Source organism: Lissotriton helveticus, chromosome 9 (genome assembly GCF_964261635.1).
Source record: "Lissotriton helveticus chromosome 9, aLisHel1.1, whole genome shotgun sequence".
Taxonomy (NCBI): domain Eukaryota; kingdom Metazoa; phylum Chordata; class Amphibia; order Caudata; family Salamandridae; genus Lissotriton; species Lissotriton helveticus.
The window spans coordinates 1,106,775,852-1,106,847,940 of NC_136070.1; positions in this window are offsets into that span (position 1 = coordinate 1,106,775,852).

A 72,089-nucleotide genomic window follows, 5' to 3' on the forward strand; every position below is an offset into this window, starting at 1 on the left:
GCAGAGTGCATTGTAATTAAAAGGTTGAGCATGTACTTTTGAGTTTTGCATGTCGTAGTACTGAAAAAAATCTTGAAGTCATTTTTCACTACTGAGAGGCCTACCTGTTCCATAGAATAACATTGGGTTGCCTTATCACATTTATTAAGTGCTAACCTTTGATTGGAAGCTTATAAGAATTTCAGGTTTGGTTTCCAGCGCGCCAAAATGTGTCGAGGTCCCTTGAGTGAGCTGGCCATTATAATGGGGGTGGGCAGGAAGATGTTTCATACCGCTAGTGTGCGGTGGATGGGGCCAAACAGGCGGGGTTTCTATGCGAGTTCACATGCATCTTGTTTATAAAGGGTCAGACACCGAGCAGAGCAGAAGATGAGGAGAAAGCAGCCTCCTGGTCACAGGAGCTACAAGGGGATGGCGCTCGGGAAACTCATGGATGCAAAAATAAGTTTGGCACAGGACCCCAGAATCCTTCAGATGTCCAAGATAGCTCTGCTGCGAGTGTTGGTACAAAGCCATTCTGATCCCGCTCAGTGGGTTCAGGTGCATGCAGCTGCTGCTGCTGGACAATGTCCCATCTTATACTAAACTGCCCCATATAGGCATATGCTGGTGCTGGGCAGTAGGGTGCAGTGGCATGCGGGTGCTCCACGCCTGGTACATGCGCATTCCGGTGCCAGGTGGCACACGTGTTTATTGGTGCTGTGTGGCAAGTTATGACTTTACATTTTGACTGCACCAGACGGTAGTACCACCTACACGGATCAGGAGCATCCAGGCACGAGACTTCTTGGTGCAAGAGCATAATGGTGCTGTGCAGTACGGGTACATATGTACTGGGGGCAGGGGGACACTTAGCACAATGTGTGCTCACACCCAGAGAGTTCTGTTCTTGTACTTGCATTTTCCCTGCCAGCCTCTCTGAGTATCTGTTTCCAGGGTCCCTCTTTCGTTCTTGTAGCACACCCAGAGGGCACCCAAGCAAGTGAGCATGAATGATTTTCCCACTGAGAGGGCTCCAGGGCAGTACAGCAGCACGGGGTCTCAAACCCACTGGGCCCCGGGGCAGTTCAGTAGTGCGTGGGCTCACAACCCCATGGCAGCTCAGCAGCGCAGGGGCTCACACCCACAGGGCTCCCAGGCAGTTTAGCAGCACCACCCTCTGGTTCATCACTGCCTCCCTCTGGTTCATCACTGCCACCCTCTGGTTCACCACTGCCACCCTCTGGTTCATCACTGCCACCCTTTGGTTCACCACTGCCACCCTCTGGTTCACCACTGTCACCCTCTGGTTCATCACTGTCACCCTCCGGTTCATCACTGCCATGCTCTGGTTCATCACAGCACCCTCTCGTTCACCACTGCCACCATCTGGTTCATCACTGTCACCCTCTGGTTCATCACTGCCACCCTCTTGTTTATCACAGCACCCGCTGGTTCACCACTGCCACCCTCTGGTTCATCACTGCCACCCTCGGGTTCATCACTGTCACCCTCTGGTTCATCACTGCCACCCTCTGGTTCACCACTTACACCCTCTGGTTCATCACTGCCACCCTCTGGTTCACCACTGCCACCCTCTGGTTCATCAGTGTCACCCTCTGGTTCATCACTGCCACCCTCTGGTTCATCACCGTCACCCTCTGGTTCATCACTGCCACCCTGTGGTTCATCACAACACCCTCTGGTTCACCACTGCCACCTTCTGGTTCATCACTGCCACCCTCTGGTTCATCACTGCCACCCTCTGGATCAGTACTGCCATCCTCTGGTTCACCACTGCCACCCTCTGGATCCTCACTGCCACCCTCTGGTTCATCACTGCCACCCTCTGCTTTGCCACTGCCACCCTCTGGATCATCACTGTCACCCTGTGGTTCATCATTGCCGCCCTCTGGTTCATCACAGCGCCATCTGGTTCACCAGTGCCTCCCTCTGGTTCATCACTGCCACCCTCTGGTTCATCACTGCCACCCTCTGGTTCACGACTGCCACCCTCTGGTTGAACACTGCCATCCTCTGGTTCATCACAGCACCCTCTGGTTCACCACTGCCACCCTATGGTTCATCACTGCCACCCTCTGGTTCATCACAGCTACCTCTGGTTCACCACTGCCACCCTCTGGTTCATCCCTGCCACCCTCTGGTTCATCACAGCACCCTCTGGTTCACCACAGCCACCCTCTGGTTCATCACTGTCACCCTCAGGATCATCACTGCCACCCTCTGGTTCACCACTGCCACCCTCTGGTTCATGACTGCCACCCTCTGGTTGATCACTGCCATCCTCTGGTTCATGACTGCCACCCTCTAGTTGTTGACTGCCATCCTCTGGTTCATCACAGCGCCCTCTGGTTCATCACTGCCACCCTCTGGTTCATCACAGCTCCCTCTGGTTCACCACTGCCACCCTCTGGTTCATCACTGCCACCGCCTGGTTCATCACAGCACCCTCTGGTTCACCACTGCTGCCCACTGGTTCATCACTGCCACCCTCTAGTTCATCACTGCCACCCTCTGGTTCACCACTGCCACCCTCTGGTTCACCATTGCCACCCTCTGGTTCATCACTGCCACCCTCTGGTTCATCACAACACCCTCTGGTTCACCCCTGCCACCCTCTGGTTCACCACTGCCACCCTCTGGTTCATCACTGCCACCGCCTGGTTCATCACAGCACCCTCTGGTTCACCACTGCCGCCCACTGGTTCATCACTGCCACCCTCTAGTTCATCAATTTCACCCTCTGGTTCACCCCTGCCAACCTCTGGTTCATCACTGCCACCCTCTGGTTCATCACTGCCACACTCTGGTTCACCACTGCCACCCTCCGGTTCACCACTATCACCCTCTGGTTCATCACAGCACACTCTGGTTCACCACTGCCACTCTCTGGTTCACCACTGCCACCCTCTGGTTCACCACTGATACCTGGTTTACCACTGCCACCTTCTGGTTCATCACTGCCACCCTCTGGTTCACCACCGCCACCCTCTGGTTCATCACTGTCACCATCTGGTTCATCACTGCCACCCTCTGGTTCACCACAGCACCCTCTGGTTCACCACTGCCACCCTCTGGTTCACCACTGCCACCCTCTGGTTCACCACTGTAGATTATGGGGGGAACGAACACCTGCCCAGCCTCAACTGGGGGCTGGTTAATGTGTTACTGAATTTGAGCTTCAAGTCCGGCACTTGCTTCCTTATCTGTAAGTGCTTCCTGTTGTGGTTAAATTTTTGTGACAGCCTGGAGCATTGTGCCATACTTGTAACTATTCTCTGACCCTGCTTCGAGGGTCAGAGCAGGGTCAGAGAATAGTTGCAAGTAGGCAACAACTCTGGAGGCCCCGCTCAGGAAGCACTTACAGGGTTACAGCAGGTGCCCAAGTTGAAGTTAATTTCTTTGTAACTATTTTGTAAATGGTTACAAAGAAATTAGCTTCAACTTGGGCACCTGCTGTAACCCTGTAAGTGCTTCATGTACTTCAGTTTTTGAGAATCCATCCAGAACGAGATTTCGCGGATTTTTCTGCAATTTCGCGAGATTTGTGGACCACGAAATTGCAGAAAATCCGCAAATTCCGCGAACGGAACGGATTTTACACCCATGCTTACAAAATGCCACTCATAGGAAGATCAAAAAATACAAAAACTGTCAGTACTTCAGTATTTAATCTACAGTACATTGTCCTGAGGCGTAGGAACTGAATGTTTTATCTACCAGAGGCTTGACCACACCCCCGTATTGGCAATCAGCCTATCAGAACCATGAATATTGAAAAATATTTGTCACCTACAACTCTGTTGCAAGCAAGACAGCTGCATGACATTGTGGTATGGATAAGGAATAATGATTGAGGAGTTAGAGGAGGATTTTACCCTCTTCGCCAAGGCAGACATTCCGCTGCGGTGCTGGAAAAAATGACCCGTGCATGGTTCAGACGGCCCCTGGCTGTCCTCCGCACATACACACTGTGACGTCGGATGGCCGGGGGCTGTCCGACGCACCAAAGAGGTTAAAGTAAGTTATAGATGTTTTCCGACAAATCCCTCTTCAGCAAAAGGTTTATTAAATGCAAGTGCATGCATGCCTCTTCAAACAAACTGGAGGAGGTTATGTTAGATTTATGTTGTAGAGTAGCTACTGTTAGACAACTTGGTATCGAGCACAGCATTGGCTAATTGTAATATCAGGAAGAATGCTTTTGGTTTGGTAAGTGAAACTAACAATTGGTGTTGTTTGGTAGATAAAGGTAAATGCAATGGCAGGAACAACATCTTCTTTTCGGAATCAAGTGATTTACTCCTTGTAATTCTGTGAGTGTATCGGATTTGCTGTTTACAGCTTTGTCAATCGGGTAGTAAAGAACCTGTTTAGATTATTCAGGTACCATTGAATTTAATTTTCTCTCAGTTAAACTTAAGTTTTGGACTTAAGATAAATTTAAGACCAAAACTAAAACTTAAGATCAAAACTTTGTCACAGTTAACCTTAAGTTTCGGTCTTAAGTTAAATATGAAAAAAAGGTTTTCTTGGACACACATAGAAATCCACCTTTAGGTAAATATGTAATGCTATATCACACATGCATGCATACACATCTAAATCAATCAACGCTGGCACCCAAATTTGAACTCAGAAAACCACCATATGTCACAAAAAGATAAGAAACTCCAATCTATTCAGTACATTTGGAATTTATAAAAAATATAATTACATTAAAAATGACAATGATAAAATATATACATTCCAACGTAAAAAACATCATGAGAGAAGGAAAACAGTGTGTGAAAATATTAAATTCATCAAAAAACGGTTATTCTCAACAGGAATCAATTCATAAAACACCATCATCAACTTCATTATCAAATTAGACATGGGGTAGTTTCTGGATATAACCAAATCTGAACAAACAGGCGTCAACGCATTTCGGAGGTAGAGAATTATTGGAGTACCACCTTCATCAGGACAAAACGATAAATTTCTCTCTCCGAGATGGATAAACATTTTCATGAACCTAATTAAAACAAGAACGTTTTTAGGAAACACAATCCAGAATACATCTCACAATATTTACAAATATTCAACCAATTTTGTTCATTGTACCCCAGTGATCAATGAGAAAGCCCTGATTTACCATTTTAAATAAACACTCACATAAATGTACTGGACCACATGCGATCCTCATTTCTATTTTCTCAAAACTTAAAATGTCCAAACAGTTATATAAAGTTCAAGATAAACAAGGGAACCACAAGGCCCTCAATCCCCCTTAACAAGGTTTGTTATCAAGATAACCACACAGCTGTTTAAAGGGTTCAGCCAAGCAACTCATTTGTACATAACCCTCTGTATCCATCATACTATAAACAACACTCAATAAGCCATATTCATACAAAGTGTGCACACTTGAGTGGATATTTCAAGTGTTAAGCAGGGAAGCCATACAACTCCCATTCAACCCCAGCACAATTGCATTGGTGTAAAAAGGAAATATCCCTTGTTCAAATACATACCACTTTATAATGTATGTAGAAAAAAAGGAGATGGAATTATGGCCAATCCTCCCCAAACCTCTAAAATGTCATGCGGTCCGTTAGATCCACTGTTACCACATCTACTTTGTGAATTAAATTCTAGTTGGAGGACAACACAAACAATATAATAACTATAGACCCTATCCAGTATATAATGATTTAGTACAATCTAGACATTAAGGCCCACCACTCACTTATCCCTGAAAGTGGGGCTATCAGAGAAGACTCAGGGAGAAGCCTGATATATGTTATTTGTAATCATAATTCAGGGGTGGCACGTATGATTTTCCGCCTACAATGGTAACACATTGTATTTATTATTATGTGAGTTATCCTCGGTTCAGTGATTAACCTCCTATACATTTGCGTGTAATTAATATTATAAAGGTACTTGAAGTGCTTCCTTATGTCCCACCTGAATGTTTGAAGAAGGTGGATAGTTCTAGCTGAATGTGCCTATATTAACTTTCTGTAATCCTTCCAGGGATGATCTCCCTTCTATTGTAGATATGGATAACTAGTTCTAGCTGAATGTGCCTATATTAACTTTCTGTAATCCTTCCAGGGATGATCTCCCTTCTATTGTAGATATGGATAACATCCTCAAATGTAGCAAGCTACAAGTACAAGCATCACAGTTCTATTAGTCATGGCTGCTACAACATCATTAAACAATCCAAAAAGCAACCATAAAGATTTACTACAATCCAAACGTCAGTAAAATCAATTTGCTGGCTGTAACTAAAAAAGCAGCAATGATGTCTCAAGAGGGAGAATCACTGCTTCTCAATGTAACATCTAACCATTTCTGGGTCAGATCACAAACTTAAGCCCAAATTTGTTTGTCCTTCATGGTTACATGCTTTTTTTGCTATGGTGTCTCGGGGTCTCTGGCTGATATCCTGGCCTGACAGAGCAGAGGCTCGCCTCTGAACTATCTACCAAAGAAATGGGTACACCTTTACTTTACTTCATTGCTGTATACACCATTTACTTCCATTGTGAAACATCTTCCTAACATGTATTCTCATTTTCTCTTTAGTCAATTCATTCCCCAGGTCCTCATGCCTAACGAGGGATACTGGGAAAACAATTTGCATGAAGCACCAAGACAATTTCAACGCAAGTAAGTCCAGTCCTCACTTTGAACTACCATTATTCCTGCTCCCTTTTCACTGTTATTCTCTGTTGAAGTTTTAGTAAATTGAATTGCATTGAGGGTTGTGGGAGGGCAGAGTATTTTAACTGGTCTGCCTTATCAGAACCTAACAAATGTTTGCTCCACGGAAGCTAACTATTTGTAAATCTTTTATAAGTATAGTGACAAATACTATGGCTGAAACCTGTGCTGAGAAGCCAGATTTAAAAGCTGGACCATTGGATGGCAAACATGTGATCAAGGAGACCAAGCTTGAAAACGTGGAATACCATGTGAAACGTAGAATATAGCATAAGAGATGTGGTGGTGGTAGACACATGTATGAAGAAAAGGTTCTGTTAATTTCAGCCTTGCTACCATTTCCTTGAGGATACTCAAAGACAAACAAAAAAGGCTGGAAAACATCCACGTGGCCTTAGGGTTTAACAGCGCTGGGAGAGGTAAGGTATTTTATGGAGGTTTTCAGTCAAATTGCAGTTTATCCAATATTCCAGAGAGTTCAATGATCAATGAAATGCATGATGGATCAGTCTAAGCATAAAGGATGACTATGGAAAAAAGATGTGTAGCAATAAGCAAATGCAAGATTCAAAGTAGAGGAAGAGCTTTGCCAGGGCTATTGTAAAGAACTGCTTGTATGAAGTTCAGAACCTGAACATGGCATGAAAAATCAATGAGTCTATGACAATCAATTTTTCACATGTGGAAGTGGCATGAACATTCTTGGACTGTATTAAATCTTGTGCCAGAGTAGTGTGATTGGTAGCCTGACTGGAATAACCAGAACTCAGCCAATAAATGTAAAAATGAAAGCCCAGATTTGTGAAGCATTCGCATTGTCCTTGCATCATGAAGATGATGCAAACACTAAGCAAACGTTTCAGTAGTATTTACACAGCCAGACTAGAACAATTTGAGCCTCTTTGCGTGGCTTTGCAGAGAAATGTACTGCAACACTGCTACTTGTGCTGTATTATGCTACATTTCTTCTTAGAGGCATTCCAAGGGTGGAGCATGGGAGTTTCCTTGCATTAACCCATGGATTTTAATGCATTCCCAGATTTAATAAAGCTAGTAAACTTCGGAATGCGTCAAGGGTGTAAAAAGGAGGAGTATCTTCATTTCTCCTTGTTATTTCCTATATTCCACATGTGCCGTATTCTGCAGCACACAAAAATGCCTCCAAGAATTGTTTTTGTTCAGGAAGGTTCTCTTCCTGCACAAAAAAAAATCTGCCTGTAATGAAGGCACCCTTGCACATTGCTGCAATTTTACCTATGTCGGCGCTAGGCAGGACACAGTGCACCATAACAAGGAGAGAGCAGAAATGCTCTATATCTTTGTAAATTTGGAGCATTTCTGCTCTCCCTTTCACACCACGCAGCAGGTTGCCTTCCTGCGTAGAATTGCATTTAATTTAGTAAATCTGCTACTACATGGGCGATCAATTTAGATGCAATAAAGGGAGAGAGGACGGGTGGATTGAACATCTATGGCATTGCCTGTTTTAGGTTGGACTATTTCTGAATTTGAATATACTCAACCTTTTTCAATGAGACATCTTTTGTCTCCCCCATCATTCGTAGCTTGTATTTCTTAATTTAGTAGTGTATAGAACTAGTGAATGAAAAGAAAAAATAAGCACAGTTAACAATTTATAAAGTTGCATTAATAGGTTTAAGCAAAGGAGGCTGCTGTAAAAAGTTTAGTTTCTGACTTGCAAAACATTTGAAGATATTTAGGGCCAGATGTAGGAGCCAAAATATCGGTCGGTAACGGCCGATTTCGGCCGTTATCGACCGGTATTTAAGAATTGGCATGTAGGTGCATTTAATTTACAGAATCGGTAAATTTACCTAATCGGTAAATTTACCGATTCTGTAAAATACCGAATCAGTAATTTTACCAATTCGGTAAATCCAAATGTAGGTGGGACTCTTCTGAGTCCCAAAGGCCTTACAAATTCGGTATTTTACCACCCAATTCAATTGGGTGGTAAAATACCGAATCCAGGTGTGTATGCACATGTGTGCATGCACACCTATGCCATGTGACAGACAAACATGCCCTTAGGGCATGTCTGTGTGCCACATGGCACACATGCCTGTATTTGGGGTGCTAGAGGGTGTCAAAGTGACACTCCCTGCACCCTTGCAAAAATCGGTATTTATCGAAACGGTAAATACCGATTCGGTATTGCCCATTGATTCCTATGGGCTTCAAGGCGCATAGGAATCAATGGGCATTACCGAATCGGTGTTTACCGATTCGGTAAATACCAATTTTTACAGATTCAGTAATTCAATTACCGAATTTACCTAAATCTCCTCCCTTCTATTTTACAGATTCATAAATACCGAATCGGTAAAATTCGGTATTTATGAATTGGTAAAATAGAATTCTACATCTGGCCCTTAGTTTCGTCTTTTTCATAAATCTCATAAATTGTTGATTCATTTCTATTTGTGCACATTTCTAGAACACACAGAGTTGAATGGAAATTAAGGCTCAGCCGGCATTAGCTACTTTGGAAGTTCTAGCATAAAAGGAATTAAGTGACTGTACAGCAAAGCATGGCTACTATAGAAATGAAGCAGTGACAAGTACCATAAGACTATAACGACTAGACAATTAAATGAAAGGCAATCTGTAATGAAAGTTCCCTTGAAAGCAAGAGCATCTATTATCGTCCTTCATTAGTTTCTATGACATGGAAAGAAGGAAGGACTGTAATGAAGGGTCCTTTGCCATCCAACCTACTATTTATGTAGAAACTAAATAACCATGAACCATATTAAAAGCAAGAGAGCCTTCAATATCGACTGCTATTTGTTTCTAGGAATCACCAAACAAACATAATCAGTCCTATGGACTATAAAAAGAAGCAGAAGGGAAATGAGAGATGATAGTTACTAGTGGGTAATGAGGAACAAATAGAGGAAAGTGGGATAAGTGGGAGGCAGGAACAATAGGAGGTCCCAGTTGGAGGAAATCAGAAAGACGCAGGGGAAATGGAAAGGAAGGAATGAGAGAATTTGGAGTTGGAATGCATTAGGGAACAAGAAGCACATAAGGAAAGATGGGAAGTAATGAGAGGCCCTGGCTGGTAGGAGAAATGAAGATCAAATCATATGTGAGGGAACCTTCAAGAGCAGATAGAGAGGTCGATAGTGGTAAATTAGCCTCACTTGTCATTGTTAGAAATGAGGGTCTCTAGTTGGCAATGGTTTCCACCTTTGTCCAAGTAGGGACCCTCCTTCCTAGTCAGGTTAATGGGGAAACACTTCTAAAATAACCCCTGCTCACCCCTTTGGTAGCTGGGCAGGAGTGGATAGGCTTATCTCAGAGGCAGTGTGTAATGCATTTGTGCATGCACACAGTAACATAGGGAAAAAACTACAAATGGACACCACACCAGTTTAGAAAAATAAGTAGAACTTTGTCTAATCCAAATAATACCAAAAACTACAAAGAAATATCCACCATATAATATCGTAAAAATAGTTATGTTGGAAGAGAACTAACCCTGAGCACAGCACTATGCTACGCTTGGGTAGTTTGCGAAGTTTGCGCTACTTGGCACTGCGCGAACTGCACGTAGCACAGTGCAAATACGCGTAGTGTAGAGCAGCGGTAATTTTTTGCTTGCTCATGGTCCTTAACGTAAAGTTGGAGACCGCGAGCAAGCAATATGACATTGCGACGAGACTTTTTCCTTGTTCACGATCAGCAACATCAAGTTGCCGATCACTAGCGTGGAAAATAAACCTCCTGGTGAGATTCTCGACGCGGGGAGGCCAGGTTTCTCATTGCGAGTGGTCGCGTATGCTCACGACTGCTCCCGACGAGAAACTACCAGTCCGCGTTGAGAAAGCTGCTGCTCAAGTAAAAATCTACTTGAGTGGCAGAAAACTACAGCTCGCATTGTGCAAGATGCCGTTTTCAATGATTGCACAGTGCCGGATGCTTGTCGGCACTGTGCAATCATTGAAATCGGCATCTTGCACAGTGTGAACAGGGTACTACGCAGTTCGCGTAGTGCTACGCGTAGCTTGCGTAGTGCTAAGTGCACTTCACGTAGCTACACGTAGCGCTACATCGCGAACTACGCCCATCCCTAAAGATAACCTTTACATTGCAAAATAGCTGGAGACCACAGTTCTTCCAAGTCGGTACCTCCATCTGAGGCTACCACAAGGGTGAAAATGACAGACTACCAATTCCAGCTGACTGCGCCAGTGCAGGGTCAGCTAAAGTGAAGACAGACTCGAAAACAGTACCTTTTCTTGCTGCAGCCGACATACTGTTACGAGCCAGTTGGGGCATACATTGTGGTTGCGTTGCAAAAATGGAAGTGATGCAGGGTGCAATGCCCTCATGATGCGGTGCAGGCCGTAGCTTGGTGTCGATTGTCCAGATGGCGTCAGTGAGGTCAAGGCTTACCGTGCAGGGTGGGGCGGTGGTTGATGCAGTGCTGGTAGGTTGTGGTGCAGGCGACGGAACTGGTTGATGTTCCGATCGAACAGCGACTGTGTTGGTGACGTCCAGGCAGGGTGAAGCAAGGCGGTGTGGAATGCAGTGCCCACAACACGCAGTGTGAGCAACGGCTTGGTGACGATTGTCAAGTAGGCAGCTGTGAGACCCAGGACGCGGTGTGAAATGCGTGGCGGTGATTTCTGCTGGGCGACAGAGTCGGCTGAACTTTTCTTCTGCGGTGACTGAAACCAGCGGTTCCAGAGACGGTGCCCAGAAAGATGGCAAGGTCTTTGCTGTTCCTGATACAACGTAAACAGGGAGCAAGCTCCACTTCCAAGACCTTGGATACAATTTCTCAAGCAGGATACACAAACAGTTCCTCTTCTTGGCAAAACATCTACTGCAGGCCAACCCCAGACAGCACACAGCAAAGGAGCAGTACTCCCCCTCCAGTTTCTTCCAGCTCTTCTCCTTGGCAATGTCCGAACATGATCTAAAGTTCAGTGGTCTGGGCCCTACTTTTTATAGCAACAATGTATTTGTTAACTGATGGCAGAGAAGCTCTTTGTCCAGCCAAAACCAGTTATGTCCTCTCTGGTGTAGCTGCCCGCAAGGAGGTGAAGACAGCATTGTACTAGGCCGACCAGGACCATTCAGGTGTGAAAGAAATCTCCTTACCCTACTCTAAATGCAGCCCATGTCAATGCAGTCCAGCCCAGCCTGACTCATCCAGAATAACTGTTGTATTTTGAGATGACTGTGTGGATAAGTCACTCATTTGTAGGGATTACGGTTTGGATGATCGCTGCCTTTGAGGACCCATTTCTAGGATTTCATGGTTCGGATAACAGTTGTGTTTGAGGATCATTTCTAGGGTTTTACGGTTTGGATGTCTTTTGTGTTTGAGGATTCATTTCTAACGTTTTATAGTTTAGATGACCATTGCATTTGAGGATCCATTTCTAAGGATTATGGTTTGGATAACTGTTGCGTTTGATGACTGCTCATGGATAAGTCACTTATTTTGAAGGCACTACAGTTATGAGGACCATCAAGTTTGAGAGGACTGTTTGTGGATAAGTCACTCATTGCAGAGTATTGCAGTTGGGATGACTATTGTGTGTCAGCCGACTGAGAGGTGACTTCCTGTTGCCCAACTTTAGGTGTGTTGTGGGATGACTGTGTGGAGGGGATTGTGGTGATTTTCCCCATTGTGATGTGTTTTTGAGCTTTGTTTTGGCTGCTTCTGCACCTTAGGTGGTTGGTTCTGGAACGATTCACTCCCGGTGCTCTCGTGCTCACCACCTGGGAGATGAATTGTGGGGCTTTCCAGTATTCGAATATGCTTCCAGACACTCCCATGTATTCATATCCTCACTTCCAGGCATTTGGACATCAATTAGGAATGGACATCCATTCCCAATCCATGACGGGTTTTGTGGAAGCCAGTCTGCCCATACTGGAAACTCCATTACCCATATTTCCTCTGCTCACTGCTTTGTCTCCACCCTTGCAGGGCAAGAATGGGTGGAGGAATTCAGCTCACCTGTGGCTGGCTGCTGCTAGCCTGCTTACACCTGATGCATGTGATTACTGTGTGCTCTTTTAAGCCTCAGCTCCCTTCAGCCCAGTGTTGGTCATTGTAGCTGTTTTCCGGTGAGTCCGATCCTTGTTTCCAGTGCCCCAGTGCTACCTTGACTCCTGAGCCTTAGTAATCCTTGTTCATGAGCTGCAGCAGTTTCCCTTGTCCCTGAATTAGCTCTGCCTGCATTGCCACCTTGACTCCTGAGCTTTATCTTAATTCTAGTTCCTGCTCCTGAGCATTAGCATTCCTTGTTCGTGAGCTACAGGTGGTCCCCTTGTTTCTGAACTAGCCCTTCCTGCAGTGCTACCTTGGCTATTGAGCTTTTGCTAAATTATTGTCTTGCTTAAGCACTGCCTTCTATGCTACTTTGTTTCCTTGATTCGTAAAGCTCCACTATTCTAGTATACCCTTGTATCCTCCCCTTCTGTATATCCTTTTCCAGTCCCTGCCTTTCTCCCCATTTCCTTGGTTCCAGTTCCTAGTTTGCTGTCTTTCTATTCTGCTGTCTTGCTTATGTTGCCTTGTATGTTTATTACCTGCTTTCTGCCAAGTGTGCCCTGTGATTTCCTTCCTTTCCTGTTATTAATTCCTCCTTGCTAGCTCCTTGTCTATTGTGCTTGTGTTTAGTTCTACCCCCTTGCTGTTACTGCTTTGCGTGTTCCTGTTTGATCGCCAGGATCCGTGTGCCCAGCTGACTACCTAGGTGGTGTTTCTTGTTCATAGTGAGTATTGTCTTTGAGTTACATTTATAACATCACCATAGGTATAAGCTCCACGGATCCTACCTTTGAATGCATATCCTAAATGTGGTTATTTGCAGTCAGCATCTGTAACAGCAATTGTGGGTAAAAAACATACTGAGCTTCGGCCTTACTGTTTGGAGCTCCTGAGTGCTTTGCCCCACACTCCCCTTTATTGTTAATGTTGTTTCATATATATTTCATGCACATTCATCCTGGGTGTAGTTTTTATGAATGCTAAATTACCTCGTGAGGGCTCTTCCTTTCTGAGTCTTAGCCATTGTGTTTGTTCGGGCAGGCTTCCGTTTGGATCCCTATTCTCCTCCGACTACTTGTATGATCCTGGGCAGTACTGTACTGCTCTTTCTGTGTATGTTTTCTACTCAGTTCCAGCCGAGGCCCGTGGAGGAAGTTCCGTGGGGCAGGCAGGCAGGCGGGGCAGGGGAGGGGCAGGGTGGGGGGTGGTAAACACCAGAATATGGATGATTACAGGTAAGTAAACAATTTCGTAGCGCGCCCTGCATTGCATTTTGTGATGCAGGGCGCGCAAAGAAATTCGTTTTTTTAATTTAGTTGTTCACTTACCTGTATTCATCCATATTCCGGTGTTTAGCACCCCCCACCCTGCCCCTCCCCCGCCCCGCCTGCCTGCCCCACGGAACTCCCTCCACGGGCCGTGGCTGCTCAGTTCCCAGTCCTTGCCCAAGTCCCTGACTGTGTTCCCAACAATTTCCTTGCAAGGTTTTTTCCTCTTGTTATACATTTGTCAGATTTGCATGGGGTAGTAGTCATTTTATTCTTGCTCCTGCAAAGAAGGGAGATATGTTATACCTTCTGCTAAGCTAGTGTGACTGAGGTGTAGAATGTTGGTGTGTGGTGATGCTGTGGAATGATGGATGATTGAGAGAGTCTGTTGTTGAATGGGCTGAGCAGCAGGAAGGCTGCTCCTGGTGGGGTACTTCATTCAAACTACTAATAAAACATCTTACTTAATCTACACCTGGACTTCTGGACTTCTTCTGTTCACAACACTTTCTCAAATAGTCTGAAAACTAGTGTGCTAATTTATATGAAATGTATCTTTTTTCAAAATATTTGTAAAGTGATGGTTGTATTTGTACTGTTACACAATAATACCCTATTTTCCTAACTACATTATTTAGAATGGTATATAAAATACCAGCCATGTTTGCGAAGAGGAATCTGGCATCAAGCTGAGCAAGGGCTTGCATATAAAAATACCAATGAACACAGCTATAACTATTCCTCACATGTAATCAGAATCATGGAAAATGCTATTTGATTTTCCTGCAGTTTTGTGAAATACAGTGCACACCTTTTTGTGTATTTCCTCTAAGAGACAAAACTTAGGAAAACCAGACTGATTAAAACTCACAAGAAGAAACATAAGAGGCACGAGCATGGATGCCTGTGTTCGGAAAAAGATATGCACGTGGTTAGTAAAGCAGTGTGCTGGGAGATCCAACCTGAATGAAACGTCTGTACAATTGCATCAAACAAGGTGAACTTTCAGCTCATAGCTTAGTGCTTCTATTATTGAAAACCATAGTTAGCCAATCCGAGGCGAGAACCTTGCATTCCTATCTTTTAACTCCAGCCCGAGCATAAGCCAAATAAGTCAAAATAAAAAGTCTTACTAGTGCATTTAGGTACATGAAACTGGACCTCTTTTGTAGGACCAAAACTGCTTAAATATATCATGATATATTCTGATAATGGTTCACTTCCTGTATCTTTATAATTACGACATGATCATTTTTACTACACTAGGAAAGTTTGTCAGTGACAGCAAGTTTGCAACATGTTGTCTGATACTGTTGAAACCTTCCTTCTAAGAAGCTGTAACACTAATTATTGTGTTCCAACATTGATCACCCCTTCCTCAAGCTGGTTTAACAAAAAATATAACGAGGAATGTAGAATAGTTAGCAATATGCAACACTGTTCCCTGAATAGCATCCCTAGGAACCAAGCTAATATTTGTAGGGCCAGAGCTATCTCTAAGCTAGTCATTAACCCCTTCGCTGCGGCAGCTATTCCGCCGCAGCGCTAAGGGGGAGGCGGGGCCGCGCGGCGGTCCCGTGCTCATGACGGAACCGCTCCGTCACGGCCCTCGGGTGAGCTGTGCTTGTGACGGAACGGTTCCGTCATGGACCCGCCCGCCCATTAGAACGTCAGCGCAGGCGCGGAATTCGGGCCGCGCAGGTGCGGCGAGCTGGCCGTGACGGAACCGTTCCGTCACCAGCACAGCCCACCCGATGTTCGTGACGGAACGGTTCCGTCACGAGCATGGGAGGGGTTAAGAAGTGGAAAGTTGAATCAAGGGAGGAAACTTGGCAAAACCTTAAAAAAGCCTATAAAGATAAAAACCCTGCTGTCTGCTGGAAAATTGTAAATGCTAATAAAAGTGGTCTTGATCATTCGAAAGGGCATGGAACAAATATTAGTAGCAACAGTTGAGTGGAGTATTTTGAGTCGTATTTATTCTTTTGACATATATTATGCTAATGATACGCTGGAGTTCCCTATAACCTTCCTGTCAAACATCCACTTTTCACTTGATGAGGTTGTGAGCGCCATTATTGACAGCTCATCCCACAAGACTCCCGGACCTGATCGGGATGCTGTGGACCTGTAGAAATTGAACACTGTGCTCTGAGGACCCATCATAACCAATGTTTTGAACACTGCTGTGAAAACTAGTATTCCTACTTCGTGGCAGACAATCATTCCTGTTTATAAGAAGGGCAATGAACAAGACCCTAAGTGTTATAGGCCAATTTCTTTAATAGACATAGTAGGACGCACAATCCTTCACAGGATTGAGTCCCGAGCAACAAGAGTGGGGTGATCACCATGGTGTTCTTCAGATTTAGAGCAGATTTAGGCACCCAAGAGCAATGCTTGAATCTGCATTTGATTAGTGCAAATATACTGCAGCCATAAAAGGACCCATATACTTTTTCTTGATGGACATCAGCAGCACCGTTAAATGGGTTAATCATTCAAAATTATGGTATTTTGTCACTTATGGGCCTACCCGAACCTCTTGCCAATTGTGTAGGGTCTCTCCATAGTAGGGTATGGCCCGGTTGGGGAGTGTAGTGCACCATTTAGGCTAGCTAGAGGGGTTTATCAAGGCTGTGTCCTTGCCTCTATATTATTTAAACTGTAGATAAATCTGCTGGGTGATGTTTTGATTATCAATGGCAAGAACCTACCAAAGGTGGGAACCCAGGTTGTTTCAACAGAATATGCCACTTTAATTGCCTACATCTTCAGTGGTTTGAGAAGCCTTGTTAATAATTTTGTTAAGTTCATGGAAAACCAAGGGAGGCAGAGTGCCCCCGGTCTCTCAAGTGTCCCTACCAAAAGCAAGCCAGCAAGGCAGGCAAGAACAAACGACCCCAGCCCTGCGAGGCGCGAGGCAGCGCTTTATAGCGCGATGGTGACGCCTCCGCCAACAGCAGCTGCAGGGTTTTTTCTGATTGGCATTGTTGACGTGTTGCACTCTGGGACCCCGAGTCCCACCAGAGTGTGGCCGCTATGGGGAGCGGCGGCAGGAGACCGCCATTTCGGTGCCAAGTTCTCCAGGGTAGGCAGAGTATGGCCGGTCTCTCAAGCGTCCCTACCAAAAGAAAACCAGCAAGGCAGGCAAGAACAAACGATCCCCATGGAAAACATGCACCTCAAAACTAACATCTCTAAAACACATTATATGGACTGTGATAGTCAGCGTCACATGGTCAGGCAAATCACTATCAAGGGAAAATCTATTACAAAAGTGAATGATTTCTTGTATCTGAGAGTGACCTTTGACACATGGAGTTCTTGGTTAACTTGTATTTTGCACAGGTGTCTCCATTGGCACGGTACTTATCTTTGCCAGAAAAGTAGGACACAAACCAGTGCGGCTTATTTTGGAAATTTATAAATGCAAGTGCATACCCGTTTTATACTATGGGGCAGCTATCTTGGGCTACCGAAAATGTACTAAACCGCAACAGGAGGAAAATTAATTCTCTAGGTGCCTGTTAGAACTCCCACCCTCTAGTCGATATGCTTGTATATATGAGGTGTTGTGCCTTCTTTATACAGAGGACTCAATCAAGCTATCACCACTCCTCTGGATTTCCATTTAGGTAACTGAGCAGGCTTTCTTTAATGGTATGGTCATTACTGACTATGTAGCCTGCAAGTCGAATCATAACATTGAATGGCTAAGCCACACTAACTGGCACATGCATCAATATTGCATTTTGCGATTCCTTAATTGCGAAAAATAAGGAATCGCAATTAAGGAATTGCAAACTTCAATGCATCAAGAAATTGCTAAAAAAATAGCGATTTCTTAAAATTCCTTAATAGCGATTCTCTAATTGAGAATCGCAATTAAGGAAAACCTCTCCATCCATTCCTATGGGCCTAGAGGCCCATAGGAATGAATGGAAAGACATTCTTAGGGGCACATGCATCAATATTGCTTTTTGCGATTCCTTAATTGCGAAAAATAAGGAATCACAATTATGGAATTGCATACTGCAATGCATCAAGAAATCGCTAAAAAAATAGCGATTTCTTAAAATTCCTTAATTGCGATTCTCTAATTGAGAATCGCAATTAAGGAATACCTCCCCATTCATTCCTATGGGCCTAGAGCCCCATAGGAATGAATGGGAAGACATTCTCAATTTGCGATTCTCCAGAATCGCAAATTTAGAATGCAATTTCAAGGGTGCAGGGGTGTCCAAAGGACACCCTGTTGCACCCCTGAAATCTGCCTATAAGTACATCTTGCACACACACATGCCCCAAGGGCATGTGTGTGTGCAAAATGGAACTTTGAAAAATGCACTTTAGTGCATTTTTCAAAGTTTTCGCAAATTACCATGAAGGTCAACTTCATGGTAATTTGCTCCCCTTATTAGCGAAATCGCTAATTTTTTAAGTTTGATGCATTGCATTTAAGGAATCTCAATTTGAGATTCCTTAAATGCAGTCGCAATTTAAGAAATCGCAAATTTGCGATTCTTTAAATTGCGAAAAGTACAAAAATGATGATGCATCCCAAAAGTTGAAATTGCATTCGCAAACGGCCGAATTTTGCGATTCGCACCATTTGTGAATGCAATTTACAATGATGCATGTGGCCCTTAATTTGCAATTCACCATTAGAAATTTGCAAATTAAGAATGCAATTTCAAGGGGGCAGGGGTGTCCAAAGGACACCCTGTTGCACCCCTGAAATATGCTTAGAAGTACATTTTGCACACTCACATGCCCCAAGGGCATGTGTGTGTGTAAAATGGAACTTTGAAAAATGCACTTTAGTGCATTTTTCAAAGTTTTCGCGAATTACCATGAAGGTCAACTTCATGGTAATTTGCTCCCCGTATTTGCGAATTCGCAAATTTTAAAAGTTTGATGCATTGCATTTAAGGAATCTCAATTTGAGATTCCTTAAAGCAATCGCAATTTAAGAAATCGCAATTTTGCGATTTCTTAAATTGCGAAAATTACAAAAATGATAATGCATCCCAAAAATGGGAATTGCATTCGCAAACGGCCGAATTTTGCGATTCGCACCATTTGCGATGGCAATTTCCAATGATGCATGTGCCCTTCCGAGTATTACCAAAGCATTCTGTAGACTAAAATTCTTTACCTACCCTCACTTGATAGTTAAGAGAGATGCTAAAGGTACACAACCATATTTAGATTGTGTGAAGGATATCTGGCTAAGGTTTCTTTTAATTAAATTATGGTTAGGAACTATTAGGAGCCATCTGGGTTTTCTCCTTGTCCAATATGACTGAGCTCTATTTAAATGTGTTACTGTAATGAGGTCTCCCCTTCGCCTCTGACACATTTGCATTTTTTCTGCAAGTGTTATGTGTTTCCTAGGCGCAAATATTTAATCCCAATTTTAAAATCAAATGGATTTTGTCAGTACAGACCTGCACTTTGCATTTTACATACGTTATCTACTCCATTAGTGTGTTCTTCAGTGGGTAGTTTTTTAAAATGGGCCATTTTTTTTACATAAATGCGATTACATTTTAGGAAAAATGCTTGTTAACCAGTATGTTTTTAACTTTGATATATTTGTGTTACTGTATTGTTTTGTCCTTTCATGGTTTTTGTTTAAAGCCTGCCAAAAAGATTGATTGGTACAAAAGGGGGTGGTGATGGACGAAGAATCTGAACCAATCAAACACTCACACCCAGTCAACAGATCTGGGTTTAATCCATCACCGTTCTTTAGCCCACTCTGCCACCCCAGTTCAGACATGGTCATATGCAAATCAGTCTGACCCTGTGCCTCATGGGAACAGTCCAGCCCGAACTGCTAAGCCATGCCTTCCCTGGACTGGAAACAAGCTTCCGAGGACCGGTTTCTGGCATTTCAGCCGTCTTCAGTCCAGTTTGCTTGAATCCAGTGGTAAAGTGAGCAAGGGACTTACGTCTGAGCATACCCTGCCAACTTATGGTGAACAAAGTGGTACAAAAGGGGGTGGTGATGGACGGAGCATATGAACCAATCAAACACTCACACCCAGTCAACAGATCTGGGTTTAATCCATCACCGTTCTTTAGCCCACTCTGCCACCCCAGTTCAGACATGGCCATATGCAAATCAGTCTGACCCTGTGCCTCATGGGAACAGTCCAGCCCAAACTGCCAAGCCATGCCTTCCCTGGACCTGAAACAAGCTTTGGAGGACGGGTTTCTGGCATTTCAGCCGTCTTCAGCCCGGCTTGCTTGAATCCAGTGGCAAAGTGAGGAAGGGACTCACGTCTGAGCATACCCTGCCAACTTATGGTGAACAAAGTGGTACAAAAGGGGGTGGTGATGGACGGAGCATCTGAACCAATCAAACACTCACACCCAGTCAACAGATCTGGGTTTAATCCATCACCATTCTTTAGCCCACTCTGCCACCCCAGTTCAAACATGGCCATATGCAAATCAGTTTGACCCTGTGCCTCATGGGAACAGTCCAGCCCGAACTGCCAAGCCATGCCTTCCCTGGACCGGAAACAAGCTTCCGAGGACCGGGTTCTGGCATTTCAGCCGTCTTCAGCCTGGCTTGCTTGACCATAGGTTTCACTCACGTTATAGTTAGGAATTAGCATTTAAAAAACCTTAGAAATTCATTGAAAAAACCATAGGTTTCACAAGTTATAGTTAGCTGAACATTTCTCCTATACAAATCCTTTGAAATTTCTCTGTTATAGTTAGCTCCGCTAACTATAACTTGCGCGCCCGCAATGCACTGCTGATGACGTCACATATTACATCACTCATGACATGGTCAGTGACATCACTGATGACATCTCAAATGTCATCCCTGATGACATCACTGATGACATCATCCAGTGAATGTGTGTCTTTCTGAAAAATAAATATTTTTCATATATGTATATCTAAACGTCGATGGAAGAATAAATAGGTAAATAAGTGTCTAAATGGATGGTTTGTTTTGTCAAATTGATTGTATAACTGACTTATTAGGTATATGAAAGTGAGTAGGTGTATTAGCGAGTAATCTTTAAATATTTAAATATCTGTATCAGTGTCTCACTTTGTATATAAGTGGCTGCATGGTGAGTAGCTACATCAGTGTGAACACATAAAACCCCCAAATGCATCCAAAAGCCTCTGGAGACCCACAGCAGTTCGGCATAACAAAACAGCGTCATCCGCGTATAGGAGAACTGGGATGGAAAGTGTCCCTACAAGCGGAGTATCCAAACTTTCCTGGGCCTGTGTTTTATCTAAATCATTTATATAAAGGGTAAAAAGCAGAGGGGCCAGGATACAACCCTGTCGCACACCGCTGCAAGATTTAAAAGGTCTTGTGCAATTGCCATCCTGAGAGACCCTGACTGCAGCCGATAAATCCTGGTGTAAGTCTGTCAAAAAATATACCAGACTTGGATTAATGCCCAATTCAAGTAAAATGGACCACAGCTTCGATCTGTTAACCAGATCGAATGCTGATGTGAGGTCCATAAATCCCATATACAGGGAACCCTCGTTGGCTACCGTGTATTTACATATTAATAGATGTAAGTTAAGGCATTGGTCCATAGTACTTCTCCCTTTTCTAAAGCCATATTGCAAGTTAGATAAAACCCCGTTTTCATTAACCCAATCAGTGACCGTAGCCAAAATCACTTTCCCTAAGATCTTAACTACAGAATCAATCAGTGATATTGGTCTGTAGCACCGTGGGTCACTTCTATTGCCTTTTTCAAATATCGGGATAATTATGGACCTAGACCAAGACACAGAAGCCCCATAAGCCACTACGATACATATAAAGGGGAGTGTCCCCGTGAAGAGAGTGTGTGCCACAAGACCACACTGAAACACAATAACTCAATATTTAAACAATAAACAATGACATTTCAAATGGTAATAAAGTTTTATTACCAAACAAGCAAAACACAAATTCTATAATAATACAAAATTCAATATTGTCAAAGCCCCAAGGGGGGGGGGGGGAAAGAGGAGGGAAAGAAGGAAATACTAGGGAGGAAGGTAGTAAAGATAATAGACACAGTATAAATGACCTAATTATTACAAGGTTACGTGACACAATACAAAAATTAAACAATATAAAGGCCTAGCTATGACCAATTACAACCAATTAACAAATAATCCAAAATATATCCGGTATGTCTGATAAATCAGATTGATAAGGACAATGTCCGGTATATCAAAATAGAACAGTCGACGTTTCGACCCCTATTAACAGGCTGAATGTAGTCCTTTCACGGGGTCTTCATCAGGACGTCACACGGGGAGGGGGGGGTGGGGCGGGCCAACTGTGGGAAAAGACATTACGACTTTAGTACATGGTCAAGACAGGAAATAATCCAAGGGTCTAAACCTATTAATTAATTGTAAACATATATACAAAATTACCATGGGGTACGGCCAGGGAAGGCTCTGTACTCTGGATTTGCGCCACGCTAGGGAGTCGCGGTCAGTCAATAACGGTGGGAACCAAAACTACAGAGGAGAAGGACTACAGTTAAAACTACACAGTGACACAACATCACAGTACTATGGATTAAGACCAAGAGACTCCATTACCTTTGTAAAGTAATTGGACTGTCCACAGGCGGGAAACAAGCTCCCTTGTTCCCGCTATAATGATGATACAAGATGGTTAATGGCCTTGGTGCTCTGGCGATATATTACACCAGGAAAGGCGTGTATTAGCACATATATTAAAATATGGCCTCTCAAACAAGCTAAAAGGGGTGAATGAAATAACGTTACTAAATATGTAACATTATTGGCCACAAAGATTAGGCAAGTTAAAAAAGATGAAATGGGTGTTTTCAACTTACGAGAGAAATGGTATGAGACCGACTTATCTTGAATGCCTCAGAGGTACGAGGTCGTATAGAGAAACATAAAAGCGATACACCGTATGTTTTGGAGGACGCAACTTGCTGTGGGAGATTGAAAGGAGCAAGGGTCAATATTTATTTTAAACCGTCAAGCAGACTCTGTAAAGACGTCCGGGCGCTCTTACTCACAGGAATGTTTGGTGTGGCAATGCGAATTCGTCTATGAAGGAAACCGGTAACCGCTAACCAAAAGGGTGACTCGCCTTCGTTGGGCTGTTATTTTCACCTTTAGCCTAAAAAGCGGAAAAATGAGTAAATCTGTATTAACTCAGGGCGGAAAGGTGGCGGCAAAGGCGCCCGTCGGTTGTTTGCTTACTTCAAAAATGAAAGATTGGCAGGCTGCAGGGATCCGCGCTGCACCGTGTCTGCAAGGGTCCGGACAGCAACTCCGCCAAACCACAAAGCGGAGTTTGTGGGCGGGGCCTATTGCTGACTGATCCATTAAAATGGAAAAGGTACTCAAAAGGGGCTAGTTACTGGCGGTGGAAATTGCAAAAAGATGAAAATGCAGTGTAATTACAGTTAAGCTATACAAACAAACCCAAAATGGCCCAGCAGTTCAGATAAATAAAACGGCTAAGAATAACGTGGTGGGTGCAAATCAAATGTATGAAGACAACATAATTCTCAATATAACACATTATCAAATATTGCAAGTGGTGCTTCTCTCATACAAGAGGAAGTAAACCGCTTATTGCAACGGTCTATGACTAAACGTAATAGAAGGTCTGTGAAAAGACATTGATGATTACAAGTACAATCAATAGAAATTGCGGAGGCATAATTACAGATTCCCAAAATACAAATGGAACAACTGCACAGTGGTTAAAAAGAGAATCAGTGGGTGCATCTCTCGCACAGGAGGATGAAGACCCATTTAGCCCCTTCTCCACAGATTACCAGAATTGACTAAAAGGTCACATTTGTCATAATGTATCAAAGAGAGCCTTGTTAGATCTATCAACCTAACGCTGCCAATTGTGATAGACTGCTGTCCTGTTCATTCAGTCCATGTTTTATGGAGTCCAGAAGTGACATCCATTTGGACTCCCGTGTGTTAAGGATAGACCGGAGGTTGCCTCCACGTCTACCCAAAGTCACTTTTTCAACGGCGAACCACCGCAAGTCTGTGACCAAATGGCCAGCTGTCTGCCAATGGTCAACCAGGGGGGCGCCTGCCACTTTGCATCTTAATCTACTGCAATGAGATGAGATTCTGGCCTTAATTTTCTGTTGAGTTTGACCTACATACAGTTGGCCACATGGGCAACGGATGATGTATATCACTCCCATGGAATTGCAATTGGTATAGTGTCTGAGGGTGTACGTTCTCCCATGATGATCAAATGTTTTGATCTGAATTGTGGTGTCGCATGCAGTACACCCGCCACATCTGTAGTGGCCAATTACAGGGGGCAAGTTCCAGAGAGAGGTTAGAGTAGGTTGGTTCTCACCTTCAAGAAAAGAGTGGACAACCATGTCCCTAATATTTTTTGCTCTCTTAAAAGAATGAAGAGGCAACTCTGTTTGGTTAATGACATCGGCCACTAATGGCCAGTTAAAATTAATGATCTTCTTGATCTCATTGCTGCGAGTGGAAAAAGTCGTGACACAGATCACACGATCAGTTGTGGCCCGTGGAACATCATTTGGATTAAGCAGAACATCACGGGGGTTATACCAAGCCCGTTTCCTGGCTCTTTTAACCAGCCTGGTGGGATAACCTCGTGATATCAGACGGTCACTCAGGACCTCCGACTCTGAGAAATAATCTGCTCTGGTGGAACAGTTTCTCCTAATCCTAAAAAATTGGCCAACTGGCAAGTTGTCCTTAAGACCTCTAGGATGGTGACTCTGGTATTGTAGAAGTGAGTTTCGCTCAGTGGGCTTCCTAAACAGAGTAGTGTACAGATGGTCTGAGTCTACGCAGATTGAAATGTCTAGGAAAGGTATAGCTTTTTTGCTGGATTCCATCGTGAACTGGATTGCCGCATTGCGGGTGTTGAGCCAATTATGAAACAATTGGAGTTGGACGACATCTCCGTCCCAGATGCAAAGGACGTCATCTATATATCTGACCCAGAGTGGCAGATGGGCCTTAAAGGGATTGGTAGCTGGAAAAATGTGCTGATGTTCGAAATAATCCATGAAGATTATAGCCAGATTGGGAGCGAAGGTGGCCCCCATCGCTACGCCCCTAGTCTGCAAGTAGAACCGATCTTCGAAAATGAAAAAATTTTGCATCATTGCAATTTCCAATAGTTCAATAATGAACTCAGTAGGGACCTGGGCCGGGGTGGGTCGAGTGTCCAATACCGTTCTTATTATGTCCAATGCTTCTTGTACCACTAGTCCTGTGATCAACATCTCCAAATATCAGCTCCAGGAGGCAGAAGTTAAAGTCCTCGGCCGAGGACTTTCTTATGTCCCAACTGCCTCAGTGAACAAATTTTTGCTGAAAACGGAACTTTATAGTTTTTTCAGAAGGATCAGGCTGCGATATTTCTTCCGAAATCAGACGATCAGATTGAACAATTCAGCTACCGGCTTAAAGGTTCCTTCAACCTTCTTTCCACCGACGTATGCCATGAATAGCCGGATCCTGGCCTTTGAGGATATTGTAACCACTACTATAGACCAGTCGCTCAAAGAGCCTAAATTCACGAGGTTGAATTTATCTAAAATAGAGAAGAAGGCATTGGTTGATTTGAGTAACAACAAAGAGGTTGTTATAAAACCGGCGGATAAAGGCGGTGCCATTGTGGTTCAAGACCTTTCAGACTACAGAGCAGAAATTCATAGACAACTATCGGATGGCATCAGTTACCGTCTTTTACCCAATGACCCCTCAAGTGACTTGAGCAAGACCATCTTAAGAGTTACGCAAAAAGGTATGGATACCGGTTTCTTGAGCAAACATGAGTTCGAATTTCTTAATCAGAAATTTCCCAGACTGGCGACAATTTATACTTTGCCTAAAGTTCATAAGAACTTGAGAAAACCCCCCGGACGCCCGATAGTTTCTGGCTGCGGGTCTCTCTTGGAACCTTTATGCCAATACGTGGATTTTTTCCTTAAGCCTATTGCTTTACAAACTAAGGCTTATTTACGAGACACAACCCAAGTCATCAATCTGATAGACGGTCGACCTTTCAATCCAGAGAGTTCCCTTCTGGTCACATGCGATATTGTATCGCTCTACACGAGCATACCCCAACAAGAAGCATTGGACATAATAAGAACGGTATTGGACACTCGACCCACCCCGGCCCAGGTCCCTACTGAGTTCATTATTGAACTATTGGAAATTGCAATGATGCAAAATTTTTTCATTTTCGAAGATCGGTTCTACTTGCAGACTAGGGGCGTAGCGATGGGGGCCACCTTCGCTCCCAATCTGGCTATAATCTTCATGGATTATTTCGAACATCAGCACATTTTTCCAGCTACCAATCCCTTTAAGGCCCATCTGCCACTCTGGGTCAGATATATAGATGACGTCCTTTGCATCTGGGACGGAGATGTCGTCCAACTCCAATTGTTTCATAATTGGCTCAACACCCGCAATGCGGCAATCCAGTTCACGATGGAATCCAGCAAAAAAGCTATACCTTTCCTAGACATTTCAATCTGCGTAGACTCAGACCATCTGTACACTACTCTGTTTAGGAAGCCCACTGAGCGAAACTCACTTCTACAATACCAGAGTCACCATCCTAGAGGTCTTAAGGACAACTTGCCAGTTGGCCAATTTTTTAGGATTAGGAGAAACTGTTCCACCAGAGCAGATTATTTCTCAGAGTCGGAGGTCCTGAGTGACCGTCTGATATCACGAGGTTATCCCACCAGGCTGGTTAAAAGAGCCAGGAAACGGGCTTGGTATAACCCCCGTGATGTTCTGCTTAATCCAAATGATGTTCCACGGGCCACAACTGATCGTGTGATCTGTGTCACGACTTTTTCCACTCGCAGCAATGAGATCAAGAAGATCATTAATTTTAACTGGCCATTAGTGGCCGATGTCATTAACCAAACAGAGTTGCCTCTTCATTCTTTTAAGAGAGCAAAAAATATTAGGGACATGGTTGTCCACTCTTTTCTTGAAGGTGAGAACCAACCTACTCTAACCTCTCTCTGGAACTTGCCCCCTGTAATTGGCCACTACAGATGTGGCGGGTGTACTGCATGCGACACCACAATTCAGATCAAAACATTTGATCATCATGGGAGAACGTACACCCTCAGACACTATACCAATTGCAATTCCATGGGAGTGATATACATCATCCGTTGCCCATGTGGCCAACTGTATGTAGGTCAAACTCAACAGAAAATTAAGGCCAGAATCTCATCTCATTGCAGTAGATTAAGATGCAAAGTGGCAGGCGCCCCCCTGGTTGACCATTGGCAGACAGCTGGCCATTTGGTCACAGACTTGCGGTGGTTCGCCGTTGAAAAAGTGACTTTGGGTAGACGTGGAGGCAACCTCCGGTCTATCCTTAACACACGGGAGTCCAAATGGATGTCACTTCTGGACTCCATAAAACATGGACTGAATGAACAGGACAGCAGTCTATCACAATTGGCAGCGTTAGGTTGATAGATCTAACAAGGCTCTCTTTGATACATTATGACAAATGTGACCTTTTAGTCAATTCTGGTAATCTGTGGAGAAGGGGCTAAATGGGTCTTCATCCTCCTGTGCGAGAGATGCACCCACTGATTCTCTTTTTAACCACTGTGCAGTTGTTCCATCTGTATTTTGGGAATCTGTAATTATGCCTCCGCAATTTCTATTGATTGTACTTGTAATCATCAATGTCTTTTCACAGACCTTCTATTACGTTTAGTCATAGACCGTTGCAATAAGCGGTTTACTTCCTCTTGTATGAGAGAAGCACCACTTGCAATATTTGATAATGTGTTATATTGAGAATTATGTTGTCTTCATACATTTGATTTGCACCCACCACGTTATTCTTAGCCGTTTTATTTATCTGAACTGCTGGGCCATTTTGGGTTTGTTTGTATAGCTTAACTGTAATTACACTGCATTTTCATCTTTTTGCAATTTCCACCGCCAGTAACTAGCCCCTTTTGAGTACCTTTTCCATTTTAATGGATCAGTCAGCAATAGGCCCCGCCCACAAACTCCGCTTTGTGGTTTGGCGGAGTTGCTGTCCGGACCCTTGCAGACACGGTGCAGCGCGGATCCCTGCAGCCTGCCAATCTTTCATTTTTGAAGTAAGCAAACAACCGACGGGCGCCTTTGCCGCCACCTTTCCGCCCTGAGTTAATACAGATTTACTCATTTTTCCGCTTTTTAGGCTAAAGGTGAAAATAACAGCCCAACGAAGGCGAGTCACCCTTTTGGTTAGCGGTTACCGGTTTCCTTCATAGACGAATTCGCATTGCCACACCAAACATTCCTGTGAGTAAGAGCGCCCGGACGTCTTTACAGAGTCTGCTTGACGGTTTAAAATAAATATTGACCCTTGCTCCTTTCAATCTCCCACAGCAAGTTGCGTCCTCCAAAACATACGGTGTATCGCTTTTATGTTTCTCTATACGACCTCGTACCTCTGAGGCATTCAAGATAAGTCGGTCTCATACCATTTCTCTCGTAAGTTGAAAACACCCATTTCATCTTTTTTAACTTGCCTAATCTTTGTGGCCAATAATGTTACATATTTAGTAACGTTATTTCATTCACCCCTTTTAGCTTGTTTGAGAGGCCATATTTTAATATATGTGCTAATACACGCCTTTCCTGGTGTAATATATCGCCAGAGCACCAAGGCCATTAACCATCTTGTATCATCATTATAGCGGGAACAAGGGAGCTTGTTTCCCGCCTGTGGACAGTCCAATTACTTTACAAAGGTAATGGAGTCTCTTGGTCTTAATCCATAGTACTGTGATGTTGTGTCACTGTGTAGTTTTAACTGTAGTCCTTCTCCTCTGTAGTTTTGGTTCCCACCGTTATTGACTGACCGCGACTCCCTAGCGTGGCGCAAATCCAGAGTACAGAGCCTTCCCTGGCCGTACCCCATGGTAATTTTGTATATATGTTTACAATTAATTAATAGGTTTAGACCCTTGGATTATTTCCTGTCTTGACCATGTACTAAAGTCGTAATGTCTTTTCCCACAGTTGGCCCGCCCCACCCCCCCCTCCCCGTGTGACGTCCTGATGAAGACCCCGTGAAAGGACTACATTCAGCCTGTTAATAGGGGTCGAAACGTCGACTGTTCTATTTTGATATACCGGACATTGTCCTTATCAATCTGATTTATCAGACATACCGGATATATTTTGGATTATTTGTTAATTGGTTGTAATTGGTCATAGCTAGGCCTTTATATTGTTTAATTTTTGTATTGTGTCACGTAACCTTGTAATAATTAGGTCATTTATACTGTGTCTATTATCTTTACTACCTTCCTCCCTAGTATTTCCTTCTTTCCCTCCTCTTTCCCCCCCCCCCCCTTGGGGCTTTGACAATATTGAATTTTGTATTATTATAGAATTTGTGTTTTGCTTGTTTGGTAATAAAACTTTATTACCATTTGAAATGTCATTGTTTATTGTTTAAATATTGAGTTATTGTGTTTCAGTGTGGTCTTGTGGCACACACTCTCTTCACGGGGACACTCCCCTTTATATGTATCATATTGCACCCAGGTCCCCGTGACTATATGGGTTTAACCCCCTTTTGTGTAACACCATAAGCCACTACAGCATTAAACACATTCGCCAGAATCTTTTCCCATAGCTTAGGATCACATTTATACAAATCTGAAGGAACACAGTCTGGTGCTATTTCAATATCCTCCTCTAAATAAACTAAACCTGAAGAATCTCCATATGTTTCTGAGGCAGAACAAACTCTGAACCCTCACATAATCCATATATGGTCTCAAAATGGTATAACCATTGAGTTTCTGTGATATTAGTTTCCATACTGTCATTCTCCATACCCGAGAAAAAAGGCGCATTAAAATTGGCCCAAAACCTAGAGCGATCCTTGATAACCTCAACGGGCATGAGTGCATTCCATGCCTCTTTTTTTATCTCATTTTGTCTGGAGGATACGGCTAACTTATAACACTTCCTCGCTTGGGCAATATGCTCCCTGTCTCTAGGTGTTTTCTTGGGGGCGGGCATTAATTTGCGATGGGCCCTAGAACAGTTAGCATCAAACCACCTTTCCCCATTATTCCATTTGGGTTTAGAAGTAACAGTCAGATCCAAAGCTACTTGCCTGCAAATGCCCTCAAGGGCTTTAATTATCTCAGTCCCTGGGGTGCTAGGGTCTTTACACATGTCGAATTTAAACTTACCCTTCTCACACAAATCACTATGAAAAAATTCAGGAATAACTTTTGACCACTTGAGTCTCCTCCCCTGATCCCTTGATAATAAGCTCTTGGATCCTGTAAACCTTTCTGGTAAGCCCAAAAGGCCCACGTCCTTGTTTAACTCCAGGATTACTGGATTGTGGTCACTAAACGTGGAGAACTGAGCATTTTAAAAGGCAACATTGGCTATTAATGTAGGGGACACAAATGTATAGTCAATGATAGTGTCCCGTTCTCGAGCTTTAAAAGTTGGACACCGTTTACTTGACTCATTACAGGAAGGTTCAAACAAGTCAACACCTGCAAGAAGGTCTTCCATAACCTCCCCGTTGCGTATGCTCGAAGTGGGGTAAGACAGAATATTCAGGACCCAAGTAGTTAACAACGTGACACTTCAAGTTACACAAATGAATATTAACATCGCCCATAAGAATAATGTGATAAAAAGAAGTTTGTTTTGACATATAGATTTCTAAAAAAAGCCCGTAAATAGAATAAATGTGCCTTCCGGAGATTGCCTTCCCCAGAGTTATAAAAGTTAACAAATAACACTTTAGATTGACTAGGGGTACATAGTTCAACAAACAAACAATTGTGGGAGGTTGCCTCCAGCCTCTTTGTTGAACCTTTTAATTTGAATGAAAAAAGAAAGGCGAGGCCCCCCTTTTGCTCTGCCTGCTATACTTGGACAGGCTGGTATTCAATATGATATAAGCCCATCCAACCAATAATTACTCTCCTTCTCCCATGTTTCCTGAGAAGAAATAACATCATATTGTTTTATAAAATTTAACCAAATAGGGACATCTCTTTTAGATCTGAGTCCTGCGATGTTCCATCCAATGATCTTGGGATTAAGGTGAGCCTCTACAACCAGTGAATGATAGTTATGACCATCTTCAACAATAGGTTCAACTGATAATCATAGTGAATCATTCTCATCTAGGTGTGATAGTGGAGAAAAACTATTTGATGTAGGTAAATCAGTTCCTTCTACTCCTTTTGGCATAGGGGCGTTAGGTGATACCAATGTGTTTCTCCTACTTATAGTTTCCCAGTTGGAATCCCCCCTTGAATTATTAAACAGACCATAAGGGGATTGACGAGACCTCCGAAGGAGTTCGTTCAAATGCAATCTAGCTGGTGCAACTGGCCTATTTCCCGGGGAATAAAAAAAGCCTGGGGCACTGCCCTGATATCCCCTTCACCTTTTGTAACTCTGAGGCGTCCCATAGAAGCCTGTCTGCTACATTCCTTCGATTAAAGTTTACTATAATGCAATCTCCCTCGATGGTTTTTGTACAGTTGCCCACCCACCCCACCCGTCTCACCATGTTAATATAAGATAAAATATTTGCATTCCCAACACACTGGGCATCACACCATTTATTAACTTTTGAAAAAAGGGCCATCGTAGATTCCTCCTCATCCTTACCTAAACAGGGAACACCGACAAGAATTACAACCAAGGGAGTAGCTTCTGGGGGAAGGTCAAGTCTACTATCCTCAGGTGCATTACTCTTGACCGAAAATGGTGAGGCTTCTCTAATGGCCCCCTCCATATCCCTAGTTAACGGGTTACAGATGGCACAACCAATGTCCTTACCCCCCTTCCAAGGACCTAATGGACCACACGGTCAGCCAACCTTACTGTCTTCCCACCAGCCTGTGAAGGGGAGAGTTGGATTTCAGTACCCTCACTAGCCTTCCCTATGACTGGCCTAGGTTCTAAATGGACCTTCAGGGGCGGGGCTAAAGTGGGATTTACAGACAAAGTTTGCGTTTGCGTTTCTAAAGCAACAAAGAAACGATCCATGCGCTCACATTTTTTCAAGATCCCTGAAACACAAGGGTTCAAGGTCTCAATAATGTCTTTTGCTATAGTGGTTAAAACAGACTCCAACCTTGAAGAAAAAATGTCCTCCACTATATTCCATACTAGTGAGTCAGAGTTCTCTCCATCAGTCTTCCCTTGACCAGGTGGTATCATGTTTGCCTCTATCCAGCTTACACAGTTTTTTAGTAGGTCTCCTTTTCCCCGGGGTATCCACAGGACTCCTTTTTGATGCCACTCCCCCCTCGGCCGTTGGGGCCCTTGATGTCAAATCGATTGTGTCCACCTGGGCTCCATCACAAGTCCATCTCTCATTCGCTAATGACAGGGTGGAGATCAAAACTGTGGGTTCCAGTGGAACAGGTATTTTAAGCGCAGGGTCCGGCAAATGTATATCCTCCACTTGAGCCTTCCTTGTATCCAGACCCAGTTACTTTTCTGCATTCTCAATCTCTTTATTTAGTGCCCCCACTGCTGATGTCAAATAAATTAATTATAGAGGCTGACTTACGGGGTATTTTAGCCTTTAAACCCCTTGAGCCTGTGTACAAAGTTGTTTTCGCTTACCCATGCTTGAATGTTAGGGGGGTGGCCCAGCCCTGCCTCCTCTGGTCTCCGATGTGCATGTACGGGCCTGCCCTTGGCGCGGGCTTTACCCGCTCGCATCCCGTGCTGCAGGAGGGCCAGGCCGGTTTTGAGGGCCTCTGGCACCCTACAACAGCGTCACTGGCTCTGGGCCTTGCAGAGCCCTCTGGGGGTTGTAATTTGGGGCTCAGAACTGCACCGGCAGCTCCGCTCCCCTCAGCGGCGTTAATGGCGGCAAAGATGACAGTCTCCCTTAGGTTCTCGCAGAGGTAAGTATCGATGTCCGTTCCCCTCACGGCTGGGTCAAGTTGTATAGAGACACGCACTGCGGGAGGGCCGGGCTGGTTTTGAGGGCCTCTGGAGCCCTCCAACAGCGTCACTGGCTCTGCGCCTTGAGGAGCCCTCTGAGGGTTGTAGTTTGGGCCTCAGAACTGCACCGGCAGCTCCGCTCCCCTCAGTGGCTTTATTGGCGGCGAAGATGACAGGCTCCCACTGGTTCCCGCAGAGGTAAATATCGATGACTGTTCCCCTCACGGCTGGGTCAAGTGGTATAGAGTTGTTATGTTTATCAACATTCCTCCCTCTTGATGAATTTTCAACTACATTATCCATCCTATACTCCATGACAGTCACATTATTGGGGATATGCTGTTCTTCAGTTTTGACTAATACTATTTTCCCACTTACTTGCATTTTACCTAATTTGTAGACTGTGTTTTTACAACAGGAAACCGCCAATTATAGGAAACCACACAAGAGAAATAAAAATGTGAGAATGGGCAATAGTTATGTGCACAATCATGTTAGCCATGATACCATGCCTGATCAGGGGCACCTCCCTCCTTATGCATGTCTGTTCGTAAATGGTGCAATGATGGATGCAAGAGTCAGAGTTTGGTTATCCAGCTTGTTACCTGGGATAAACGTGCAGCAGAATGCACCGATCTTGGCGCCCACCCCTCCCTCCATTACAGTCATGAAGTCTACCACATATTGATGTTGCATCACCAGGAGATTGTTGGCTCTCATTCTTCCAGGATCACATTAAGGAGGAGCTCAGTGCTGTTCATCATCTTGTCACAAAAAGGGGGGTTTCATCCTTAACAAACCAGGTATGGACGAGTAACAATACTGGTTTATGAAACATAGAGTACTTGGTTTGTATATTTAACCGCTTTTTTATTTTATGCGGGAATTGAAACAATGACCTATAGGTTCATAGGCTCAATGTCAACCATTTACGCTTTTTTTTAAAACATATACACAATTCATTTGAACTTTTTTGGCTGAGAATCAATACTTCTTGCATTCACCAAAAACCATTTTTATGCAACTTACATAAATAAGGAAATGTGACAATAATTTTAGAATGACACAGCACAAGTCACAAATAAAACAAAGAATTCTAACAGCACCTATGGTTCCTCACTTTGTTGAAAATGGTCATTCTGAAAAATACTTCGTATGGACAGTGTTATCTGTCATAAAACCACCACCGAGGGGTGGGGACATTGATGCCCTGTTGAACAGTAAAGAAGCATATCTGATTATGAAATTCGACTGTGTATCAGATGGTCTGAATGAGTTGCCATAGGCCCTTCAATTGGAAGCTCTGGGTCCCCTGTGTAAAAACCACAGAAGCCATAAATCACTCAGATTAGAGATATAACATTCACAGGAGGTCACCACCAGCATTTTCATGAATATGGATGCTCACTATAATATTCACCCAAATTTCCGCAATTGCCACACATCCATGTTTTTAAATAATGGGGACTGCTAAAATAAAACGCGGCCCACGGTTTCATTGGGCAGTGTGAGTACCATATTGGGATTTTGGCTCGTTCTGCCGGTAATAGAGACTGCACCCGACCCGTGGTTAACAGTCACAATGGCTCGAGTACCATGGGTAACAATGGAACTTCCTAATAATTAAATGCCTTACGACATATTTTATATATATAAAAAAAAACTCCATGCCTTCATTTCAAATTGTGTAGCAGCAATGAGTGTAATTAATATTGGCCCTCGAGAAACGGAAGTCTTTGGAGAGTTACGGTGGTGTCTTTGAATAAGACCTCATGCCCCAGAACACACCAGTGCAGATGAAAAATGCCGACTTCCGGCCGCGGTTTGCATATCAGCAGCCTGCAGCGCGACGGCTGACTGCTATACTGTTATGATGGACTCCCTTTCAAATCGGACATCGCTTGAACCTAGTAAGTTTATTTTTGTAATGCAAAGCACAATAATGAGGACTTTGTTTTCCCGTTTTTTCCCGTTTCCTTTCCTGTTCCCTCTCGTGCTGGCCTGCAAAAATCAAGGCGAACATATAAATTAGAAAAAGAGAAGTTTCCAAGTACCTGAATATGCATACCTCCGCACACAAGTAAGTGCTATTTCTAACATTGTGAAACATTTGGGTCATTTTAATCTTAAAACACCAGATAGAGTTGTAACTAGAGGTGCATTGTTTGTTATTGGCAGATTGAGGTAAAAGTGAATGAAGTAGCTGGAAGCCACGCTGGCTATATAAATGAAAGTGAGTCTCGGGCGACCTCCAAACCATCAATCAAAAAGTAAGTGTTTTATATTAGAACTTAAAGCAGCTTACTTGAAACCGCACAACAAACAGTGTCCTGTAAACTAACAGGATTTGTCCTTGATAGTTTTAGATCCTACTTGGAAGAGGCACTACCCACATTCACCAACGTGAGGAGATCTCATGAATTCCAGGTACATGATTGTTGTATTTCAAAGAAGTGGAAAATAATAAAAAAGATGAAGAGGAGTAGGGTCAGGATTTGAATTAGTCCCTTTTAATTTCATGTTCCAGGTTACACCGTGCCCCAGTGCCCTGATGATAATCCCACAAGACACCGCAGGGATTAGAAACGCGTTGGCTTTTTCAATATATCTGCTACATAGCTTAACTCTATGCTCAAAAATTAGGTGGACAATGGTTTTTGCACCTGGTAGGGCTCAAGAAGAATTGCCCATGCAGCTTTAAGTAACTCTGTGACAATCACCTATTGTTAGGCGAATGGAGTTCTTGTATCTTTGAAATCGTTAGCTGGTGTATTCCTTCACAATTAATTGGATGAATTCTGTGTATTATTGTTGTATTATTATAATTTTTTCCACTGTAAAATATTGTCACATTTCCTTATTTATGTAAGTTGCATAAAAATAGTTTTTGATGAATGCAAGAAGTATTGATTCTCAGCCAAAAAGTTCAAATGCATTGTGTATAAGTTTAAAAAAAAACGTAAACGGTTGACATTGAGCATATGAACCTATAGGTCATTGTTTCGATTCCTGCATAAAATAAAAAAGCGGTTAAATATACAAACCAGGTACTCTCTGTCTCATAAACCAGTATTGTTCATCCTCTTGAGCATCTCCCACCTGATTTTCATTAACCAGTGGGCTTTCAATTTTGCCTGTAATGTGAAGGGTATGGACGCCCATGTGATTATTTATGTGTCAGAATAACACTCTGAGTTCATTCGGAATGTACTTGTACTGAGCCCAGACAAACTATTCAGCAGTTTTTTTTTCATGAGCCTGATGCAACAGATTCGATGTCTTCTGCCTTAGTGACTGTCGGTGCAATTATGACAGATCTTGTCTGGGAATTACCAGGGTTAGCACGTGTATGGTGATGAAGGAGCAGAGGGGACGCCACCCGCCGACAAGCTGAGTGTAAGCAAACTTGGAGCATTGGTAGTAGGCATCCATTAGCATGGAGGTGCTGTACTGCATGCCTGTAATGTGCAGCGCTGTATTATAGTTCTCATTTGTTCCCAGTGGAATGGATCCTTTTCTTCTGAAACACAAGGAATACGGTGTAAGTTTCTGTTAAATTAAGGGGTGCCCCTTCCCTTCTAACCAAGTATATCTCTTCACATCAATCTCCCAGATTTCCTGACATGGGGTAATAATGCTGCTGTTCAACCCTCCCCTACTAGACTCATTTCTCTTTGTATAATCGAGGTGGATGGCTCTACTCTGTAAACCATTTTTGGGGTCCATTTGTAATGAAAGAAAACAGTCCCAGAAATGCTAAGGTCCAATCTCGGACAACCGATGGAGACAGAAGTGGCCATGTTTGTGTATTGTTGTGGTGGTTTAACTACTTCCTAGAACCTTTTTTCTGGAATGTCTCGGGTCGAACAGTATCCTCCCCTATAGTACCTCCCCTGCGCATCCTATCTGCTTCTGTTTGAATATTGCTAGGCTCGGTGTAAATGTACAATGCTATAGGGTTGGTCTTCTATTGGGTCAGATTCATTACTATTTTATGGTGTTCTACTCTGTTGAGTTGTATCTTGCCCTAATCCTACATAGATATAGGTGGAAAAGGCATTTTGCTTTTACAGGGGCTACCTCTTGGGACATATAAAGCATGTCTGCATCTACTGTGTGGGGTATCAATGAACAAATCTAAGGTGACTTGGCTGTTTTCTGGGAGCCCACAGTGGTCTTATGATGATACCACATGTTGTGTAATAGGACGCTATGTATTAGGTGTGGAATGCTAGTGTTAGATTTGGTGTACATATAAGTGAAAAGGGAGAGGTCCCACTTCAAGTGTGGAGATAGTTTCAGGATAAACTCCATCATGCCAGGCATTGCTTTGATAATGACTGGATGCGGAAAACACCCATAGCAAACAGAGGGTATGTAGAAGTGCAACAATGCATACCTTATGGAACATTGCAGGTCTTGGGACTGGATTCAGGGGAGGTTTTGGTAATCCTCCGGCAGTTAGGAGTGTCTTTAGTCAAATAGTTTGAGGCAAAAGTTCACTGTACAGTTCATAGTCCTTATTTTGCGCACTATAGATCCTATTGGATTTCTGATGTGGCAGTTGGAAAGTCGGTTCACTTAGGTATTCAATTGCCAACCTGTTGAATAAAATCTATGTTTGTTTTATTAGTTAAGCAAAAACAGTGCATTATTGCATGTGCCTTCATTTTCTATTGGGGTTCCTGTGCTTTTTTTAGAAGTGTGTCCTTTCCTCATTCATTTGTGTCATTTTTAGTGAGGCTCTGGAAGGTGGCCTCAGTCGGGGTATCTTATTTTGCAAACTGTAATTATTCATAGGATGCATTTATTTCTAGTTTTTGTTGGGCCTTTTAATTTGTATGGGATGTCAAGTCTCCCCCTCCATGCCTAGCTGGCAGTTAAGTTGGTGCAACATTTTAACAGGGTAATCTCGTGAACATGTGGTGTCATCAATCTTAGCTAGTGTTCCAGAGGTGTCATCAGCCCCTCTCACTAAGGTGTAGATGGGAGGTGCTATTGGTGTGGATGGTGGCTCTGACCTACACATGTGCGTGGCGATGTATACAAGGGGACGTGTCGCAAATCAATGTAGGTGGCAATCAAAATGTGCCCTGAGGTCACATGTATGCTACTATAGTCTCAGCATGCAGCGTGAAACGTTAACCTCCCTGTGGTGCAAGGTGTATTGTATATGGCCCTCTCCCCAAAACCTCCTTTTGGGCTAGATTTAGGCCTATTTTTGTCAAGCCTTTTGGGTGCTTCCATAGATCTTGCCCGATTCGGCTATCCCATTTTATCAGGAGAGAATGGAGGTTGTCAGAAAGCTGTCCTGTGGCCTCTGTGTGTGTCTGATATTGCAGTGTCTGAGATTGCGCTTATTGTCACTTTCAGATGGTGTGTGTAAAGCTGTGGTGTTGGTTGACTGCTAGGCTTGATAAGGAGTTCAGCACATTCTCGAATTCTAATCCTGTGTGGAGCTGTGATGGATCTTTGCAGACTCTCCATTCCCCCTTGACCCCCATCTCTCTCTGACTCTTCTTTTCCTGGATGGTTGGGTCAGCAGTCCCCAGCTGTGGCCAGGGACCTCCTAAACAGCGACATGCTAATTTTGTTATTCTGAAGAGGCACATCCCGGTGTGAAGGCATATGGATTGTTGGAATCTTTTGAGGGAGAAGGGAGGAGACAACATTGCTGCATTGAGAACTTGGAATCCAAGGTCAAGAATTTGACGCAATTTGTCCAATGAAAGTGATAGACTAGGACAGGTGGATGTTCGGGCAGACCTCCTCTTCCGACTGACTTGGTGCCCCGTGGTGCATCAGAGCTTGTTGAATCTTATGAGTTGGAGGTGATGGGGTCTTCACTATACCGGGAGTATGGGAACCCTGGCTCCCAGCACTACAGGACAGCTTCATTTTGAAACTTAAAGAGGGCCTCCATTGGCTAAAGGCTGCTAGTTTTTGGGGGCATGGTTGGAACCTCACACCATGGAGGAATTTTGGTCACAGGTTGGGGGCCCAAGAACGAGGTCCTTTCAGTTTGGTTATTGGAACACATCCCATTTGACTTATGAGTGCAGGGCCTGGGTGCCTGCTTTTTTGGACTGGATGGGAGCCACCCTGCCCTCCCCTCATCAGACAGCCCTCCCTCTGGGGTGTGGTCAGCCTGCCACACCCTGGGTAATCAGCAGCAGAGTGGGGCCTAGGCTTCTACAGGCACCTGGAATGGCAGAGTCTAGTGAAGATACATGATCAACAAAACAGGTCCAGCATCCCTGGTTTTCCCCAATGCAAGTACAGGCTTGGATTCCTAATATTGTCTAATTGGTCCTTCTTTTGTGCATTGTGAGGTGTGCATGAAATGGATGGTTCATTATTGAGGGTTTTGGCTTACTGCATATTTGAGTCTTGCGTTTGTGTGAAAGCATTGATTTCCCAGACAGTTATCCCTTCCTGCCATGGTTGTGGCCCCAGTGTCTGCTGGACTGGGTTCCCTGTATGTTGTTGCTGCTGCCATGCATTTTCCCAACTACCTGATCACTATTGCAGCAGTGGAGTAGCTTGCTGACTTCAATGAGGCTGTGTGTGTTTCGGACCCCCTTGATTTTGGTTTTGTGGATAGGGGTTTTGAGGGACTGACCCATGTCTCTCGAACTCTGTGTATGTACGCTTTTAACCAGCATTGATCATCAATATGGCCCAAACTATGACAAAAGTAACATTTTCTGATGTCTGGCTGCTGCCAGCCTCCCTGACTCCTGCCATTAAAGTTAGGTTGGAACCCTCTGGAGTTTTGCAGTGTAGTCCCCTTCAAGACTGGTGCCATTTGTACACTTCTGGCCAATGTGGCCCCCTTGAGGGCAGTCTTTTTCAACTTGTGTTGGACCAACCTAGCTGTGTCTCTCTGGGTCTGCTCGTGTTTCTCCCTATCCATCTCTTGTTTCTCTTTATAATGGTGCAACACGTGGGCCTGTATCTCCTACCAGGGCTTGGTATCAAACTGATTTGTACCTCAGTGGGTAGCCCTTTTTGGAGGATGTTTTAAAAGAACATGAATTGCTGGTCTGTGTCAGCACTTGACTGTCCTGTCTCTAGTCCCCACTGGTCCCTCATTCTATCCAGAAGCTCAGTTATGGTCTTCCCAGGTTTTATAGTTTATAGATTAACCCTCCTGCATCTGGGCAGTCAGGGTACATTTCCCCCAGGTCCAAAAAGATTTGGTACCTGAACAAATTGAGTGCGCCTCCATCATGCTCAGTGCTTGTCAGTGTGACTGATGGGATGTGAGCTTGGGCGAACACTGTGTTAGTCTATTTTCTGATGAGGCTGCTTAGGAGACTTATAACATTACTTCTCACTAAGTATGGGCGAAATTTGCGAATTTTCGGTCCACGAATTTGTGTGAAATTGCAAAAAAAAGTCAGTGAGTGGATTTTTGTGCCAGTTGCACAAATATGTGACCACGTGTGCCTGTAACTTTGCCAGTGCGCCAAAAGGCGCCGAGGTCCCTTGAGTGAGCTGGCCATTATAGTGGGGACGGGCGGGCAGACGTTTCGTACCGCTAGTGTGTGGTGGATGGGGCCAAACGGGCGGGGTTTCTATGCGAGTTCACATGCATCTTGTTTATAAAGGGTCAGAGACCGAGCAGAGCAGCAGATGAGGAGAAAGCAGCCTCCTGGTCACAGGAGCTACACGGGGAAGGCGCTTGGGAAACTCATGGATACAAAAATACATTTGGCACAGGACCCCAGAATCCTTCAGATGTCCAAGATAGCTCTGCTGCGTGTGTTGGTACAAAGCCATTCTGATCCTGCTCAGTGGATTCAGGCTCATGCAGCTGCTGCTGCTGGACAATGTCCAATCTCATACTAAACTGCCCCATACAGGCATATGCTGGCGCTGGGAAGTAGGGTGCAGTGGCATGCGGGTGCTCCACGACTGGTACATGCGCATACCAGTGCCAGGGGGGACACGTGTTTATTGGTGCTGTGTAGCAAGTTATGACTTTACATTTTGACTGCACCAGACGGTGGTACCACCTACACGGATCAGGAGCATTCAGGCACCAGATTTCATGGTGCAAGAGCATAATGGTGCTCTGCGGTACGGGTATATATGTACTGGGGGCAGGGGAACACTTAGCACAATGTGTGCTCACATCCAGAGGGCTCCCAGGCAATTGAGCATGAATGATTTTCACACAGAGAGGGCTCCGAGGCGGTTCAGCAGCACGGGGGCTCACACCCACTGGGCCCCGAGGCAGTTCAGTAGCGCGTGGGCTCACAACCCCTGGGCAGCTCAGCAACGCAGGGGCTCACATCCATAGGGCTCCCGGGCAGTTTAGCACCACCACCCTTTGGTTCATCACTGCCACCCTCTGGTTCATCGCTGCCACCCTCTGGTTCACCACTGCCACCCTCTGGTTCATCAATGCCACCCTCTGGTTCACCACTGTCATCCTTTGGTTCACCACTGTCACCCTCTGGTTCATCACTGTCACCCTCTGGTTCATCACTGCCACCCTCTGGTTCATCACAGCACCCTCTGGTTCACCACTGCCACCCTCTGGTTCATCACTGTCACCCTCTGGTTCATCACTGCCACCCTCTGGTTCATCACTGCCACCCTCTGGTTCATCACAGCACCCTCCGGTTCACCACTGCCACCCTCTGGTTCATCACTGCCACCCTCCTGTTAATCACTGTCACCCTCTGGTTCATCACTGCCACCCTCTGGTTCACCACTGCCACCCTCCGGTTCATCACTGCCCCCCTCTGGTTCACCACTGCCACCCTCTGGTTCATCACTGTCACCCTCTGGTTCATCACTGCCACCCTCTGGTTCACCACTGCTACCCTCTGGTTCATCACTGTCACCCTCTGGTTCATCACTGCCACCCTCTGGTTCATCACAACACCCTCTGGTTCACCACTGCCACTATCTGGTTCATCACTGTCACCCTCTGGTTCATCACTGCCACCCTCTGGATCATCACAGCACCCTCCGGTTCATCACTGCCACCCCCTGGTTCATCACTGCCACCCTCTGGTTCATCACTGCCACCCTCTGGTTCATGACTGCCACCCTCTGGTTGATCATTGCCATCCTCTGGTTCACCACTGTCACCCTCTGGTTCATCACAGCACCCTCTGGTTCACCACTGCCAGCCTCTGGTTCACCACTGACACCCTCTGGTTCACCCCTTCCACTTTCTGGTTCATCACAGCACCCTCTGGTTCACCACTGTCACCCTCTGGTTCATCACTGTCACCCTCTGGTCCATCACTGCCACCCTCTGGTCCATCACTGCCACCCTCTGGTTCACCACTGCCACCCTCTGGTTCACCCCTGCCACCCTCTGGTTCATCACTGCCACCCTCTGATTCATCATTGCCACCCTCTAGTTCATCACTGCCACCCTCTGGTTCACCACCGCCACCCTCTGGTTCACCACTGCCACCCTCTGGTTCATCACTGCCACCCTCTGGTTCATCACTGCCACCCTCTGGTTCACCATTGCCACCCTCTGGTTCATCACTGTCACCTTCTGGTTCATCACTGCCACCCTCTGGTTCATCACAGCATCCTCTGGTTCACCACTGCCACTCTCTGGTTCACCACTGACAGCCTCTGGTTCACCACTGCCACCCTCTGGTTCACCACTGCCATTCTCTGGTGCACCACTGCCACCCTCTGGATCACCACTGCCACCTTCTGGTTCATCACTGTCACCCTCTGGTTCATCACTGCCACCCTCTGGTTCATCACTGCCACCCTCTGGTTCATCACAGCATCCTCTGGTTCACCACTGCAACCCTCTGGTTTGGTTCATCACTGCCACCCTCTGGTTCATCACACCACCCTCTGGTTCACAACTGCACCTTCTGGTTCATCACAGCACACTCTGGTTCACCACTGTAGATTATGGGGAGAAAGCACACCTGCCCAGCCTCAACCCCGGGCTAGTTAATGTGTTACTGAATTTGAGCTTCAAGTACGGCACCTGCTTCCTTATCTGTAAGTTCTTCCTGTTGTGTTTTAATTTTTGTAACAGCCTGGAGCATTGTGCCATACTTGTAACTATTCTCTGACCCTGCTTCGAGGGTCAGAGCAGGGTCAGAGAATAGTTGCAAATAGGCAACAACTCGGGAGGCGCCGCACTGGAAGCACTTACAGGGTTACAGCAGGTGCCCAAGTTGAAGTTAATTTCTTTGTAACCATTTTGTAAATGGTTACTAAGAAATTAGCTTCAACTTGGGCACCTGCTGTAACCCTGTAAGTGCTTCATGTACTTCAGTTTTTGAAAATCCGTCCCGAACGCGATTTTGCGGATTTTTCTGCAATTTCGCGAGATTCGCGGACCACGAAATTGCAGAAAATCCGCAAATTGCGTGAACGGAACAGATTTTACGTCCATGCTTACTTCTTACTAGATTTCCTCCTGTGATGTTCTTCTCAAAACATAAGATCCATTTTTTTTTGCTGCATCCAGCAAGGGCAGCAATTTGGTCCTAGCCCTTCTTTATCCATCTGAGTCCAGGGAACATAGATGGTCCCAGATGTGCTTCGCTGCAGTAGTCGGTACATGTTGGCATGGGGAGCACGCTGGATTTTCCCTAACATAGCGTTAAGCAACCCTGCATATAGGGGAAGTAACACTTCGGATCACCCCATCTGTGCTACATGCAGTCTTCCACAACAGCCATATCCTGTGGTTCGAAGCATCCCTTCTCCATCCAGCGCCTATCACACTGGTCCTTTCCATCGGTTCAGCAGGCTAGCAGGTGGCAAAATGGGTGTGTGGAATTCTTACCTTCCTCTCGGGCAACTTGGGGTCATTTTGTCCCGGGGGTTTGGAAGGGGCAGCAGACATGCTATCCTACCTTCCTATGTCTTAGTTGAGTTTGCAGCAGGCAATCTTGGTCCCTGATTTTCCGGTCAGTCCCTTTCCTATGCTGACAATGCGGTGAGGCTCAAGTCCCATCTGGTAGCTTCGCCTCTAGTTCTGGCTCAGTCTCTTCCTTGAATGGTGCTCTGTGCCTACCCTTACTCTCCTCAAGAGGAGGGCACTCTGCTCTACATTCTGGCTGAGCTTCTATGGTGCAGGCTCACTTTCTCCCTCCTTAATGCATGTCTTTCCTCTAATTCCCACCTAGATTGCCTCCTTTGTTTGGAGCTAATGCGCTTTTTTTGGGTCAGAACTTGCCTTCACCCATTGTTTCTTCTGCTACCTGAGCAGACCCTGTGGCTCCTACCTCGTCATCAGATCCCATATGACTGGAACACCATTCCACACCCCTGCTAGTTGCATCGTTACCCGAACAACTATGTATCTCCCTGTTACCCAAGTGTGTTCACTTGACCCAGTGGGAGTGTGTGTTCTTCAAAACATTGGGACTTTATGGGCCAAACACAGCAGATGTGGAGTCTAGCTTCGGAGAGTCCTAACACTGAACTGGGGTGGTGCCTGGGCCTGCCGGCCTGTTAGGCCCTCATGTCTGGACTTAACAGTCCATTGTTTGGTAGGGTATCCTCCGGCCCCCTCAAATGGTGGGTTGGTGTATCCTAATGCATACATCGGGGAGAGCACATTTTTACCTTCATAGGGCAAGGCAGGTGTGGATGCTTTGGTTATTGCATGTGGGATAGGATTATCGACCTGGGCCTCCTCAAAGACGGCCTACAGTTCTAATAGTGTTTCTCTTCTGTCCTGTGTATTTATTACAGATGTGTGCCCTCGTGTGTTTGATTATGTTAGTGTTGAAGGTTCCCTCTTGTGGCTAATGACATGCCTGTGCCTTAGTGTGTGCAATACTTGTTAAATGTTTTTGCCTGTGTGGGTAACCTGGTTTGCATGTGTTTAATGGTGACTCCATGATAGTTTGGGTACTTTTTAAGGGACAGAAACACCCTAGTTTTTCTGGCATTATTTGGGAATATTTAAGTTCTACTCTGGTGTTGGGGAAAATATAATACATGGGGCTTGCTGGTCCTAAATACTTATTATGAGCTCACCGCTTTGTACAGATGCATCAATAGATATATATTTCACAAACACAAAATAGCAATGCATTTGAAGGGTCACAACCTGGCAGAAAGTGCAATTGTTAAATTGTCATCAAATTGGCAGCAAAAAGCAGATTTTACTGTGCTATGAAACAATTATGAAAATAGCAATACCTTCATATAGCAAATTGAGACATTGACTAAACACAATATTCAGACAAAATACATTTGCTGTTGTAATACTTTATTTGATACAGATTTATCATAAAAGTAAGTACATTTTCAATCATAAAATAACCATAAAATTCATCTGTCCAAATTTACAACCAATAAAAACGATAAAAAGACTTATATACAATAAAAAGGAGGGACCCAAAGGACCTAAAGTATGACGGCAACACAATCATGTAAAACTAATCTAATTGAACTACAGTTGTCTAGCTCATTTTATTCTTTAACAGTTTTGTGCATATCAGCCAGGCCTTTCCCAGGTACTTAGCAACCCCACATACAATAGTCAGAGATGTTGTATCTGTTGTAAGGATGCGCAGGGCCATCCTATATTGTCTGACTCCCAACTTTATACATACTGGTTTCAGCCATCGTATTCTGGCCCCCCTGTAAGCTTTACAGGCAAACAAAAAGTGAGGTAAGGACTCATTAGGGCATGAACAACCTGGACAGGTAGCTTGATGGGACCGTGACTTTTTCCAACTCTCAGTAAATTCATTTAGTGGTAGTGTCCCGTATCTCAAGTTTAAAAAGAGCGATCTATCTCCTGGGATTTGAATAAAATTTAAAAAAGGTTCAAGCTTCCTAACCGGTTTATGTTCTAGAAATTGATCGGTTAGAGTCCCCCACTTACAGACGTTTAATTCCTCAGCCTGCACCCAATCCCAGGAGATTTTCTTAACAGTTTGTTTGGGTGGGAAGGATTGGGTTATCCAAGATTCAACCATCCCCAGGTTTATGACCAACTGTCTCAATTTGTTCAGCCACACGATCTTCTTTGAGCTGCTCAAATTGATAACTTCGCCAAACAATGCTGCATAGTTTGCCAATTTGAGTGTCATTCTCAGGCGCACCCAAAACAATAAAGGGCGAAGGCGTACTATGTCTTTGATTGATCGTTTACCCATGTCATGGAAAAGGAGCTTTACGGGGGTTGAGAGTGGGAGGGAAACTAGGTCTCTCAAAAACTTGTTCTCAGCTCTGAAAAAGTCAGTGGTATTCTCAAACCCCCTCAATCCTTAGCCATAAACTGCAGAGGCCAGTGCCTCCCCCTCATATACCGCAGGAGCCGGGGCTATTGGTCTGCTAATAGAGGCGCGCTGGTCTCTCAAAATTGCTCCCAACACTCTTTTGTGGTTAAGAAGCATTTTAGCCACATGGGAGTCCCATTTCATTCTGTTATTAACCCTGACTCCCAAGTAGTCAAATGCCTCCACCACCTCTAACGGAGACACATTAAGGGTAATATTAATCCTCCTTGATTTTTTTAAAAGTGACAATACCATTAGTTTTGTTTTGGAGGTATTGATGATTAAACCCCATTCTTCACAAAACAAACTAAATCTGTCTAACAGTTTCTGGAGGCCTGAGGGGTTTTGGACATCAGGAGGGTATCATCTGCGAAGAGGAGAGTCGGTGTTTTCTCTCCCGCCAGGGCTGGGGCGCCGGCTGGGTCCTCTCTCAAATGGTCTATCACCCCATTAACAAAGAGAGAGAACAAAGTCGGGCCATCACACAGCCCTGGCGGACTCCCCTATTGTTCTGTTATGTTATGTTATAAAATCTTGTATAGCGAGCGGCTGCCCCAGCTCAAGGGCGTCCCGGTGCTTTAATAGACAGGAGAGTTGGCTGCCGTAAAGATGGACTTACGGCTATAACATAACAATGCAGTTAACAAAAAATGTAGCTTTTGATAGCCCTTCTAAACCTCAGAAGGTCCTTGAGGCCACAGATCTGGGGTGGTAAAGCGTTCCACAGTTTCACTGCCAAGTAGCGGAAAGAGCGTCCTCCCATCCGCGCACGCTTAATTCGAGGGACCACTACCAGGTGCTGACCCTCTGAGCGTAAAGTTCGCCGAGGGACGTAAGGGGTCAGGAGGGAACATAGCATAGGAGGGGAGGCAAATGTCAAAATTTTAAAAGACAGGCATAAGGTTTTGAATTTGATCCTCTTGCCCACGGGCAGCCAGTGAAGTTTGGTCAACGTACTGGAAATTGAGTGGAAGCGGGGGAGTCCTGTCAAGACTCTAGCTGCCGCATTTTGCACTCGTTGTAATCTTCCCACCTCCGCCTGGTTGACCCCTAAAAGTAGGGAGCTCGCATAGTCTAGTCGAGATAGAATAGAGGAATGCACTATGATCTGGCGGGTGGGAGAGTCAAAGAATTTTAAAATCGGCTTGAGATTCACAGGTACCCTCTCTGTCAGTTGACCCTGAACCCCCCATCTGATTTTTGCATAGTTATCCTCATGAAGTCTCTTAATAAACTCGATGAGGTATCGAGGGAAGCCTATATCCTGTAACACCTGCCAAAGCTTATCACGGGGCACCACGTGTTTTCAAATCTATAAAGGCCAGGTATAAACTGCCTTTCGCGATGGACACAGATTTCCAGTATACCGCAAAGAATCTGAAAACCTGGTCCATCGTACCCACCTTCTGCCTGAATCCCGCCTGAAAATGTGTCAAAATATTCCCTTCGTCCAACCAGGACCCTATTCTGGAGACAATGACCTTGCCCGCTACCTTCTGGACCGCATCGATTAAACTAATCAGCCTGTAGTTGGCCGGGTCCTCTCTGGCACCTTTCTTGTATATGGTTACAACTTCAGCTCCCTTCTACGACTCCGGGACAGATTGACCCTGCACAATCAGATTCATTAGAAGGGCAATAAAATTAGCCCACAGCATAGGGTCGTGCAGGAATAAATCGCCCGACAGCCCATCCGGTCCTGCGGCCTTGCCTGGGGCTATGTTCTTAACAGCCAAATGTACCTCTTGGATTGTGAAGGGTTCTGCTGGTGCATAAATCTCTAAGGCTGGTTCTAATAGGGCACCTTGCATTTGTTCCAATTCTATCACGCCACAATACAGTTTTAAAAAATGGGAATGCCATTGCTGCTCAGTTATATGATTTGGGACAGGCTCTGCTCCCCTTCTATTGAGTTTGTTTATCAATTCCCAGAATAAGGTTAAATCCTTTAAGTGGGCCGCTATTTTAAGCTCCTGCCAATGTTGTTCCTTCCAGTTCCGCTTAGCTAGTTCTACTGTATTATTGTACTCCTTTCTGGCCACCCTTATGGCTGCAGGATCTTTTTTCCAGAGGGCTACGGTTATGGCCTTTCTCTTTTTCTTACACAGGGCCGTATACCATAAGTTACCACATTTAATTACTTTGCTTTTATGCCCTCTGGACTCCCTAGAAATAAAAAAAGGAGCCCAATTTCGTTATTAAACTCCTGTAAGATTCGCTCAATTGGAAACCCTGCTCATTACCCTGGGCGATGTTAAGCGATGAAATTTCTATGCTCTTTAGTTCAACTAATTCTCAAATCCTAGTCAGTAAATCCTCCTGACATGCAACCTTATGCCATTTTAGTCTGCGATTGCAATTGGATGGCACTACCTCTTTTGTTTTTAATAATATGGGATTTGATACATTTCCAATGCTTCCCCATCTAATTTTCATGCACAGGGGATTGTGGTCACTATCCTGCCATTGTTTGACCTCCATGTCCACTAGGTTCTCCCATAAGTGGGTATAGAGCAATATATAATCAATACGCGAGGGGCCGCTAAGTCTGTTAAAGGTCATAGCCCCGTTTGGGTCAGAGATTGTCCTACTGTTCAATGCTTGTAGGTTATATTCCAATGTTAGGGCATTAATTTGGATCGCCCTAGGTGACCATTTCCGGATTGGCGCCAAACTCAGTGCAGGGATAGACTGTCTCACATCATCTTCACTAATTCGCAAAAAATCTTCCTCACTTAAGGGTTCATTTGTGCAATTTAAATCACCTCCCACAATAATATTGGACAGGGGGGAAATACCCGCTAATGCTGTTTCTAGCGATGCTATGGTGGCTGAAGTTTGTGCCCCTGGGGTGCCTCTAGCATACACATTGAACAACTCCACATTATGGCCATTGTGAGGACCTTTAAATGATAAGTGTAAGATGTCATCCAAGGGTGAGTAATGCATGCAAATATCCCAGTTCAGAGCCACGCTGACCCATATATGGAGGCCCCCCGATGGTCGACCCTTCCCTAGGCTTGTCTCTGGAATAAAGTAGGTTGTATACCCAGACTTATATAAGGGGATCATGCTCCAAGTCTCCTGGAACATGCAGACCTCGTACTTATTGATGAAATCATTCCATTCTGGAATTGCTAATTTCTTTTGGAGACCTGCTATGTTCCAGGAGAGGAGCTGGATCACACTTGAACTTTCTTCCTCAACCCTGAGCAGACCCTGATTATCCAGACCCGTCATTTACATGCTATGGGGACTTGGAATTGCGCTGATTGCGCGAGTCAGATTCTCGAGCTCGAGTGGACCCTGAATATCCAAACCCATCACTTCTGTGGTAGGGGGGCTTGGGGTTGCACTGATTACACAAATCGAGGTCTCGAGCTCACCCATATTGTATGTTTCTACCGGTCGGGTAGGTATCCTCGGATAGTCAATCTATTCTGTTTAGTTCAGAATCATCATGCTCCCTATCTATAGACCAAAGTGGCAAATGTCTAATTTGGATATTAGAGTGATTCGGGGAACATGTCCGATACTCTAATGCCACTAAGTTATCCGCAATTACTGCGTTGCATAGCTGTACTTCAATGCAATCTGTGTGGGAGCTAAACAAGGACAATCTTTTTACGCCAATCATGTCATCCCTGATAATTGATCTGCATCCCCTCACATGGCAAAGCCAGTGGATTGCTTTGTTGTGAATAGATTCACTGCTTTCATGACCAGCGCCCCTAATAAGCTTTGGTCCCGGTCATGTAAACAATTGCAGTTGAGTTTCTGTGGGCGATACTCGGAGGATCATCAACACTCTTTATTTTTTTAGTCATAGTCGTGCAATTGGGATCTATTTTACTAGGGTGGGGATTCATAATCTTGGCTGGTACTCCCCGTGATTTTGTGATTTCTGCATAAGAACTAGGGCTGGGCTGGCCAGCGGAGGTATTCCTGCCAGGTGGTGTTTGGGACGAAATTCCTTTCGATGTAGGCCCCCTCCTGTCTTAAAGTTAATACATGGAATTTCCCTTGTATTGGTTGCTGTAGCCGGTGTGGGTAATGTTACGGATTGTGAATCTTTGGCCCTATGCAATTCCCCTTTCTGTGTTAGATCCTTCAACGTTTTTTTTTTATGAAGGCCAATTCCAGCTCCAGATTTTCCCATTTTCTCCAAAAGAATCTATTGGAGTGCAGGCATCTAGAGCAAGCCACAAGACCATCACAACTTGTCTCTTAGATCCCCTGATTCCCCTTCTAGGTCAGCAAATCTGTTGGAACAATCAATTCCTTTCTCACCTGGTGCCTCATACAAGTCCCCCAGGTTTATACTCTCTAGTGTCTTACTAGGGGAGTTAGGCTTGATAGGGGAGTTGGTCCTATTTGATGACTCTGTGGGACCTGTCACACAGGGGTCTTCAGGGGAACTATAAACTTCACAGATAGGGGAGGTGAGTGGGGGTTTTCTATTAAAAATTGGAGCGATCACTTTCCTCCGGTTCTGCTTTAAAACCTCGGTCAGGGGGTCAGAATTATTCTCCACGTTATCACATTCACTGACAAAGGCTTCAATTCTTGTGAGGACGCAATTAGCGGCCGCATGTGGAACCTTTTTTGCCTTTTCCCCTTTTTTGCATGTACAGGTGGTACTCCCCCCTCCATAAACTTTCTTTTACCCATTCTTATCTGCAAAATTATAAATCAATCGCTCCTGCACGACTTGAGACGCTGGGGGATACACTTTATAAAAACAATTCAGCACGAGGGGGCAGTGGACACAGAATTAATGGCTGCAAACCCCTTCCAGATCCCCACAGTACCTTTTAGTCCTTTAGTCCTTATATTCCAGATGTTAGAGGGGGGCCCTGCCCTGCCTTATCCTGCCGATGATGGGCGAAGACGGGCCCGGCCTTGTCCCGGGCTTGACCTGGCGTGCGCCCACGCGCGTCCCGTGAAGCGGAGACGTTATCCAGGATATAGTCAGTAAGGGTGGGGCGGGGGCCGCAAGCGGTGATGAAGGTGGTGTGGGAGGGGCGAGGCACAGCCCAGGTGAAGCAAACTGCTCCCTCACAGTCAGGAGGCAGATCCAGGCACACGGAACCGCTGCGAGCGGCTCCTGCGAAGCGGAGGCCGCGAGCGGTGATGAAGGCGGTGTGGGAGGGGTGAGGCACAGCCCAAGTGAAGCAAACTGCTCCCTCACAGTCAAGAGGCAGATCCAGGCACACGGAACCGCTGCGAGCGGCGATGAAGGCGGTGTGGGAGGGGCGAGGCACAGCCCAGGTGAAGCAAACTGCTCCCTCGCAGTCAGGAGGCAGATCTAGGCACACGGAAGCGCTGCGAGCGGCTCTCGCGAAGCGGAGGCCGCGAGCGGTGATGAAGGCGGTGTGGGAGGGGTGAGGCACAGCCCAAGTGAAGCAAACTGCTCCCTCACAGTCAAGAGGCAGATCCAGGCACACGGAACCGCTGCGAGCGGCGATGAAGGCGGTGTGGGAGGGGCGAGGCACAGCCCAGGTGAAGCAAACTGCTCCCTCGCAGTCAGGAGGCAGATCTAGGCACACGGAAGCGCTGCGAGCGGCTCTCGCGAAGCGGGGGCCGCGAGCAGTGATGAAGGCAGTGTGGGAGGGGCGAGGCACAGCCCAGGTGAAGCAAACTGCTCCCTCGCAGTCAGGAGGCAGATCCAGGCACTCGGAACCGCTGCAAGCGGCTCCCGCGAAGCGGGGGCCACGAGCGGTGATGAAGGCGGTGTGGGAGGGGCAAGGCACAGTCCAGGTGAAGCATTTGCATTAATCTATAAGTTCCACAGTATCAAATCATCACATCAACAGTTACCATGCATCAATTTCAAAACTTCAATAAGAAGAACCTTACAGAATAAAAAATGATAACTATGTCAAAAATACCTTATTAGACTCCTAGCACATGCTATCCTGTGGCCAGGGGATGGTCGGCATGCTACACAGGTCTGGCATTCTGTTAATATGAGCTCTGGGATAAAGAAAACAATATTGTTTCACAGAGAAAAGAAATAACTCAAAGCACCACAGGCCCCTCTTGGCCAAACACATACCAACAGTGTTTAAGAGACCTGTAGTACTGAGAAAACTCTTTTTGACTAAAACATAAGATTAGGGTTCCTGCCCTATATCACAAGCAGCGCCCTTGTGTTCCATCTATATCATGTCCAGTGGTGCATGCGATGAGGCCTCAATGCTGTATCACACCCAAGGGCAAGCGTACCATCTGTGTCACGCCCAGTGGTCCAAGCGACAACCAATTTATCCTTCATAGCATGCTGACTATCGAAAAAGGAGACTTCTGCTGGAATGCCTCTGAGGCCGCATTGTGACTACTCAGTTTGGGAATATAAAATAGGTAGCATGTCATTTCTGCCAATGGTAGGGCGCTCAGGTTAAATTTTTGTGCTTCTTACTAGTTTGCCAATAAGCCAAATGCTGGGGACTAAGGATCTCATGTGGTCTCTTAACCTCTGACAGCAGCTTCAGGATGGACCTCCACCCCATGAATTCAGTAGAACTTCTAATCATAAGTGAATCCATCCAGTCAGGGTTAATTTTCTTCGGCTGCAGTCGGGCTCGAGGTACTAATCTCTCCTGGGTCGCTTGCCAAAATGTTGCTTGAATATGAATTTACCTTGAAAAAGAAAAATAACAAGAGGTGTTTGGTAAAACAGGAACAGGTAGTGTAATTAAATTGTCCCGAAGTACAGCTTACAAAAACGGGTCTGAGGACTGTCTCACAGTACAATAAATCCGAGCAAAGTTTACATAGTTTTGGGTGTCATAAAAGTACATTCAGCGATCCTAGTTGGATAAAAAATGTGGACCTTGCCTGTGCACACATAAATAAAAGGTCCCTGATAACAAATTCAGGTGAGCCTCAACCTTGCGTGGACACAATGTGGGCCAGTGTGTAATGTGTCTAGATGTCCGGTATGAGGGGCATGTGATTACTGCATGTACTCTGTGTGCTATCTCCTAATTGGCTGTGTGTTTTTCACTCCAGTTGACAGTTGACTTTATGGTGTTTTTTTAATGTGTGCACCCCTCTGGCCATGTGTGCTTTATTGGGGCCAAATTCTGTGAACCATTGTGTGGTAGCTGTGCTCATCTGGTGGGGATCGACCTAAATTTCCCATTCAGGCATTTGTCTGCCATCTACGTGCCACCCCACCTGTGACCTGTCATTTAGTTACCGCAGGCTCAGGTTGTAGAGCCTGCCTGATCAGGTACTGCTGAGTCGGGGTTGATGAGGAGTTCATGAAGGGTAAATTTGATAATAGTGATGCAATTTCATGTGTGTATGGGAGTGTACCATTATAAGCATTGGCATTGTTTTTCATCAGAATCAACAGAGCTACCACCAGTATTGCCTTTTGTATACTTTCATGAGCCTCAAAATCCGAGATCCCTTTTAAAAAGGCCTGCACTGTATCTCCACATTGCCTGATAGCAGTATAAATGTTTATACATTTACACACTTGTTAGCAGTGGGCTGGCCACCTTACCAGGCGTCATGCATTTTCACATACAGCTCACCTAACGGAGCCTTTCTTTTGCAATGTCCTACATCACTTTCTCCCCATATGACCCCAAATAGTGTGTTACTACTGTGAGCTTACCACCATAAGTAGTTGCTCTCAAAATAGCCACTCTTCTCCATGCTTGCCGCCATGACAAGTCTTGCTGACTCCTCAATCATGCTGCTAGGGGAAAATGAGTGAGTGGTTTTGCCACCATGCTATGTGGCATGTTACTACTATGACTCCTCAGCAACTGATTATAACTATTATTATGTATCCCCACACATATGTTTTTTTCTAACTTAGAGGTTGAACTAAAACCAGGACATATCCAGGACCATGATTTAAAGACTATTCGTTAAAAAGTTAATGACTTCTTCGAATGCCAATGGACATTACTTAACCTTATCCCTGTATGGAACCTTAGTTTAAAACTCTAAATTCAATTTAAACAACTAAATCCCCCTTTTTAATTTTTCTATCTGTATTATTTCTTAAACTCTATTTTATTTTTTATGATGATATGGACACATCCCTTCATTTCATTGAGCACGGACACGACCATTAGAATTAGGTCCATGAAAACCTTTTCAATATCACAGTTCACATAAGGTGTGAAGCACACAATAAATGTCAATCACTAAACAATGATTGTAATAAATCTACAGCCTTGAGAAAGCCTCTGCCCTCCAGGTACTGGAAGGGGTGAAACACGTGTTCGCAGGAAAACAGAACTGCATGCAACAACCCTAGAATGAAGATGATGCAGGAAAACCTGCAAATGCTATGTTTATAATAAAAAAATGAAATAAACAAACTAATGCTCAGACCTGGGTTTTTTCTTGCTTGGATGTTCAAAACAATAACATTTGAATACTAAATACGACCAACAGGAAAATAGTGGATTTAGCACAATATTAGTTTATCTATTAGGAGGGTTGACCCAATCCCTAAGAGTTCTCCAACATACAACCTAGGAATAATAAAATAGGCATTTGGGTAAGGAGGAAGAAGATCGAGTCTGCAAGTCCGCACAAAACATGTTTGAAAGGCTACTTAAGCTGGTGGCGCAATCAGTCTTGCAGGCCCACGAGTAGCATTCAAACTCAGGCCCTGGGTACATGTAGGACCCCTTTACTAGTGACTTACAAGCAAATTAAATGTGTCAATTAGTTGTAAGCCAACTTCATCATGTTTAAAGGTGAGAGGACAACCACTGTAGCCCTGGTTAGCAGTGTTAAAGTGCTATTGTATAAAGTATTATTGCAAGCAGACTCCCATCATCTTTTGCGTGTTTCTTATTACTAACGCACAACAGCAAAACATATTGCCCACTATCCTAAATGTAATTGATGCTTGTTATTTTGTAGGAACAAAAATTACATTTTAATTGACATGAGAGAAAACATCTAGAGTTCCCATTACAAGTGCAGAGCTAAATTCTCATCCTTAGATGTTGTGTGATAATTGTCCGACTCTCACTCTTGTACCCTAATAGATTTGGAAGGTCAAATATCTTGAATTGTATCTGAGAAAAAATCTCATAATAAAGGCAAAACATGGTATTCAGTGTGTTTAATATCGATTCTGCATGTTATGTCTCGTTTGCAAGTTAAAATCTTCGAATAATAGGTATTTACCACATGTACTACATATCTCACCCAGTGACAATGGTATGTAGCATGTGTGGCAATTGGCGCACCCCAGCCCACCTAACTTCTAATGAAAGGCTATTGGTCGAAAAATTCAAGCTACCATATCTGACTTTATTTTTCCATTCAGGTTGATTCTCCGTTTTAAAGAAATCATAGGTAAATCTTTAATTTATTTTAAAACTCATCATGAAAACCAAAAACATCCGAACCTTATCTACTATTAATTTTAACCTTTACCTTTCAGCTTTACACAACACTAACCCTATACCTATCATTAAACCAATCACCTCCTCTTAGCTTTGACATAGCACACCCTAAAGCTAATACTAACACTTATCCAAATCTTTTCCTTAACGCAAAACTACCCTACAGGTAAACCTATCTTTAACAATAAAATGGAGGCAATGAAATACACTATCCCATACATTCCACTGAGGTTGTTAGCTTCAGTGTTTTTGAATTCTTTTTTTGGTCTCTGAGATGTTCGACGACTTACAATTTACTCCAGAAAAAAACCCATTACTGCTTGTAATATGCAACCATCATCAATATTCTGCTGCCCCGCCCTTTGTTGCATAATCAAATTATTACGCTTTCTACCAGAACTTCTTTTGCTCACTTTTTATGCCTGGTTGATACAGCTGTATTTAGGAGCACTTTCAATCCTGACTTCTTTCTCTCTGTCAGCAGAATATTATTTTGATGAGAATAACATTTCTGTGTACGAGATGGATTAGTGCGTCATGATTAATGTTGAGGATGTAGTGACCTTATTTTCAGACCCAATGTGCTCCAATACAGTGTTCTGAAAATAAGCAGATGTGTTTGGTAGCAGCGCTAATTTATGAGATTTTGTATGGTTGCATTTTCAGATGCAGCTTGTTCTTTGAGTTTGTCGGAACATTTATACTGCGTATGCTATTATTTTTTAATTTCGTCTAGTCCTATGTTGCAATTTTCAATTATTTTTCCTATATTTTCCAACTGTCTTTACTGTAAGGTTTCTGCAAAACCTATCTTAATAGCATTGATATTAGCTTTCGAATTGTTGGCTTATGAATGTGCATTCTATTTTCTTTACTCAGATGTGGGCTACCAGAAGAAGGATACAATAAAATATGGTTGCCAAACATTGGTTAATTTGTAAAATAATAAGTGAGGCAGCTTGCACCAACCCATTTCTCCTGTTAGCGCTACCTAAAACACAAACCACCACTAACCAAGAATGCAGGGAGAGATTGTGGTGTAATGGCCAGATCTGCCAACTTCGGAGCTGGGGAACCAGGTTTGAGTCTCAGCGTCGGCTCAACATCCTGTGATTCTGGGCAAATCACTTAATAGGAATATGTATTTACCTTTTCTTGTGAAAAGTGCCGGTAGTGATGATTAAGAGCCGTTGCTAGCACCGGAAACCAACAGCTCAAATTAAGCAATGATGCCAAATGACAGGCAGCTCATAAAATGCTGAGATAAATTGCGACAATGGTATTATCTGTTCCATGGCGGGTTACTACATGTACTGGAAAGCTCCAGAGTGCAATAGGTCTTCAGTTGAGAGCAATGAGTGAGATACACTTCAGAAATACATTTTGGCTAGCCCCAAGATGGATGCACTAGACTTGCCTGTATCTCTGGGATTCACGGTGCTTGTCAATATTTCAACTTCGTTTTCTTTTAATACTTCCCTTGATGTGTCGGAACTGAAGGAGGTGGGAACTTATTATCCATAGTCTCCCATGGTACGTTGTAGCTATGAGAGCGGCGTCTTCCATAAAGAAATTATAAGCACTGCCCCATATATAAGCAAAAGTGACACACACAGTTTATGAGAGTCCGTGGACCTCTGAACTTATACATTTTACAAGAAACGCTTTGCTTTAAGTCACTAGGGGGCATATGTACAAGTCTCTATCGCCACCAGTGGCAATAGGGGCTGCGCCTAATGTACAAGGCAGCGTTAAGCCACTTAACGTGGCACAATGCTGCCTTGTACTTAAGGCCACCTTTCAAGCTATGGTTAGCGTGAAAGGGGTCGGCAGTGGGTGTTGCGGTGGGTGTTCCACTGCAGCACCCATTCATTTTGGCGCTGCCCCCTATGTACAAGGGTGGCGTACATAGGAGGCAGTGCCAAAATTAAGACCAGGTAAAACGTGGTCTTAACCCCTTCCACGCTCATGACGAGCTGGGCTCGTCATGAGGTAGCCTCCTCGCACGCTCATGACGAGCCCAGCTCGTCAAGTAAAGTGCGGTTTTAAAAATCTCAGCGTGCGAGCGGAATTCCGCCCGCACGCATGCGGTTAGAATGGCAAAACGAGGAGAAATGCATTATTTCTCCTCGTTTTTCTTTTTTCATGTGTGCTGCCTTGTGCAGCACATATGGAAAAAGCAAAATGCCATTGTCTGTTTATGTAAAGGAAGGAGCCCCTTCCTATCCATTAAACAGCAATAAAGTACTCCAGGGGAATCACTGTGGTCGATATAAGTGAATTCATTGTCATATATAGAACCAATCAAGGTAGAGATACCCTATTTTAGTACCTAGTGGCGGTAGCCACTAGCTGGTTATAGTTAGGATTGCTTTTAAATAGCTCAAGTGTGTTTTTGTGTGACTAATAACTTTGGTATTGTTTGACAAATCTTAACGAAACTTTCCAGTAACGTGCTGCATTCTAACGCGTTTGTGCAGGACTGGCTTTAGGGCAGCGTGACTGGTGCGGCCAAACTTGGCACTGACCTGTGGAGGGGTCGCAGACCTCCGAGAGGGTGGGGGGGTATTGTTTTTAGCAGTAACTTATGATTGGAGAAATGAAGGACACTTATGACCAGTGGTAGTGAGAGAATCCGAGGAGGCGGTCACAGGGTGTGGGACACCAAAAATGACTGTCGCACCAGGGGCAACCAGCGCTGAAGCCAGCCCTGCATTTGTGCATGGAATTTTAGGGGTCCAAAAACGTAAATTCCGCATGCATTTTCCAAAGACTTTTTTAAGATGGGCTACCTCAAAAACTGATGAATGGAATTGTACCAAATTAAGAAGCTAGATCTTGCACCGCACATTGTCCTTTTCTCATTAAATGCTTTAGTGAAATTAAATATGAAATATAATTGTATATTTTGGCAGTTGAGCTCGCAAGAGTCCTGCGGGCATCCCGTGAGAGCACAAAATAAACAATGGAGGCCTGTGATTAGTGTAAATCCATTCAGTAGTTTTTGAGAAATTAAGCATAAAAAAAATTGCATATGTGGATGATTGGGTCAGCGCGAGGCTCAAGAGACTCTTGCGGGAGCGCCAATTTACGAATGATTTATCCTGGGAGCTTTAAATCCCTTTGGCCATTCCGATCGCACGGGAGTCAGACTTCTGCTGGAACATGCGATCTGATTGGCTGCCAGCAACATGAGAGAAATGTTGCCGGCAGCCACTACAGGACTCGGAAAGAAAAAAAATAATAATAAACAATTGCATAAGGAGGAAGGGTGTGTAGGGATATCCTGACCTCCTAGGCCTAATGGGGGGGGCCCAAAAAAAACATAATGGCAAATAAATGCAGCGATCCTGCAAAATGTATGCAAGATCAAAAAAAATTGTCGGACGGGCGATATTTGCTAAGTTTATGCCCTGTGTACTCTACCCCAGGGGCTGTATTGGAAAAGGTAAGGGGGATGCATGGCTCTCTCACTGAGTCTCCGGAGGACCCATGGAGCCCCCTGAGGCTGAAACTAGTTTATATGGAAAGGGGTGCTGAGCACCTACCCTCTCCAAGCCTCTAAAGGTTACGAGGAGTTCACCCTCTGGGACACCGTTACTTAAAATGGGGAAGGTGCCATGAGGCCCCTCTATCTGAGCTATTAAAGGCCCAGGGAAACAACGTCTGGAGCTGATTACTTTAAGGGAGGGGGACTACAAGGCCCCCTCTCAGAGCCATTAATGGCCCTGGATATCAATCCCCTGGGTCTGGCTCACATGCTAAGCCCCCAGAACATATTGATTTCGCTGCCTGCACAGGCTCAGGCAGGGAAACCTGTGTTTGCTCTCCTTGGCATGAGCATTCTCTAAATTCCCACCAAGCAAGACCAAACAACAAATCCGCTCCCAGCAAGCATGAACTTTGAAAAGGATCCTGTCAGTTGGGAGTGGCCTTTTGATCTGTATCCCTGCCCTCACTGATGTAGGCAGGGAAAATGATCAAAATATTGCTCCCACCCACAGGAAGAATCATTGGTGGTTGCTCATTGAGGGCTTGAGCAATGCCAGCTCCTGTATGCGGGGAACCTACTGGGGTAGCAGTGCCTTGGTGCTTCCCCACAGCCCCCCAACAAGAGTATGGTGGGTGCCCTTAATGGGCACCAGGGCAACCACCTTCAAGTGGTAAGGGCCCTGGGAGATGGGGGTCGCTGGGAATGAAAATAGCTCAGGGAGGGGAGCAGCATGCCCTCTTCCCTTTTTGAAATGAGTGGCTCTGGGGGACAGGTTGACTAGAACCTAACAAAGTTCAGGAGGGGAGGCATGCAGCCACCCTCCCCGTTCATAAAAAAAGATCTTGAGGGGTGGGTTCCGAGGCCTAATAAGACTCAGGAAGGAGGGCAACATGCTCTGCTCCCCCTCAAAAAAAGGCCCGGGGGATTGGGTTGCCAGGGCCTAATAAGACTTGAGTAGTTGGCCAGGTAGCACCTTGCACCTTTAAAAAACATAAGGCTTTGGTGTCCCCAGGGCCTAATTGGCTGAATTAGGCTCAGGGAGGGGGCCAACATGCCCCCCCCTTGCCTTTAAAACACATTGGGCCTTGTGGCCCTTCACTCGTCTTCGGCTGTGTGCGGCAGGGAGTTGGCTTTATGTATGGTAATATAATATAAGTTTATGTTAACCATCACTGAAAATCCTCTGGAAAAAAACGTTTAAAGTAATGTTGTAGTCAGGTGTGATAAAAAGACCTTAGAAATTGACAGAAAAATCGAACATTTATAGTAATGTTACAGTTAGGTGAGAAAACTATAAATTGTGCCCCCCACAATGCACTGCTTATGTCCTAACTTATTGTATCAGTGATAACATTTTCTATGACATAATTTACGAAATCACTGATAACATCGCAAATGACATTATTGATGATTTTACCGATGACATCACCTAATGAGTGTTTTAGTTTATTTAATAGTTTACATAGTAAAGAGTATCTGCCTTATTACTTTGTCTGCTTAATTTTGTACAGCCTGTAACCAGCTAATGTGCACATGTGTTCCTAATTGCCATAGGTGTGTAGAGAAATTGAACATGGTAAATATCTTTGTCTTATAGAGTACATTTTCGTACAGGTGACAGCTAACAAATTATGTAGAGTATGTTCCACAGACATTTTTCAGCTCAGCAGAAAATGTTTCAAGCAAGGCAAAGATTCTTCATAGTAAGTATTGGGAGCAGCCTTGGGCTATAACAATCGTCTCAGCATGACAATTTCTACTTAACATTGAAGAGTATGTGCACCAGGTACTAACCTATGTACATGTGGTTGCTTTGCTTCAGAAGAAGGGCTATCTGCAAAACATTTCCACCACAGTATGACCACTGCAGGGAGTATGATCTTTAGCATCTTCAGACATTGGTAATTGTAAGTGAATATTTGCTCTTTGGACACGTTTTGCATAGAGTGTACAATGTTTTTAGTGGATACTGTTTAATATTCTGTGGTGTTTTTCTCATGGGAGTTCCACTGTCTGCAAACAAAGTGGCATAGAGTAAACTCTCTCAATAGAGTATACAGTGTCAACAGAACCTACTTTTCTACTTGTATCCACTTCTTTTCTCAAATGTAGGTTCTGTGACTGTCAGGAGTTTTATACAGGTAAAGACTGTCCATAGTAGGGCACTAGTTATATAAAAGGGCTTCACTATCTAGAGGAACCTATCTTTCCTTGAATAATTGTATAAAGATTGAACACTGTGTGCAGCAATGGGTACCCTTTCATCTGTGGTTTATAGTCAACATGAACTCAGTTGCATAAGAAGTATATGGTATAGGGTGAATATTGCATTTAGCACAGGCTTGCTTTGCCTATGGGGGTTTTATGTATGATAGTATGAATGATGCTTTATATTATTCTGAGCTATTTTGCACTTACATTCCTAGCTTTAATGGTATACCCATTATAGAGCATATGTACCAAAATACTTGGATGACGCCACTAATGATGTCATTTGAGATGTTGTCAGTGATGTCACAAATGATATCATGGAAAATATCATAAGTGATGTAATATGTGAGGTCACAATCAGTACATCACAGGGACACAAATTATAGTTAGCTCAGCTAACTATAACTGGTGAACGTCTGTGTTCTTTTTAGGTGAAGACGTTAATGTTGTCACTGACATATTCACCTAATGTAACTTTAACCTTTGTTTTGTTCAGTGAATATTTTACATATATACAATTAGTCTAGTTCCAATTCAACTAAGCAAGTGGAGATAGGTTACAGACACACAAAGAGAACAATGGTCACTGTGAATATCCATTGTAAGCATATAATAATAACAATAATAATAATAATGATAGCATCCTGTAAATATAATATAATATTGATAGTCCAATTGATGACAAAAGGTCAATATTTCAGTCCGGTTGACAAATTATCAGGACCACCATCAGGTCTTTTGTGATAGCCTGGAAAAAGTTAAATTATCATGTGATATCATTAGTGAATTGGGTAACATCGAATCAATCTCATGTCACATATTACTTGTGAGAAACTAGATTATTAGTTGAGGTAGGTGATAGTCCATCACAAGTAATCATTTCACTACATTTGTTTGGTCCAGTAAAGATTTCAGTAATTTAAACCTGAGCTCAATCACTGGTAGCTATAGCAGAAAGCAGAAAAGCTTAACTTGAAAAAATGTGTTAAGTATTTAAAAGTACAAAAAAAACTAATATTTATAAAAATAGAGAATAATTTACAAAACCAAAATGACATGAAAATGACAAAAATCCAATAAGCCTTTGAATTTTTTAGATTTTAAATAAAAATAGTTCCATAAAGTATTATACACCAACCGCGCTCATCTAGTTGAACATGGCCAGTACCTAGGCATAATTTGAAGCTGACCATGATGGAACGCTGACTGGATTCAAATGAAGAAAGTGGCCCAATTCGGGTCACCAGGTCACTTACGACCACCTCTCAGCCTTTCATACCAAAAGAAGAGTGGGTTAGACAATAGAGAATACAAACCAATATCTGTTTATTCAGGTACACTCGGAGTGGAGCCCAGTCTGTCCAGTCGCTAGGAGTGCAGCAGAGGGACTGACATCAGGAAGCATAGAGATACATTATTTACATTTCAGAACCATTGAAGCCGTGCCCATAATGGAATTTTCCAAGCAGATGCAGATAAACAATGAAGTACAGAGTTTAAGTTTTGATTCTGAGGCCGGGCACACACTAGCTACTATTCAAGGTTGCTCTGCCCGTGCCCGCCACTAGACAAGTAGGAGAAGGCCTCTATCTAGTGGGAAAGGTATGCATTAATAAGGACAGTGTATTCATTAGTGAAGCGAATCCCAGATTCAGGGAAATTAAACCCAACTGAGCCTCTTCTCAGAAATGATAAAGGAGTTGCAGTCCTTCTTCTGTTTTTCACAGCTCTAGTAGTATTCTGAGGAGAGTGTCAAAGAGTGCCATATTAATGTCTGGCTGTAGCACATGGGTGAAGGTGACTCCTGGCCCATTTACATTAGGGAAAACATTTCCAGGGTGTTAGACTTGGGGGCCGCTGGTTGGCTGAGGTAGGTACCTTAGGACAAATAGGGACCCTTGCTTCTACGTCAGGGAAAGGAAGGACACCTACTTAGATAGCCCCTGTTATATTCAAGGCAAGTGTGAAAAGTATTTGCAACCACTCTCTCAGTAACCCAATGATGGCAAAACAAATGGCCTCCACACGAGTTTCATAAAAACAAGTATACATTTATATAAAAAGATATACAATGAGACCCCACACAATATAAATCCAATATACGCGTATTTGTAATATTCCTCCTGGCCGATTATTAGGCCAGCCAGCCCTTGTAGGGTCTGGCAATACTAATGAGCAATTCTAGACGATCCACTACAGTCCTAATATAATGCTACGCAGTTCGGAAATCAGGAATCAGGCACTTTGCAATGTAAAAGTTATGCTGTTTGTTATGCAACAATCAAGCAGTTCATAATGCCAAAATAATGCAATGCATAATGCAAAGATCACACAGTTCGTTATGCAAACTAATGCAATTCGTAATGCAACAATTAGGCAGTTCATTATGCAAAAATAGTGCAATTCGCAATGCAACAATCAGGCAGTTCGTAATGCAGAAATAATGCAATGCGTAATGCAATAATCAGGTAATTCGTAATGCAGAAATAATACAATGCGTAATACAACAATCAGGTAGTTCGTAATGAAGAAATAATGCAATCCGTAATACACTAATCAGGTAGTTCGCAATGCGTAATAAACTCCAGCACTGATCACGGTGCTTTAGACGGTCTCTTCACCACTCGTAATGACTCGCGGTTGGCCTCCGCCAACAGATGCCCCTAACATGGGTATGGTGTAAACCAAAGTGCAGCTCAGTACTCCGGCCCCGGTACTGCCGCTCCTCGCCAAGTACGTGCTGCGATACGAGCTGAAACAGAGGCTCCCTCTGCAAGAATGAGAAAGGCCGAGAGCATCACCCTCGGAGCCCGCACACCGCCCCCCGCCTCAGGCGGCGACACACATTACCTGGGGGCTGCAACCTCCCTCTCCTCTCCTCTTCTTGTGAGGATAACAGGGCAATCCTCACGATGGTCTCTGGCTGCACAAAGCACATGCACACTGCGTCGCTGAGACTCACTTGGACTCTGGGTGCACCATAACAAGGCAATCCTCATGAAGGTCTCAGGCTGCACAAAGCACATGCACACAGCGTCGCTGAAACTCACTTGGACTCCGGGTGCTTTCTAACAGGGCAATCCTCACGAAGGTCTCAGGCTGCACAAAGAACACGCTCACAGCGTCGCTGAGACTCGCTTGGACTCCAGGTGCCCTTGATCATAGGGCAATTCTTAAAAGGGTCTCAGGCTGCAAAAAGCACACACACACTGCATCACTGAGACTCTCCTGGAAACTTTTGCTTTCCTAGGTTTCCACAACAGGGAGCCAGCTCTCCTGGGGCCCTTGGGGTTCAGTTACTTCAGGACAGAGCACACAGAAAAGTATTTTCAAGCAGGGGGACACAGCACACAGCAAAGTCCATTTAGCCTTTTCTTGGTTAAATCAGTAAACAGCAGGCCAGCCCCAGAACACACAGCAAGGGTCAGTCCTTTCCTTCAGTCTCTTCAACTGGTTCTTCCTTGGCAGTTGTTCCTCTTGACCACAAAGTAGTGTCAATCCTTTTCAGTCTTGAGCAATCCTACATTCAGGGGGTTTAGCTCTCACAGTTATACCCCTAAATGTATTTAAAGTCTTTTTTTGTTCAGGGGGGCACTGGCCCCTGTCTAAACCAGTTCCGGGTGTCTCCCTGCCAGTGACACCTTCTTCCTTTGATAGTGGGAGTCTGGATCCTTAATCATTCAGCAGGAGACGGAGCCATTGTTTTATGGTTGCAGCCGAGGCCTCTTCACCTCTAGGGGCTACTCCTCCCCCCTACTCTCCAGATGCAGGTCAGCCTGTTGCTGTCTCACCTCCTCTCCTGGGTCAAGACATTCCTCAGAACCTATCACTTTCAGATCCAGACAGTCAATCCACAACCAGGCAGAGACACACAGAAATGTTATAGCACAAAAACCCAGCCACTTTTAAAACAGTGGTTCGTAAGCACACAATGCAACAACTACCTTCACAAAAAAATACGGTATTGAATTGTGAGTTGAGGCATACTAAGCTTCACCTCCATCTTAAGCCTTTGGGAAGATAGGCTGGAAACATATTACACAGCCTCCACATTCTATCCTATGGGCAAGATGGCCTTTCAACAGCAAAAAACGAAATGGAGATTATTTCACTGTCAGAACATGGTACACACCTCTGTTCATGTCCTACCTTTCACATGCACTGCACCCTGCCCAGGGGGCTACCTTGGACCTACCTTAGGGGTGTCTGATGTGCAAAGAAAGGGAAGGGTTAGGCCTGGCAAGTGGGTACACTTGTCAGGACAACATGGCAGTTTTACAAACTGCGCACAGGCACTGCAGTGGCAGGCCTGAGTTCTCACTTTTAATGCTATTTGTGTGGGTGGCACAATTAGTGCTGCAGACCCACTAGTAGCTTTTTTGCATTAGCAGCCCTGGCACACATAGTGTACTTTACTGGGGACTTTACTAGTAAGGCAACCATACCAATTATGGACAACAAATTACCATCAGACTTTATACAGAGAGCACTTGCACTTTGACACTGATCAGCAGTGGCAAAGTGCCCAACGCATCTAAGTTGGCAACACCATCTCAGACAAAAGGTCTACGGGGAAAGAAAAAGTTTAGGGATCTTTCGCCAAAAAGGGCCAAGTCCAACACAGGGTGTAAACCTACTCACTGTACAGAAGGTTCTATGTGCCCTATTGAAACAACCCAACAATGCACCTATTTACCTAAATACAACATAGCAGAACTGTTCCTTCCCTGTACAGGGCTCCTGTGACCATCTTAAAAGTATGGCCATGTAAATAAGCAACACTATTCACTGTGGTCACCTAAAATTGATTCAGGAGGATCTAGTCTCCCACTAGGATTAGTGCCTGGCTGGCTACATTGACAATGGAGTGAGCAGGCCCAGGTATTAGCTACATATGCTGATGATAGAGTAGGCCTTTTTGAAGTTGATGTACTCCCTGGGCCCTACCCAGATAGTCATACTCTCACCGGAACACAACGCCTCCCTACACCCAAGGCCTTTGTCGCAGCCTAGAAGCAAGTTCACACCTCATCTAAGGAGCTATTCAGCAACTGGGCGAAAATTGGATGTTCATGCAAATTGGCTTCTAAACCCTTTTAGTAAGGAAACAGTGACTTCTATAAAATATTTAGTACACATCTGACTTTACCAATGAATTGGGCTTGTAATGTATATTTTAAATAGCCCACAAATGTATTTTGTAACAGTTTCTGAACCAGATATAACATTATTTGATTGTAATGTGATATCCCAATGTTTTCATATAGGACAGCTAACTGTGTCACATCTAAAACAGCTTTTGGGGTTGTGTCACTATATGGACAGGTTTTATATTTAATTTTTACATGTCCTACATTTAAACACCATGCACCCTGCCTTATTAGGGCTTACTTAGGGGTGCCCTATTAACATTTAAAATGAGGACTTAGCCCAGTCAAAGGGGTTATTTTAACAGGTCTAACTTGCAATTTTAAAACTGCCCACAGATTCTACAGTACTAGGTCTGCAGTTGTGTTTTGCACTGCCACTCTAGTCGTGGCACAATGTGGACTGCAATACACTAGTGACACTTAACCTTCAGGTTCAGGGTGTACTCTACTTTTACCAAATAATAGTGATTTATAAATAAGTTAAATATGTCAATTAGTATAGCCAATTTCAACATGTTATAGGGATCAGAGCACATACCTTGGGCAAACGACAAAATCCAGCATCACGATCTGGCCAAAAGGGGGGAGACCATGCAAAAAGGGGGTCTTTTCCTACATCCCTAGATATCAAAGTGTAGATTTGAAAACATTTGTGCTGGGTTAGAGTCACCAAAGTGGCCAATTTGCTTTCCAGTGTAAAACTTTGCATTGGAAAGTACCCTACAAATAATGCTAAGCATTGCTTTGTATTACATAGTGCCATGGGTGCATTGAATGGGTGGTACATGGGTGTTCCGATGCAACCACCCATATATTTTGATGCAAAACCCTATCTACAAACAATAGTAGACGGGGTTATGCGCCGAACGGTAACACTATTTGAAAAGAGGGATTAGATGGAGAAAGGTTTTCATTTCTCCTTTCTTTTTCCTACTTTGCATCCATCCTGCCCTGTGGCACACACATACAAAGTGGGAAAAGTGTTTGAACTTGTCTAGACATACCCTACCTATACAAGAAGAATCCTAACCATCATATTACACATACATTTATTGGAACATAGACATGCGATCAGTGCAGAGATTAACAGAGACAGCTCTCCCTCTTTCCACCTTGAAGTGTCCAACTACATTGCTTTCTGTCCCAATTTCTAGGTGAATTTCAGTTCACCACTTCTTACATGCAGAGCAAAATGTCTCAATATGATTACCAGACTTTCCATTTTTCAGGCCATTTCTTCATGCACCCCTTGCATCATATACATATTTCTCTGACAACATGCACCAGTCAAGGTCTTCCTTCCAGCTGCACACATCTAGGGAGAAGAGTTCCCAACTTTCTAGCACTTTTTCTCATTGCCACCATACAACCCTAAACCACAAAATGTTTAACTTATGTCAGTAGGTCACCATCTTCTGATATATTCAGGATTGTTGTTACAGCCCGGGGTGCATGTTCTACTGCCACCCACCACAGGCAATGTCCTACCCCTTTCCAAATGGGCTGGAATTGAAGACATAACCATAGTAGGTGGCAAAAGTTGCCCCTTCTGGTTGCATACCCTGATGCTCATGTCTGGTTTAGATTTCTGCATTTTCAGCAGTGTACCTCTGGCATAATATGATCTGTGTAGAATGTGTAGGTGCATGAGCATGTAACCCACTTCAAAGTGTTATCTCAGGGCCACTTCCAATTGCTCTAATACCCCCATTTCATGTTCCCATACTGTTTTCAGTTTTCTTAGCGAGTTTGGGGAATTACTCTTTTTTTAACAGTAGATCATTTATGTACCTTTTTCTACAGTGGGCCCATCCTGTATTCTATTTTATATTGTAGAGGAGTCCATCCACCTTAATCTTGCCCCACTTTAAGCAAGCCATCAGGGCATGTTTCAGCAGTATGTATCTGTACGCTTCTTTTACTGCTGAACGGTTGCCCAGCCAACACGTGTTTCGTCTGGGGAAGTACCCCAAAACGTATTCAGGGCTATAAGGCAATGCCAAGAGGGTATCCTGATTCTCTAAGCCGGTTGTACTTCCGACCCGGCTTGTCGAAGGGAATAGGTGTGATCCGCAAGTGTCGGGGTCCTAATTATGGGACCCCGTAGTGGAGCCAAGTGTGTGCTTCACTGAACTCGGGCAGTAATTCTGTCCCAGCTGTATATGAAAGCTGAGAGTTCATAAAGAGGCAAAAGGTCCAGATTAGAGACCTTCCATTGTAGCCAATAAGGACAATTCTGACTCAGCAAGTACACTGTCATTGATGATCGCAACATCAGGGACCGGAAGGGCTTCTTCTATTGGCTACATCGGAGGGTCTCTAATCTGGACCTTTCACATTTTACTTTGACATGTGACCAGGCCTACAGCAATCCCCCAATATGTTTAGCCATATGAGGTTCCATTTGAGGAATCCACAGTTTTCCCACTTGTGATAACTGATCATTGTCCCATAATGGAGTCTTGCAAATCGGTACTTCCTCCTCATCCCAAGGATTTGGTTGTTTCCCATTACCGCAAGGACTGTTTGGGCATGTGTGGGCAGGATATATGTTAGCTTAGACATGTATAAAGTCATAGGGTAACCCCCTGTGTCTCATAGCATCTTAATCTACATTTTGGGCTGGCTCTTCCTGTGGGGCGTAGGCTCAGTCTTTTACAGTGACTAGCTCTGTTTCTTAGTAGCATTTCCGCACATCTGGGAGTGCTATTCTCCCATCAAAGACTCCCAGCTTAAGGAGGACTTCCTACAACACCTTTCCATTCCACAAGGGGAGCTTGATCTCATGTCCACCTTCCTGATTAAGCCTAAAGGATTACTATGTGGGGTGTTCTAAAGGGCATATAGGAATTTGGGCAAGGCAATCATTTTAAACATGGCTGCTTGACCCAGTAAGTTAGCTGTAGTTCCCACCAGTTTTTCACATCAGATGTTAATTTATCTAGCAGCGTGTATAAGTTGGCAGACAGGAACTCTTTTACATCTTGTGTTAAGTAAATACCCAAGTAGCGGAATCATCTTTCTGTAATTGCTAGAGGGCAGGTAGTAGGCCATTTCAGGGGATCTCCCATTATTGGTTACAGCAGCGACTTATTGATGGTATATCCAGCATACTTTTCAAAGTTCCACAAGATTTGTAGAAGTCTGGGAATAGTCATATTCGGTTGTGCTACATATAGTAATATATTGTCTGCATAGAGTGAAATTATTTTGTCTCATACCTCTTCCCATCTGAATCCCCCAAGCAGAGGGGTCGTCTTGGATCCTCCATGATAGGGACACAAATGCCATGAAAAATATAATAAGGGCAATGGGGCATCCTTGCTTGTCCCCCTCACCACCCAGTGGAAATGGGCTCAAGCATACATTAATGAATTCATTCTTCATTCGGTTTTCAGATATAAAACCATAAAAGTACACAATAAAAACAATACAATGGATAAGTTACAAATATGACACATAGCTCGTGTCTCAATGTCCATTACCAAAAACAAAAAACTATACCTACCTAAACCACCTATGTTCGCTATATTGACGATATTTTCCTATTCTGGAATGGGACATCTACTGAACTTGTGGCATTCCATACTTGGGTGAATGAACGCTCCCTAGGCATTAAATTCAGTTTGAATTTCAGTTCCAGCACTATGACATTTTTGGATGTAGAGGTTTATGGCTCTCATGGGACACTCATTACCTCATTATATACAAAGTCCACAGATAGGACTAAAGCCCTCCGTTATACAAGCCACCACCCACACAGTTTGTGCGATATTCTCTTTGTTGGGCAGTTTCTCAGGGTGAAACCCAAGTGCTCAACAAAAGATTAATACATGCCTCATGCAAATAGCCTCTTTAAAAAATTGAAATCGTGAGGCTATCCCAGAAAACTACTCAAAAATGCTATAAAACGGGCATGGTGGACACCTAGAGAAGTGTTGCTACTAAAAAACTAAAAAGATCCCATTGAACGATTGGTATGCCTGACAACATTTTGTTCACACACCAATTTTCTCAAAAAGGTGATTAACCAAAATTGGCACCTTGTGCAAAAAGTGCACTTTGTTTGCCCCTAAAAAAAGACAAAAGTGTAGGGAACTCAATCATTCGTGCTGCAGTACAAAAACCATCAAATAGGAGCACATTAAAGCCGCAATTACATCTACCCCTGATTATTGGACATCAAAAATTTGGGACTTGTGTATGTTGCTCTCAAACATCTGAAGGCTCCCTTTTCTGCTTTAAAAATATCAAATTCAAACATGAGTTGTTTACTAACTGCAAAACAAAGAACGTAGTGTATGGCATTGTTACGCCCATGCCTAAAATTGGATATTGGGAAAACCAACCAAGAGGCCCGCCAACGCATGACTCAGCAAATGACCATAATTCGTAAACAGACTGTAAATGCGCCCTTCGTGCGCCATTGGACGCCTAAAAATCATAAAGTGAACGATTTCAAATGGCCCATTTTATCTAAAATAGAAAGAGATTCATGAGATGGTGATGTGGAAAGAGCATTATTGCAAAGAACAGAAATGCTGATAGTAAAATACAACACGGCTGTGGACGGATTAAATGAACTATCCAAAATCTACAATCTATGACATAGATTAGTTTGATGTTCCCCTCTGCTAAATTGTCAAACAGATCCATTCATCTAGATATACACACGTGAGGACCAATGCGGTCATGTGACACCTCGCTCGGCACTGTCATATAAACGCGCACCTGGTTGCTGGCACCGCTGCTGGCTACATTGTGGATGGGTAATTGAAACATTGGCTTGATGGGACAAAACAATGCGCTTATTTGCTTTTCTAATGAAGCGCAATCCAGCGTAATGCCTTGAACAACGTCTTTGAAAAAGCGCAATTTGTTCTTCGGTCATTTTTTGGTGGTTGAATTGCTCCCTATTTTTTATTCATAGATTGGTAGATACGCAAGCGCGTGGGCTCTTACAATACGGATTCAATTCATGCACAGTATTGATACGTTGGCTCAAGGTATGTAGAAGTGAATTTGTGTGTGGATCACTCTCTTTAAGCAAATGGGCTCCGTTAAAGCTATTTCTGAATCTCGATTTTTTGCTTTTTCTTTTTAAAGACCTTTCTTTCTTCACTGCCATCCCCCTTATAAAACCCCCATATTTATAACAAATCTTCAAGACATTGGTGTGGACGTCTTGAAGTATGTTGATTGAAGTTTTTGCGAACTAACTTCGAGTGCGCTTTCAGGACTTTTCAACTAAAACTCCTTCTCCTCTCTCTTCCCTGTTTTCGTCTAACAGTGGCATTTGTTACATCCTTGACGGGGCACATTTAGTGCCATTACAAAGTTCAAACACGGTAAAATGTTAACATTGTTGTGTTGTTTAGTTCGGAGTGCTTGAAGAGTGCTTTGGTTAAGTGGTTACATGTGCACCTTTTTCTTTTTATTTCTAGTTCCCTGTTCCAAGTCCTGAGGATAACCCTATTAAAAAAATTAAGGGGTTTGAAACACGTCCACCTTCTGTTTGGGACCAACCAAGTTTTTTTTAAGTTTAATTATCAGGTCT